Here is a 54,827-nt window from a genome sequence, read left to right as displayed (position 1 = left end):
TTCTGACCCAGCCTGGTGTTTCTTCATGACCAGGGTCGCAGTTCCAGCAAATTACGAGCATTATTGCAAACGAAATTGTTTCAAACCAATGTAATATAGGCCTTTTAAAGACTTTAAGATGACAAACATGACCGCACGCAGCCGGGGGCCGCCGATCGAGAGGGCAAAATTCACCAAAAGTGTGCACGAAATCCTTTAATTTTATTCTAGAAAATGCAAAAGCTCCCCCATCACAAATACCCTCGCTCTTACGTTTCTTCGAAAATTTAGGTCTTGCAGGCCCACCCACTCCCGGGTTGTTTTTTTATTTTTGCAAACGTCGGGGCAAACGTCCATGAATAACAAAAGCTGGGATGAACCAGAGAACATAGCTGCCATCTCGATCTGATTAGTAACAGGTAATGGGAAGAAGTTTTGGAATCTAAAATACATATATAAGTGCTATATATGAGCTGAAATAGTATCAGACAAAACGCCTTCCAATCATGCCAATGAAAAGGAATAGAGGAAAATACGGGGCTGTGAAAATATCTTTAAGATTTTTTTTTTATAGTAGAGCAGTACTGTAACGCTTATTTTTTTCTTTTATATTCTTTACATTTTTATTCATATCTCGGATAATAAGAGTCCGGTCAAGAAGACACTTTCACAGATGATTTTATTTTTTCATGTCTAAACATTATCTCTAAGTTGCTTTCGAGTGGGATTTACCATTTTTACAAATTATAAATTATAATCCTCTACACATGATTATTCTGAGTGTAATTTTCTGATAACATGTCTATATTGAGTTGGAATGACCTTGGTATTTTCTTTAGGGCACCGAATTGTTATTATTATTTATTTGGCGTCACCTGTGCCTGGGAGGCGAAAAGCGAACTGAATCACTATGATCCACAGCTAGTCTCTCCTCCCGATATAACTGATTGGGGGGGGGATGCAGGTGGACCTCGACACCGGGGTTTCCCCCTATACGAATAGTGCAGTGAGTTCTTAACGTGCAAAGGTGGTGACTCTCCTCTACACGGGGCCTCCATTTAACGTCCTATCCGAGGGACGGAGTGTTTTCCATTGTAACATAGAATGCATCTATGAAACATGGGAGAGACGTTTACACACAACGCACTGACTTCAGTCATCCGCCCAGCGGGGTGGACTCGAACCTACGATCTTTGTTTCGACTTCGACGGGCAGACGCGTGACCGACTGAGCCAACACCGCTCTCTTGTTATCACTGTATTAACTCAATTCATATTTAGTTGAAAATGAAATAATTGAAACAAGTTTCTCGAGATGTTATGGTTTCTGGGCTTGACAGCTATGACATAGATTCCATATCTTGCTCGAGTAACTAGTGTTCACGCGCGTTAGTGATATCGGGTCCGGTCTGAGCGTTTCTGGGCGACCGCGCGTTTGTTAGACGACACAGCCAGCATCATAGAATTATAAACCTAATCATTGGTGGACCACTATCAATTTGCCATTCGCTTTTAGTCTGAAATGTATTCATTGAAAGGTTAAACGTTATCACACTGTAATAAGATGGAAAAGGGGCTTATCAAGGCTATGTTTCACAGAGGAACTGTTCGTCAAAAGACGCGAGGCTTACTATGATAATGTATTTGCCCCGTCAGGGGCAAATTTTTTTTCATTTTTGACAATGGAAATGACAATTTTCAGGCAGAAAAGTGCCTTCATTTACTTTTGTCCTTAAATAATTTATCATTTTTCATCTTTCAGGGGGCACGTGGGGGGGGGGCAAAATCTCGTTTTGCCCCCCAAAATTTTATTTGGGGGGGCAAGTGCCCCCCCTGCCCCCCCGCTTCCGGCGCCTTGGATATCACATGTAAAACAGCTTTGATAACTTTTTGGAATATGTTGTGAAATAGATGTGATAAGAGAATAATTGTGAGCGTAGCTTGAGTCAATACAGGATCCCCCGATCTTCCTTCCCGTTGTGAAATTTTTGGTAAAGCATATCCACTAGACTGCGGCGCGATGTCCTTACAAACGTACCCGATGCCCGGATTCGATTCCCGGTTGAAAAATATTTCGTTAAGGCGCTGTCACACCTTGGCGTTTTAGACAGCGTATGCCCGACGTATGAGGAATATCGCGAATACGCTGGCGTACGTCGAATACGATACGGGTAAGTTTTGCATACGTTAAGAGTACGCTAAAACACGCTGGTATACTTCGTCATAAGGCGAGGTCGTCGAAAAATTTTGTGCAAGCACAAAATTTTTCGACGTATGCCAGCGTATGGCTCATACGTCCCGCATACGCGGGTCATAAGTTGTAGGCAAGTTACGCGATCGTTGATACACGTTGACACGCGTTACTCGTAAGTTACTCATAAGTCGATGTACGTCGAGATAATGTCCAGCGTACCCTAAAACTTACTTCTAACCTATGAGTAACGTGCTTTGAACGTATGTGTAACTTAACTCCAACGTATATAGCGAACACCTTGGCGTTTTAGACAGCGTATGCCCGACGTATCAAAATTTCTCTAAAACGTCGGCATACGCTGAACTTTGATTTTTTTTTCAACTCTGGGCGTATACTTAGCGTATTCATAACGAGTTGGACGTATACATAACGTATTAGTAACTTATATCGAACGCTTCGTTAACTTATAAGTAACGTATTCCAACGAATGCTTAGCGTATTGCTGGCGTACACAACTTATGCCCTACGATAGCCTAACTTAAGCATAGCGCGCGGCAGCGTATCGCTGACGAACACGTGTCATAGCCTATAAAAAGGCTGCCCTCGACTATTCAAATCATAACCGCACGATGCATCACCGTATCAACACCACCGCCATGCCGAAGAAAATTCCTGTGAACCCCACCTTTGTATACCAATTCCTATAAACGTTGTCAATACGCCATTATACGGTAGCTGTAAGTTATAAACACGTTCAGTAAGTTTTGTGGTCATACGGAGCACGTCTTCATACGTCACTATACGTTGGAGTTAAGTTACACGTACGTTCAAAGCACGTTACTCATAGGTTAGAAGTAAGTTTTAGGGTACGCTGGACATTATCTCGACGTTCATCGACTTATGAGTAACTTACGAGTAACGTGTGTCAACGTGTATCAACGATCGCGTAACTTGCCTACAACTTATGGCCCGCGTATGCGGGACGTATGAGCCATACGCTGGCATACGTCGAAAAATTTTGTGCTTGCACAAAATTTTTCGACGACCTCGCCGTATGACGACGTATACCAGCGTGTTTTAGCGTACTCTTAACGTATGCAAAACTTACCCGTAACGTATTCGACGTACGCCAGCGTATTCGCCAAATTCCTCATACGTCGGGCATACGCTGTCTAAAACGCCAAGGTGTGACAGCGCCTTAAGTTAGGCTATCGTAGGGCATAAGTTGTGTACGCCAGCAATACGCTAAGCATTCGTTGGAATACGTTACTTATAAGTTAACGAAGCGTTCGATATAAGTTACTAATACGTTATGTGTACGTCCAACTCGTTATGAATACGCTAAGTATACGCCCAGAGTTGAAAAAAAACAACAAAGTTCAGCGTATGCCGACGTTTTAGAGAAATTTTGATACGTCGGGCATACGCTGTCTAAAACGCCAAGGTGTGACAGCGCCTTTAGACAATGTTAATATAACATGGTTGGTCCAAGTATCACACGCCATATTATGAGGACGTCATTAGACGACAATTTGATTTGGGTCTCTCTAGCGTCATTATTAGACCATGGAAGATCTCTGGACAGACCCAGATCCCTAGACAATTATGACACAATTAACTGCACTTGAACCAAGATATCGAGTTTTAATTCATTTATTACACAAATAGACAATGATATACTTATAAATGTAATGTCACAATAAATTATCTGTGACTACAATCCCGACAATTTTTTTCATGTAATATGTACAATTTGCCATGCGATCTATGATCTTCCCGACAGTCTGCTTGTCTGTTGTCTAAGACTTCAATTTCAACTATGATTAACAGCGAGCTAAGGGGTTCCTTTATTCTATTGTAGGGGTCATGTATTCATCTTGTGCCAATAAAATCATTGCAAATTTATACAAGTTTCAATTTGACGTAAGTCGTGTACTCGGGATGAGCTGTACAAAACTCATTGCATTAGTTGGCAAACCCCATGCATCAAGCAAACATACACCAGTGATATTTGTTTCAATCAAAGTTGTTGGCTATTCATCGGGATCACGAACTCATTTCACAAAACCGTACATTAGATGTTTCTTTTCTACTCTATTCAATTAACAGCAGAGCAAAACCAATGTTTGTAACATGATTCATGTAAAATGTGAAAATTTTCAGAACATTGCGTTTATGGAAAATTTGGCTATGATCTGGCAGCTCCAGAAAATATACCAAATCGACTTGTATCTCATACGCGAACACGGGCGATATCACGCACTCAATCCCTTTCTCCCGCTGAAAGTTGACGTCATAGTTTTGGCCTCGGCTGGTGATAATAAGATTCATGCACAACGACGTCTTCGGGGATATCATTGACATCGGAACAACCTGCAAATGAGGACATCAGACATAGTGATGAAATCAACCCAACAGACCCATTACATTGTTTTGTCACTCCACATTTGCTCTCTACTGGACCCTGCACTGTATGCCAATATTTTCTTGTTTATCAACAGACGCTCATTTGCTCCGGCGACAATTACTCCGGACTTTGTTTCGTCTTTATTTCGTCAAAGGTTAGGCTAAGGGTTGCAAAAGGGTTTTTATGGTAGGTTGAAGCTTAGGATAGGGTAAAGTATTAAATCAAAGGTTGAAGTTAGTCTGTCCATTAGTGTGTTAGTGTGTGGAATTTACGGCGGAGCAATTGTTGCCGGAGCAAATGTCATGGAACCCACGAGGCAAACAGAGGATATAATAATACATTATGTTTTATTACATCTTCTAGCATTGCCAATGCGGAATTCAAAATGCACTGTATAAGGTATTTATACTGACATTCGGCAAGGACGGTTAAACTTCGTAATTCCGAAGGTTCGTGATCCCGAAACACGTCAATTGCCTATACCTCGATGTTCGTTATTCCGAAAGCATAAAAGGGTTCGTTAATCCGAACATTTGTGGCATTATTCCGAAGGTTCGTTATTCCGGAGGTTCGATAATCCGAAAACGAAATAAGGTTCGATGCTTCGAAGGTTTGTTAATTCGAAAACGAAATAAGATTCGTTGTTCCGAAGGTTCGTTAGTCCGAAACGAAATAAGGATCGTTAATTATTTCGTTTTCCGACTACCGAACCTTCGGAAATACGAATCCATTTCGTTTTCGGATTAACGAACCTTCGGAATTACGAACCTCACTTCTTTTTCGGACTAACAAACCTTCGGAATTGCGAACTTCATTTCGTTCTCGGACTAACGAAGCTTCGAAATTACGAACCTTCGCAAATACGTACCTTCGGAATAACGAAACTTCGGAATAACAAAGCTTCGGAATTACGAATGTATGCGGGCAAGGACAGGGGCAGTGGAGCGGTTTTTGAAGTGGTCATGGTGGTAGAATGAGGCGAAATAGGAGAGGGAGTTGGTCGTTTTTAAAGGTTTACACGTTTACTAAATCAAAAATGGGGACGGCTGGAGCCCATTCAGCCCCGTTTTAATTTTTTTTTTCAAATTTCATTCCTTCATGTAATGTCACTTGAGCATTTTATAACAAATGCACGCATAGATAACCCCCTAAAAAACCATATATCATTTATTTGAATTTGAATGTAGATTGAATGCTCAGGGGCACAGGTTTTGTGGCTGGGGATCGAACCCCGGGCTTTCAAATGTCTAGTCAGGTGCCTTAGGCCACTCGGCTATGGCACCTCTCGACCATCTTGAGTAGCTACATAAATATTCAAACACTGTCTCACACTGATCTACATATACTCTCCTTTCTGTTTTCTCTTTAGCTCTCTGCATCCGCATACCCATTGTAAACTCACCATTTTCTTTTTTTCTTTATCACCCCCCCCCCCCAGAATTTGTGTGGCATTGCATGTGATTATGAAATTGAGAAAAACAAGAATAAAATACAGAAAGTAAAGTTAAAGAACCAAGGGGGAAATGTTCAAACGATGGAAAGAAGTTTTCGACTTATGAATAAATCACCTCACGCTCAACATGACGTGGACTGAACGTGAATGATTTCATTATTTTAAACACATATCCTCCTAATTCATGATTCAGAATGCGCACGAATTATTAACTGGTCACAACTCTTGGAATTGGTAATACTCTTATTCCTAATACAAGATGATTAACGGGCGGAAGAAGACGACTTTTCATGATGGATGGCAAGGCGAAGAGAAAACATGAAAAGAGCCGACACAGCAATCGTATCATTCTGATTTTATAAGCTCCGACATGGTAATAGCAAATGCTGAAAGATGTTAATACTTAAAACACAATGTCATGAACAAGGTAGTATAATTGGTGTTTCCTGCAAAACGTAAGTTTATGTATACATCTTTATTATGCATAACGCTATTCAATTGATGTAAACGTATGAACATAACTTGAATATATTTATGTTCATCATGCGCACGAGTGGATATTGCGCTTTGTAAATACTCGCACATTCGATATACTTACACAAAATTACTATCAATTTTAAATAATTTATACGTTTATTTTATCTTCACATGAGCGAGCCACAGCTTTACAATTATTTGTCCTTCACCAGATTAAAAAACCTTGTAAGTTTTAAATATCAAACAGTGCTGTTTAACATTTAAAAAGTGTTTTTTCCTGTGTGTGGCCTAATGTCATGCTTACCACAAAGCCCCATCGCATATCGAAGTTCTTGTCGCAAGATTTTTAACACATTGCTCACACCACTGGCGCCCTGAAAATAATGATATACAATGAATCTCAATTTTTATCATTTAAAAGAGCATAATACCCGAATTCCCCAGTGAATAATTGCAAACCAAATGGAGATATCCATGATGATGTTTATAACTATGCTAAAAATTATCAATATTGTTTAAAAACTAGTCTTGTATCACGCATGTCCCATTGAGCAAAATATGTTTTCTGCTCTTGTCATACAAATCTTTAACAGATGATATTCAATTTATCCACACATTAGTTTGAGAGAAGAAAGTTAGATGCAATAAAAAGTATGAATATATAAAATCCATATCAATTAGCAGGACACTGGTAACAAGTTTCAAAAGCCGGTGCTGGTTTGAAAAACAAAATGTGACAAGCAAAAAAAGGGATTTTACAAAGTGAAGGTGATTTTGGTTATAAAAGATTTGACAAGCAAAAAACACGATACAAAAGACGTTTTCTGTTTTTAAATGTGATTTCTACTTTTTAGCACACTGTAAGAAAAAAAACAGACGATTCTAAAGAAGAAAAAAAACCAGGTTTTTTTTACAGAAAGAAATAACTAAATCATGCAATTGTTATAACGGGAAAGATTTTCTACAATTTAACAGAATAGGTCTGTTTTAAAAAAAGGGGAAAGCAGTTTTATTATAATATATTTGTAAGTCTGAGGTTACATACACCAAATACAAATTTTCTGTAATTTTACACAAATGCATGTGACATTACAAAGTGCGGTCAGATTTCAGGTGTTCTCGAGACTCTGCTGCAGGATTTTTTATGTAGAAAGTTTCTAACAGTGTATTCCTATACCCCCAGCACCCTCGTTTCCCAGGGTCATCTTCCTAAAATATAGGGATTTTTCACTTTTGATCTGAGAGTGAATAATTATTATAGACCTACACGTATGTTTTTAATGTCAATGCGCAATGCAATTCCTTAAAGATATCAAAATAAATGTAGAATGTTATGAGTTGAGAGTAACATAATCCCCTATAGCTGCATCTTTACGTATGACAATTTAACAATTCTGATCATTGTCTTTTCTTTAGATAGGACGGTATTAGGTTCGTTGCATAAACGTTACCATTATGGTAAGTTTGCCATCCAATATGGTAACGCTGATCACCAACCAATCAAAATCAAGGATTCCAGACAAGTCACCATTGGATGGCAAAGTTGCCATAATGGTAACTTTTATGCAACGGGGCCTAGGTGGATGTCATTACTTGTTTCATAAAAAATTGTTATACATTTTGTCTCTTTTCCTTAGCGAGCAAAAAAAAAATACGCGGTCCATAAATGCGTATAATCCCAATATACAAGAAAAAATTATGATGATTTTTTTTTAAATCGTCTCTACTCTTAAGCTCCCACAAAAAATACGCAGTTCATATATGCGAATAATCCCATTATGCAAGCAAAAGTTATGATATTTTGTTTATTTCTTTTAATGCCATAATATCCCCATACCATACCGAATACATGTCAGTTATATAGTCTTTCCACTTACTTCACACGCCAATCCCCATAGAACAGGTCGTCCAATAAATACTGCCTTTGCTCCCCTTGCGAGAGCCTTAAGAACATCCGTTCCTCTTCGAACCCCTCCGTCCATATACACTTCTATCTTACAATCTCGAACCGCATCTACTATCTCAGCCAACGCATCGATCTGATGTAAAAAAATATAAAGAGATGGTTGTCTTAATCACCCGGTTGTTACAGCAATACAAAAATTTTTTTACAAAAGGCGTAATAATTAATCTCGTGGATAAAAGGGAATAGTAATTGCACTCGTTTACTCCTGGAAAACGATGCACAAATTCATTTATGATTTTTAGTAAAATCATTTTGTTTAATCAAACTTTAAACTAACGCTGCAGTAAAATGTTGATTTAGTTTAACCTTTGACTTAAACCTATAATGAATTCCAATCTGTAAGTCACTTTCGGAGAGGATTTATTAAATTCAAGCGGGGCGAGGGTACGTGTTTCACTTCTAAGTATTGAAATCGTTGTAGGCCCATATTTCGTTGTTTTACTTTCAAATATTGAAATTGTAGGGTAGGCCCTTATTTCGTTGTTTTACTTGTAAGTAATGAAAACGTAGGATAGGCCAGTCTTGACATTGTTTCACTTCTACGTATTGAAATCGTAGGATAGGCCATATTTCGTAGTTTAAAGTTTGAATTATTTCACCTTCCCGCCAAAACGACCCCGTGTAGCTGTTCATAGCAGGCATCGCGGTCTATGTGGAACACCGCCGCGTATCGACTAGCGCTGTGGTTCAAGAACTCGATATTCCATGTAGCCTTCCCCTCCCACACTCACACATAATGTCGAATAACATGCGTAAGTGTTTTAAATGGAATTAATACCTCAAGAGCACAATCAAAATCAGATTCCACTAAAACTGACAAAATATAACTCACGGGAGCAGGTACCCCATCCAGTTGCCTTCCACCATGAGCAGATACGAGGATGGCATCTGCCCCAACATTAGCCGCCTTTCGAGCTGCCTCACCTGAATAAAGTTCATGTACATGGGGAAAATTTCAGAAAAGCTGAAGATTTCTATGGTCTGGTATGTATGGTGTATGTGTGTGAGGGTATGGATGTATATATATATATATATATATATATATATATATATATATATATATATATATATATATTTTTTTTTTTTTTTTCATATTGTTTTATTCTGATTCCATGAACAAAAATATATAACATTTCAAATTAACATTTCAAAACACATAATATTTTACATTTCATATTTGGACATTTTTCACTAACTTAATACCAGCATAAATCATATATAACTTAAAGGAGAAACAATGAAATCAGTTATAAAAAAAAAAAAAAAAAAAAAAAAATATATATATATGTATATATATACACACACCCACACCCTCCCCTCACACACACACGCACACCCACACACACACACACACACATATATATATATATATATATATATATATATATATATATATATATATAGGGAAGAGGAGAAGAAATATAAAGACTTCGCATTTTGTGTACTTATTCAAATAGAAAACATGGTAAATGTATTCAAAATTATATTCTGAGGATTAAAACAGCATGTTTTTTTTCCAGTTGCTTTAATAGCTCGCATAACGATTTTCTCTATGAGTGACACAATGTGCCTTCCCTTTCGCCTTTCTTATTTGAAATTTTGACGAATAGCCGCTTGGACACTTCGCTCATGGAAGAGCACGTGATTTCATAATTTACCCAGGGGCATAAAAAAGTCAAGCAAAAAATGACAGTACTTCCAATTCTAAATTGTTTGGGAATGGCAAAGTCCAAACCTGTAAGAATGCCTTTGCAGACGATAGGCAGAGACGTCACAGTTTTGAGCCACCTGACATCATCCCACGTGACGGTACTATCCATGTCTAATCCGAAATGAGCAAAGAGTGTTGGATCTCCAGCTTTCTTCGATGCGGCCTGGGACTTGGACGAGTCCATTTCCATATTAACATATCTGTTCAGGAACACAATACAATATCATGACATAAAAAGAGCATCAGGAGAGCATTATTTGCATCACCATTTTCGTCGACAAGTTGTTGGATCAGACAACTTCCCTCTGATTTTAAATAGCTGAAAAGCACTGCTACAACAGTAACTCTGTGATTAAACGTGACTTGTTGGAAACGTCCGAGTTCTTTCATAAAACGCTCCCCATACACCTGTTTTTATCAAAATTGTAATAAAATCGAAAGTAAATTTATACTGTTAAAGGTTCTTTATTCATTAAATCGGATTAGCTGATATCAAAAGGGAGACCGTTTGATAATGTTGACAAGTTTTATCCACAAGAAATCATACATTATTAATGATACATGTAAATTGCAGTCAATGAAATAACAGAATCAGAATACCTCATAACGATCATGACGAAACCTTGCAAGCCTCTGAAAATGGGCGAAGTATTGCACTACATTTCTAAAAATGAATATTTCTACGAAACAATTGATGCAGTGGCGGATCCAGGGGGTGGGACAAAATTATCTTCATTTTCTAGTGAAAACTTTTTATTGGCTTGTCAATTTTTTCTTGGGAAAGTGTACCCCCCCCCCTTGAAAAATCCTGTATCCGCCCCAGAATTGACGGAACACAATCTTAACCTCAGGCCACGAATTATACTGCATACATGGCATGCCATAAATGGATTATCATACACAAACTTAAATTCATACAAATGGTTGGAGTATAGGATTACCTTACCTATATTCATCATGTCTGAAGCACATGTAATCACGGCCAGCCTCGCTAGCTTTAAATCCAGTTAACGGAGAATCCATGGTAAGAACCACTGCCCTATAGCCCGCCCTCTCAGCCTCCCTGATAAGATGCAGTGTCACTGGGCGATCTTTAAAAATGTACACTTGACACCAGCGGAGCCCGCCCGGAGCAGCACGTGCAACTTGTGAGAATCTTTCGTGAGAAAAGCAGCTCTGGATCATGAGGGTTTCTGCCTCGAGCGCTCCTTTGAATAAGAATACATTAATTCGAAAGGAATAGAATAAGCTATCTGCATGGACAGCATTTACTTGGACAGCGAAAAAGAATTATTCAGTCATTTCTGAATTAACGTGATTAACTTCATTACGTTCATCATGATGATGATAGTGATGAAGATGAAGGCGCAAATAGTGATGCTCATGATATGGCCTGCTTTAAACTTATTCTCACGGAAGTTACGGGCTCTATGCTTGACCTTATACAAATAAACTTGAACCTGATCCTTCTTTCAATGTTAAGGTTAATTAACAATTATACAAACCCTGTGCTGTGGCCTTTTCCGCATCAATATTAGCTAGGCGATGAGCTCCTGTTGGCGATATACATATAGGCATACTGATAGCTTGACCTAAGACCTCAGTTGATAGTCGAATGCAAGACACATCCTCGAGTAGGCGTGGCCGAAATCTATACCTGTAAATGAGATAAAAATTGATCATTATCTTAGTCGAAGGGTCACGTGATGAGGGACCTTGCATTCTGGGCCCGTATTCCATAAACGAGATAAGATTTTTGCTTAAGTCTTAGCAATTTGTCTTAGCATTTTGCTTGTCTAAGAAATCTTCCCTAACGATATTCTATAAACTTTAAGACATTTGTCTCAAGTCAGGCGATATGGCTAAGCCAAAGTCTCAAATTCTATGACCTTCAGTGACCTTCTTAATGATAAATTGCTGCAGAGGTCACTGCAACAAACTTGCAAAAATGTGACTAAAGTTGTTTTTTCTTAAAAATTTGGATTTTATTGGAACTAATTACAACTATTGTAGTAAGAGAAGAGCATTCATCACACATATATGGTAAGAATTTTTAATTCTACTTATCTATATTTTTGTTAATTACCAAAACATTTCAATCCCAAACCGAGTGACTTGCACAGTTTTTTTCTGTATCAGTCCCATATATTACTTTTCATGTATTGTTTGTCAAAATATAAATTGAATATATTCTTCTCGACATCTTTACTCTAACTTCAGTCTAAGTATACCTAGGCCCCCTATGGGAAAACTTTTGAGACTAGTCTTGGGTCTAACATTAGGCCTCGATCTAGTCTAGGCCCAATTAGATCTATAATATCCGTCTGTTTGGAGGATAATTAAACAGTGTTTTTTACTTTTTTTTACTAGGCCTAGGCCTAGTTTCATGAAGGCTGCAAAACGTAACTTTGTTAGTCTAGACTCTAGTGGCAATGCATGCCATAGACATAGTGGAGCAACCGAGACTGAAGCTATATAGGCCCTAATAGTATATTAATACATCATATAGACCTATATTAGTATTGGCCTAGGCCTAGAACAACATTCAGGACTTAGCCTGGCTTAGCCTTACTTAGGACAGGGATAGATTTAGGGCCTACATGTACTAGAATAGATCTGACTTAGTCTAGAGTTAGGCGGTTAGGCCTAGCCCGAGACCAAAAGCTTCTGTCTCCGACTGTATTTTGGTTTTTCAGCTAAACTACGAGTACGACACTCAACAGTCTAACAACATTACGTTGGCCTAGACCCTAATCTCACCAATGATATGACAGTAAATGTCAGAAACTTTTAAATAAATTCCCAGAAACGACGGTTATTCCTGTCTACAGTGCTACTGCTAGGCCTATCGCTATGCATTGCTTGCCAACTACGCCTAAACTTAGATCTAGGCCTAGTCCTGACCTAGACATCTATGTAGATTCTAAGTAGATCTAGGCCTAGGTCTACTTCTGTTTTAGGTCCATATGTTTGTTTGGAGGAGTTCTTAATTTATACATTTGGGGAGTTTGTTTAGATCTAGGTTTCTAGAAAACAGGCCTAAAAAGTAAAGCCTAGACAGTAGACCAACAGCTCAGTCTAGACTGGGGCCTAGATTAATATAAAAATTTACTTCAGGTCTAGGGCCTAGGCGGCCTAGCCTATTATGGCTATACTTTCTTCTATTCATTCTGGATTCTATTTTTAGCCTAGCCGGTAGCCCTAACGTTAGGACTGGCTGATCTAGTCAGACTAGTCTACTGTTTGATCTAGAATCTCTAACGTAGGCCTAGATCTAGACGAAAAATAAGACTAAAAGCTAGACCCTATCTAGATCTAGTAGAAGTAGAACTATAACAATCTAGGTGTTAATAGTTTTAGGTCGAGATCTAAATTAGAGACTTGTAGACTTTATCAAAATATAGATTCTAGGCCTAGTTCTAAAAAATAGTAAATGTAGGCTAGTCTATATCTATTTATCTAACAGTAGGCCTGAAAAAGGAAGCAGGCTAGGGATCTAGCATTAAGTTGAATCCAGCCAAATGTGAATTTCTTCTTTTTGGCTCCAAAGTACCGGTACATCTTAGTAAAATCCACATCGACTCAATCTCATTTTCTGGCCTCACTGTAAATCTGTCAAGTTCTTGTCGTAATCTCGGTATAGTTTTTGATTCTCACATGTGTAATCACATTTCTTTTATTTGTATATCAGTTCGCTACCAATTGCGAAATATTGGTTTTATTAGGAAATACTTGTCTCGACCGGCCACAGAAAAATTTGTTCACGCAACAAATTTTCCAATATAGACTATAACTATGTCTTGCAGATCTATACCTCAAAATCAATGTGTGAGCCAACTTTTATAAGAATTGGTTGAGAACTAAAAATGTTTTCAAACCACAAGATTTTCACCTAATTTCATTATATAATATGTTGTTACCTTTGGCAACACGATTTCTGATACAGACAAAAAATATTCTTGCACACTTTCAACTCAAGACTGATGTGTGTGCCAAATTTCATGAGCATTGGTTGAAAAAGATGAAGGAGTTCGAACTACAAGATTTTCGTTAAATAATATTTCGTTACCATGGCAACATGATTTTTTATACAGGCAAAAATATGTCTTAGACATCTTCAACTCAAGACTAATGTGTATGTCAAGTTTTTAGGAGAATAGACCAGTTGAAAACTGATAAAGTAATTCAATCACAAGATTTTCATTTATTTTTGGAATTTTTTTGTTACCATGGCAACACAATTTTTTATATAGGCATAAAATATGTTTTGCACATCTTCACATCAAGACTGATGTTTGTGCCACATTTAATGAAAATTGGTTAAAAACTGAGGAAGTAGTTGGAACAGCAAGATTTATACATAATTTTTGCCAATATATACCGTTACCATGGCAACATAAATTCCGACACATGCATAAATGTGTCTTGAACATCTTTTCCTCAAATCCAATGTGTGAGCCAACTTTCATGAGAATTGGTAGAAAATTAATGAAGTATTTTAAACGGTAAAATTTTGGCCATAATATATTGTTACCATGGCAACACAATTTCTGAAAAAGAAAAACATTTTCCACCTCCTTACCTTAAGACCAATGTGTGTTCAAAATTTCATGAAAATCGGTTTAAAAAATGAGGCAGGAGCTCGAAATGCAATATAGGTATAAATTCTAAAAATTTTGTTGGCTGAATTACCTTGAAACTAATACAATTAAGACAACTCACAGCTGTCTTAAAGTTAGGGCTAAATTCTTAGCCATGTTGTATTTATGAAATACAGACTCTGCAGTTTTAAGAAAAGTTACTTAGCCATTCACCCTATATCTGTCTTAGTTGCGCAAAACCTCTTAGCCAAATTCTAAGACAAAATTCTTAGCCAATTCTTTATGGAATACGCGTTTTGGCTAAGAGTTTTGTCTTAGACAGAAAAATAAGACAAAATGCTTAGATTTTTTACTTAAGCATGCTTATCTCGTTTATGGAATACGGGCCCTGATCCTTAGCAAAACTCCTGCGAAACATTCATGAGCCGCTTGGTAACCAGAACTGTATTTGTTATTCATCTTTCATGAACCCCATTGACAGTTTACCAGAGCAGCACAGACAGGTTGCCATTTACTGACCAGTTTAGTCAGGTTAATAATAAATAAAATGGAGTTATGTTATAGTTTCTGATCTGAGAGGGCTATCACTGAACTTTTGTTTGTGAACACATAAAGGTAGATAGACCAATGTCGATTTGCTGTTTAAAAAAATGAGCGAGAAAACAATTTAATATTTTTATTACAGAAATCCTATTTTGTCACAGATTTTAAGATTATAATTTTCTCTTTCCTTCTTGGTTGTAAGAAAATTGGGGAGGGGGCCAAGCGCCCTCTTATCTGCACGCCACCGGTTTGCCCGGGGTTCGGGGGGGGGGCAACAGGACGTCCGATGGGGCCTGGGCACATTTGCAAAAACCTGTGTAAACTGAAGGCAGCTTGAGAATTCCGATGGGTTAGACCCGCAGATTGTGTACTATTATATTACTGATTTAAAGCCCTTGATTTTCTTTCATATCATGTACATGTATTCAAGTCTTCGTATCTGGTGAAAAGTCTATTGTTGACAACAAAGGCCGTCAGAGTTCCCTATCGTCCAGTTGTCCATAGGTCAGTTGATAATATTTCCGGACAAACGAGTTTACAGATAACGCACTCGGATGTAAAGTGTATACAGAGTCATAGACCTACCTTTTGAAAGCGTCTTCACTGTCCCGTTTTGTCAGACCTTCTCCTGAAGATAGCGAGTAATACCTGAAGAATGGTTCACTTAGTTTTCTCCTTGCCATTGCTTCATATTGGGGGAGGGTACGCAACTCCATCTTGGTGAAAATTGGAGCAAGAAGTTTTCGTTTCAACAAAAATTAGCGGGATACTTTGCAAATAAGGAGGTTGAATGTTCGGATGCCTGTTTGGGCATTTGATGTCGTCGAATGACGGCACGGAGAAGTTGTGTTTCTGTTTAATCTTGGGTCAGCGATATAGACTGACCACTCTGAACTCGTGTTCTGAACTTAGGCCATGGTCAAATTCTGCGCTGAAAGTATGCAAAGCCGAAAATAAACACAATTTTATTATAATTTTATTCCTATGTATTATGTACTTTTCCAAAGTTTTAATTGAGAATCAAACTATTCTACTTATCATTTCCAAACCATTATGATGAAATGAGCACCTATCTTCCATGCTTGAGATTTCTAACACGACTGGCTATCCACAGTTTAACCACAACCCTGAAATACGTTACAGGAAACCAAAACCCAAGAAGAGAAGCAATTTTATTGGAAAGAGTAAAATGAGAGGACCAGTTAAAAAAAAAGTTTCATCAAAATCGGTTATGAAATAAGCAAGTTATGGACGTTTAAAGTCTTGTTGTACTTTCTATGAGGATCCTAAAAATAGCAAACGTGCTTCAAAATGGCTGATTTTGTGGACAACAAATGTGGTGTGAATTATATTTTTCTATGACATATTTTGTGCTCAGAAGGAGGCAAGATGCAATTTGAAAATCTGTGTACATAACAAATGAAGAATTTTCCACAAAATCAGCCATTTTGAAGCACGTTTGCCAATTTGAGATCCCCATTAACGTGCAAGAAGACCTTTTAACGTCCATAACTTTTTTTCTATAATTCCTCTCATTTTACTCTTTCCAATAAGATTTCTTCTCTTCTTGGGTTTTGGTTTCCTTTAAGACACTGACTGTAGCCTATATATGGAAACTCAGCTCTGAGTAGCGAAATGAAGTGGCTACACAGATTAAATAAGAAATGCTAATCATATTATTAATATTGATATTATTATTCTTATTATCATTAATATTGTAATTGTTATTATCATCATTATCATCGTTATTATCATTATTATTATTAGTAGTAGTAGTAGTAGTCGTAGTAATATCATCGTTATTATTATCATTATCATTCTCTTTATTATTGTTATTATCGCTTTTATTATTATTATCATCATTATTATTATTATCCTTATTATCCTTATTGTTTTTGTTGTTATTGCAATTATTAGCATTACGACGCAGACATGCACTGTTCCTGATTGCTGATGTGGTTTACGGTACACCATGTGGAGTGTTATAGAAGCAGTGGATAGAAGAAGAGAAGGAAGTGGATAGGCGAGAAAGTGGAGATTTGAGAATAGAGTATTCTTTCTTGAGAATAGTCCTGAAAAGGACTGTAAACCAGAAGGAATGTTGAGTGAGAACAGCTTGAGTAGTAGAGCTGATGAGGAGATGCTGGCTTGCGTCGGCGAGTAGAGATGATGAGTAGTAGAGAGACTCGACGTTTCGGACAGGTTGACTGTCCGTCTTCAGGAGTGAGTGTTCGCTCGGCGTGCGGCGGTACTTATGGCGTTCGTGCGGACGTGGGGGAAAGCTCTGGGCCGGCGGTCACGGCGGGTTGACGTCGTAGGTGGCGCTCTGTGTGTGGGTCGGCGGTTTTGGCGGGAAACGAGTGGGCGTCGTATGCGGACGTGGTGAGTAGAGGGCGGCGTGAGTTACGGCGGCGTGTGTGTGTGAGTCGGCGGTGTGTACATCAATGGTGGCGTTCTGTGCGTGTTGGTCGGCGGACTCGTCGGGTGAGCTTCGGCGGGAGTGAGTGGGTGGCCTGGTGTACGGATGAGGTGTTGGGTCGTCGGCGGAGGTTGTAGCGAGGTGTCGGCGGCGGTGGTGTGTGTGTCGGCGGAGTTCCTGGTTGAGTTGGTGATGCAATCAGACTGCTGTGTTGGGTAGGAGCTGACTCTTCTATCCACTGCTTCTATAACACTCCACATGGTGTACCGTAAACCACATCAGCAATTGTACATGCCACCATGCAAACCTTCAAACAACATCTGTTCCTGATTGTTATCACTCAACTGACTTCTTTCAAACATCCCCCCTCCCCCCGAAAATAGGAATACAACTTGCTGCATAACTCACACACTGAACACGTGGATCACTGGATAGTATGGATAGTAGGAGCATGGATGAACTATGTTTGGTTGGATGTACTACTTGGATGGATTATTTATTCATCTTATATTCTATCCTCCGAGTATTAAGGAGCCATTCAACGACAAACTTTGGTTTTTTTTGGAAGGGGAACTCTGTGAAAAAAAAGCCAGTAGCAATGTCAAATTGTACTCTTCTCTTACATGAACTGTCAATATTTTATGATGTTATGATGGTAAATTGTATTGACGCAAATTTGGCTCATGAGGTTAGCAAAAATTTCCATTTTCCAGCGGTGTCAGCTTATTACGGATTGGGTAGCAAATCTTGTCCAAATGCTCGAGTCTTGTACTTTATTTGGCTTTTTTTTTTAAAGTGGTGATACCTTTCTTTGCGAGTGCCAAACATGTGATACAACCTGATTTGTTTTACACGATTAGCTTGTATGATGATGGAAAACAAATAAACAAAACTCCCACGATAAGGCACCCCACGTCCCCTTCAATTCAGTTTGAATTTAATTTGACGTTTTTGCCTTCTAGAGAATCATAAGAATGTAACTTTTTGAAGGACATGACTTCAAAGATTGGAGAAAAGAGGGGCGTGGTCTTGCGGTAGTAAATGAAAAAAAAATAATGCCCTACATTGGAGTGTGGAGGTGTATCAAAGGATGGGTATGGGCGGGGTGTGTGTGGGCGAGGGTGTGTGTGAGGGGAGGGTGTGTGTGAGGGGGAGGGTGAGTGTGTTTTGTGGGGGGAGGGGGCTGGGGGAGGGAGGATGTTTGGGCGGGTGGAGGGGGAAGTTTGGTGTTCAAAACTTTTTATGATAACCGATTTCATTGTTTTCTTTTAAGATATATATGATACATGATTATATTAGGTTAGTGAAAAAAGGTGAAAATATTAAATGTAAAGTATTTTATATGTGATTTGCAATGCTAAATTGAAATGTTATGTAACTATTTGTTCATGAAATCAGAATAAAAAACAGTATTTAGAACAAAAAAAATGTGTATTTAACCAGGAAATCTGAGTACAAGTTGGGGCTATGTGTTTAAATCTCTCCTCTTCAGATTGTATGTTCACTCAGTGGACTATGTGAACAAGTAAATTCACACAGGTTAAAAATGCTGATGATCAACCATGTGGAGGTAGTTTTAACCTTGTAACACGCAAGTGTGAGAAAATGTACAAGAGAGCCTTAATGTTATGGGGATTCATATTTCCAACTCATCAGCGAAGTTTCTACTTTCTTTACTTTCTCTGAGCATCAGAATTTCAATCAATGGGAAACTGAGAATCAGCTTCGAGAGATCTTGGCATATCTCTCTCAAACATCACGAAATTGGGTGAAACGCTGAAAAAAATTATGATATTATCAAGGATTAATGAATGAGGGCACACTGCTGAAAGGAAGATGGTTAGATAGACACGTTGCTATTGGATAAGAACAATTAAATAGCCGTAAGAAATTATCTTAGAATTACGTTGTTGCATAAAAGCATATAAATTAGTTGCATATGATGTGAATATGAGAAATATCTGATTGTGTATTAAAGTTTATTGTGTAACTCACCTCCTTCCCCTACAGATATCGACACAACATTCTCTAAAAGTAACCCTGATCTTGTAACCATAATATTACTACTACTACTGCTGCTGCTGCTGCTACTACTACTTCTACTACTGCTGCTGCTGCTGCTACTACTACTACTATTACTACTACTAATAATAATAGTAATAATGATAATGATGATAATCATGATAATATTTATTTCACTTTACTTTACATGTTTGCACAAAAGTTGTTAAAGGTGTGCACAAAATCCTTTAATTTTACTTTGAAAAATTCAAAAGCACCCTAATGACAAGCTCATCGCTTCGCTTAAACGCTTTCAAGTTTCTTCAAAACTTTTAAGCGTCTTATCCTCGAAAGATTCAACAGTGTGTTCAACAGTGTGTTCACGATGTGAAACACCTTCATATTGTTAAATTAAGCATTTCATTAGTGTGAAACCCATCAAAATTAATGGTCGACCATGTGGACACGCAGTGAATAGTCACATTGTCGAGGTGTCCACAGTGTGAAAATGTCTTCACATTGTACGGTTGAATTCGAGCATATTAACAGTTACGAATATTTTTGGTTCATAGTGTACTATGAGAACACACTGTAAACATAATGTGACACGGTGTTCTCTGTAGTAGCCCCACTCCCCCGGAAAAAAAAGCGCATTGCCATGCTTTATACCTATTTCTGAACCCTGAAACAGAATCACTTCCTAATTGTCCGTTTTCATGCATTAAAAGCCTCAGAATTGTATATAGGCATTCATCATTTTATAAAGAACCAACATTCACATTTTCCTCTTCCCTTCTTTCATTTCAAGAAAATACTGATATTGGCAAGATCATCAATTGAAAAAAGGTTGCATTTTTTGAAACTGGAAATGGTTGTATTTTTTGTGTGAGAAATAGTAATCTGCAATTTTGTATGTACTCTTTAACTTATGTATGTACTTTTTAATTTCATAGTACAGGCATAATTATGTGAATCATTTATTCGGGAACAGTCTTGGGCACCCTTGGAGAAAATCATTGGTTATCAGTCTCACTTTCTTCTTATTGGAACTTCGGTAGCATACTGAAATCACACACACACGTGTGAGTGCGTGCACAATTATTTATACGCCAATTCATCTGACAGATCAGAGATTAGAGCATTCTTGATCAGAGTACGGGTGAAATGATCGATGCCCTTTGGTTTTTATAAGCTAAATAAGGTAACAAGTAGTTAGAAACAATAAGGAATGATCGCATGTCCGTGCATGTTTATGTTATAACAACCAAACCCTGCACCGTATTTAATCTGAATCGTGACTTCATTTTAAATGAATCTTTTAGTGCAGTTGTCACTACTGCTTTAAATCGGAAGTTCATCCTAAAAATAATTGATTTTGATAAAAGCAGAAGTTTTTTTAGGAAAAAATAGAAATGATGAAGGTTTGATGAGAATAGGAAAAAGAATAACGGAGGAATGAATATGCGAGTTTCGCGTGTTTCTCTTTTACTCGACTGAAAAATAAAACAAGCACAAAACCACGTAGGTAAGAATGGAGAATGTATGTAAAGTGCTGTTTATTGGTACATTTGATATGACATTACAGTCAACATAAACATTGTCTTAACGAACATAACATTACATGAAATTAATCACCATCAAATCTGACTACATTAATTAAGTAAACACTTACAGTGTCGTCAAGAAGTTTCATCAAAGCCTTTTTCTCACCCATGAAACGCCAAGTAAGAGTGGACAATGATCTTATTCGCCTGATTGATGAGTGTAATTTTTTTAAACACAATGAATATCGCCTGCGTACGAAGAACTATCTTGCGTACCTCATATAAATGGACCAATATTTACTTTGCTATATTCTTGTTTGACTGAGCTTATACGGATGTTTGGTTAGGTTGATCATAAAGATATGAATGGTTTTTGAACGTGGTTGATATATTACATTAAAATCATGCCTTGTACTCGCAAGTTTAAGTAAAGCGGGAAGTAAGCAGATGCTCAATAAATTTTATTGTATCATAAAAAATAATTTTCTATTTCAATGCATCGTATTTACCACAATCCGAATGGCGTTCATCAAGAAAATATAGTTTTACATTATGCAGCACCCTACAGCATCAGAAAATACTTGACATGTTTACATGATAGCGCATTATATGATATCGTTCGTAAAATCCAGCGTAACAATACGAAGGGTTTCAGTGAAACAACTCCATAATATGAAAAGGATATTACATAGACTGTTACCGTTTGCATCATAAAACAATTTTTAGAACTTAGCTGTTTCAAGAGGCATCATCTCCGAGGGACGTGAAACGACTTACCTATGATTGTTTTGTCGATTGAAAGATAAAGAGAAAATGGTAAAGGAAGAATTAAAGGTAAAAATGATGTTAAACAGTTTGGTCTTAATTGGTCGTATAACTTTGTAATACTCCTACAATGTACTTCAATTGAGGAAGAAGGGGCGTTTTTTTTTTACTTCCGAAGAGTAATTGTTTTTAAGATCTTATATGGAGGCGTGTAGGAGACCAATATCAACGTTTGTTTTTGAGTAACAATTACTATTCAAAATGTGTTTTGGGTATTAATTAAATGATCGAATTAATGGAATGTCCGGTCATTTTCATCAAAAATAGCTATTACACAATCGTTTAGTCTGTAAGAACAAATACTACGTTTTTGTATATATAACACCATGATATTTGCATTTCGAAGTTGAGGCAAATGAAACAGAGTGTGTGGACTTTATGGCTAAAAACGTTTCCTGCTGTTGGGGAACTTTAGGACGCCATAGTTAAATCCTTTAAACTGACACTAATCCTCAGAAAATCATTGGTACATTCTAATCAGAAGAAACCAAATATCTACACTTAATCTACATTTTGGAATAGATTTCCGAACATGATCAGTGTCAAAGCTTGCAGATCCCTGGTAGATATATATATTACCCCCATATACATTATGCCATACTAATGATGCAAGTGCAATACTGTATACAAGATTTATTTTTTTCGAGGATCACTCAAGTACAGTAATGTTTTGTGCTTGTGGTAATTCATGGCCTGATGATAATTACAAGAAAGGTATTGTTATGTGACTTGTAAATAAGTCTTAATCGTTAGAAGACAATGCTAGGAAAAAATGATATTAAACGTAAGGGCATTCTATAACCTTCAACGTATTAAAACAACAGTCATGACAGTAGCAATATGAAAATATCATATATAATAGAACAGTTGTGGTAAAAATGTTATACGAGTAATTGTTATTATAATTATTAGCGATATAAAGACACTGAAGTACTGAATGTAGTAGTGGTTAATGGTGATAAAAGTGTTGAAGTTGATGATCGTAGGGGTAGGCATGTTAGTAGAAAAGTACTTGGAGAAGCAGTAATAGAAGAAGTAGAAGAAGTATTATTGTCATTATCATTATTATTATCATAAGTAGTAGTAGTAGTAGTAGTAGAGGTGGTAGTAGTAGTAGTAGTAGTAGTAGTAGTAGTAGTAGAGGTAGAAGTAATAGTAGTAGTAGAAGTAATAGTAGTATGAGTAGTAGTTGTAGTAGTAGTAGTAGTAGTAGTAGTAGTAGTAGTAGTAGTAGTAATTAGTGGTAGTAATTAGTGGTAGTAATAATAGTGGTAATGAAATTAGTAGTGGTAATGATATTAGTAGTGGTAGTAGCAATGGTAGAAGAGGTAGTAATAATTGTAGCGGTAATACTACTAAAAGAAGCAGCAGTAGTGGCGGTAGTAGCTCATATTTAGAAGCATTATTATAATAGGGCCACGTTGGATAATATACAAAATATACCAGCTTTATGGAAGTAATAACGGGAATTATTCATCCGAGGTTAATAGTAGTAGTAGTAGTAGTAGTAGTAGTAGTAGTAGTAGTAGTAGTAGTAGTAGTAGTGGTAGTAATAGTAATAGTAGTAGCAGTAGCAGTAGCAGCAGCAGCATCAGTCGTAGAGGAATAACAGCAACTGAAACAGAAGCTGAAATAATGGTACTAGCAAATAAGTACTGTTGGTGAAGTTATGGCAAATCATCACTTATTGAGTAAGTTGCGAGAAGAACCGTAGTAATATCATTATCATCGAGAGCATAATTAAGAAATACACGTATATGGGAGCAATTCTCACACGCCCGAGGCATAAATGTTACATAACAAAGGTTTATGAAGTGTATGTAATTAGTCTAATGCCCGAGTAAAATGATGTGTAACATCGTGATCATACGAGAGGACTGTGGATCCTATTGCTATTTGATCCTAATCACTCTAAAAAAGGGGGAGGGGTACCAAATATTGGGTAAAATGGGAACATGCACGTATGTTGGGTAAGAAAATATGCCATATATTTTGTAATATTTACGCAATGTTGCATTGAAATTTACCCATCAAACATGCATTTTGCCCAATATTGAGGGGGGGAAATTTCCCAGGGGACATGCATGTCCCTTTCTACCGAATATTGGGTAAACTCTTACTCTCTGTTTTGAGAGTGTAATACTATTCGATAAACCATCCTCATCGCCAAACCATGACATGTCAATAGAACCAGTCATAAGGAAATTTTTCTGATAGCTCAAATAAATGACTAGACATGGCTTGATATAAAATTCAACACATCATTTTATTAAGACACAATCATCACTATATCTGATAATATTTATAATATCATTAGCCGGGAAGAAGTAGCAGTCGGACGCTGTTATGAAAAGATCAAAGGTATTAGATTTACTCTCCCAATGTATTTGCCTATGTGGGCCTTTAGTAAATAGTGTTAATAGGGTTCTAAAATAGTGCACTCTAATGAAAGGGCTTACCCAATATGGGGTAAAATGGGTACATGCATGTTGGTTCGGTAACTGTATTTTGTAAATTTTAAGAAATGTTGGGTTTAAACAGCCCAATATGAGGTAAAAAAAATTCCAGCAACGTGCATGTTAACTTTCTACCCAATATTGGGTAACCGTTTTATTAGAGTGTACTATACCTTGACTAGAGCCACCACTATTATCTCTATTTACTAAAGGCCTACATAGGCAAATATATTGAGAGGAAATCTCTTACATTTGATCTTTTCTAGTGTCCGACTGCCACTTCTTCCACGGCAAATGAGTGTTTCATAATAGCAATAATCAGTGCTTTTAGATATTAGTAGTGGTAGTGGATGTGGTAGTAGTAGTAGTAACAGCAGTAGTAGTAGTAGTAGTAGTGATAGCAGTAGTAGAAATAGTAGTAGCAGTAGTAGTCATGGTAGTAGTAGTAGTAGTAGTAGTAGTAGTAGTAGTAGTAGTAGTACTAGTAGTAGAATTAGTAGTAGTAGTAGTACTACTAGTAGTAATAGTCGTGGTGGTAGGAGGAGTAGTAGTAGTAATAGTTGAGTGAAAGTATATAGTGGAAGTGTATTAAAAGAATAAAGTAGGAGTAGTGGTTGTGTTGGTGGTAGTAGTAGTAGAAGTAGTTTTTGTTGCTATTTTTATACTAGTAGTGGCGTATCTAGCTTAAGCATTATGAAGCCCATGGCAAATATTGAAGTTGCCGCCCTTTACCTTCTTGACAGCACTTTGAACGTATAACCATTATGGTATAGGCAAGCATGGGAATCCGATTAATATGAAATGATGTAAGACGCAATTTCCTCCAAATTTTGCCCATGAATTTAAAGGTAACACAATTGATTTGATAAATAGTTTTAAGTTCTGAATACTTGGAGTAATATTGACGAAATCATTGACAAATACCCAAGCCATAATTTTATAAGCAACTATAATGAATCCCGAAAAGGAAAATGTACAGGGAAATGGGAGTATTTTAGTTTCTGGTGCATTACCATGATTACCCTATACGCAATAGAATCATTTTCCTTCAATTACCCACTCATCTGGGTTTTTTTCTGTCGCGTTTCACTCTGCCCCCACATTGCTCTCCTCAGAGGTAACATATTCTTTCATAGCGCGATCCGATCATAAAAAAGGGTTGTTTCAGAACTGTAACAGGGACATAAAATGCGATTCTGAGAGGAGACATGTGAGAAAGCGGCTTAGCAATAAAAACCCTTTATGATACTTGTATTGATGCATCCAATTCGCCTTCTATTTGGAGATCGCAAATCTCAAAAACTAATATTGATTTTCTTTTGTTTGTTCCTTTATTTCTCTCTCTCTTTGACCCCCTCCCCTCCTTCAATTTGTCGACCTGGGCACATGCCCCTTGCCACCTGTCATTTTTATACCTCATTTGGTATTAGTAGTAGTAATAGTAGAAGTGGTAGTAGTAGTAGTAGTAGTAGTAGTAGTAGCAGTAGTAGTAGTAGTAGTAGTAGTAGTAGTAGTAGTAGCAGTAGTAGTAGTAGTAGAAGTAGTAGTAGTAGTAGTAGTAGTAGTAGTAGTAGTAGTAGTAGTAGTAGTAGTAGTAGTAGTAGAAGTAGTAGTTGTTGTTGTTGTAGTAATAATGATAGTAGTAGTACTAGTAGTAGTAGTTGTAGAAGTAGAAATAATAGTAGTGTTAGTGAGGGTAGTGGTAGTAGTAGTAGTAGTAGTAGTAGAAGTATAAGTAGAAGTAGTAGAAGTAGTACTAGTAGTAGTAGTAGTAGTACTAGTAGTAGTAGTAGTAGTAGTAGTAGCAGTAGTAGCAGTAGTAATAGTAGTAGTAGTAGTTTTAGTAGTAGTAGTAGTAGTTTTAGTAGTAGTAGTAGTAGTAGTAGTAAGGGGCGGATCCAGCTTTCGTCGATAGGGGGGGGGGGCGAAAATTAACCCCTATATTCCCCGTTCGGCCGTTCAAAAATGATTTTTCTTCTTTTTTTAAATGGTTGTCCTAACAGTCACTTCTTAGCTTTATTCTTATAAAACATCATAAATATATTATCATCCCATATAAGCTTTAATGGAAAAGTGTGAGCGCGATGCGCGAGCTGAAATTTTTGGAATTTTTTTCTGAAAATTTAATATTCTGAGCAATGTTTGTGATCCTGAAAAAAAAAATGTGTATGTCACCAAATAATTACTCCATGACAGTCATACCTGAAAGGGGATATTTGACAACTTCATGTAAAACAAGAAGAGAATAGGTACTAAACATATTAAATAATGCCAGCGCGTAGCGCGATCTGAAAATGTTATGATTCAGACCATAAGACGGAAATTACAGAATACTTTTTAGAAATCAATCGTTAAATGAAACAAAATAATAAAAGCTCGATGTCTGAGCTGAAATATGTTTTGTATATTGAATTCAAAACTTGATATTTTAAGCTCCATATCAGGTAACTGATTAAGAAATGTATTTCATCGACCAGGCTAATGCGAAGCGAAAATTTTGTGTTGTAGCATGAAACATTATCATTTTTTTTATTTTTTAAAGTTTTCCCTCACCTTATTCACTCGTTTTGCTACTTATTTGTCCTCTCCTTTTTCCCCCTCTCTTTTCCCTCCTTTATTTTCTTTCTTTACACTTATTTCTTTGGCTCCGCAAATAGGGGGCCCGGGCCCCTCGCCCCCATGGATCCGCCTGTGGTAGAAGTAGTAGTAGTAGTAGAAAGAAGAACAATTAGTTGTAACAGTTGTGCTGTCTTCGTATAATTCTAGTAAAAGTACATGTAGTACCGGTCTCTCGATCTACATGATCACTGGTGGAAAGCAGTGCGCCCGGTGTAGCGGCGGATCTGGTGCCTGGCAGATACGGTACTTATACCTTGGTCACATTTGCTCTACGGTGGCCGTACGGCGAGTCGAAAACAGCCGTTTTCACAGTTTATGTACGAGCCTACATATAGAGGGGGTTTGTATAAAAATGAATAAAACGGCTGTTTTCGACTCGCCGTACGGCCGCCGTAGAGTAAATGTGACCGTGGTATTAGTGTCGGAGTGGGAGTCTGCATCTTCAGTCTCCCACCCAGGTTTCACGGCCGCTATAAACTAGTATAAAGCTCAAGAAATTATCGATACCCAAGATATTGTGGTATCGCCGATTGCCTGCCGTAGCTATCCGATTGTTGAATTAGTCCGAAGGCCAGTCAGTGAAACGTCCCGATTATTGGAATTCATGCAACATTTTACAGAAACGAACCTTTGTTAACCTCTTCTGATTTTATTTGATTAGAATATAGTAAAATACTTTCATTTTTAAGTTTATATAACGTCTGCCAAAATTAATGATAAATTAGTTTATGGGGCATCTGTTTTTAGATTGGTTTACTCATTCCTGCATATATAAGTTATGGTCTCAATAATATATCCAGCTTTACAATGATAGGTCATTTGAATATTACATTTATTTATGATTGATCATAATAAACCATCGATTATTCCCCGGGTTTTTTTTCTGGGACGCATTATAATGTGTCGACACAACTTCAAAGTGAAGCATCAGAGGTAAAATCATCGTCGTCGTAGTAAGTAGCAACATGAGTACTTTTTATTAGTAGGTAAGAGTAGAAGTGGAAGTAGTTGTATCATTATTATTATTATTATAATTAGTAGCATAGTAGTAGTAATAGTAGAAGTAGAAAGTAGTAGTCAAGACTATTTTGCAAGGTCGTCATAGATAGCAGTACTTTTTTTTCTTTTTGGGGCTGCGCAAATAGAGGGCTCGGGCCCCTCGCCCCCATGGATCCGCCCGTGGTAGTAGAAGTAGTAGTAGAAGTAGTAGTAGTAGTAGTAGAAGTAGTAGTAGTAGTAGTAGTGGAAGTAGAATCAGTAGTAGTGTTAGTAGTAGTAGTAGAAGTAGTAGTAGTAGTAGTAGTAGTAGTAGTAGTAGTAGTAGTAGTAGTAGTAGTAGTAGTAGTAGTAGTCAAGACTATTTTGCAAGGTTGACATAGATATACCTTTTAGCACCGGTCATGGAAATAAAAGAAGAGATGATGGTTTTAGTCAGATGAACGCGTTTGAAGTGTTTAAACATGTTTGCTTGTTTAATGAAAATTCATGTATTTGACGTCATGGATATGTCACACGTATCCTCGGTCACATTAAATGACTGCATACGTGATCAGACACACAATGAAAGTAAGAAGGTGTTATGATGATGATGATGAGGGCCGAATATCGAGGGGTTCGCGGGGTATTAATAAACAGCAACAACAACAATGATAATGATAATGATAACAACAATAATAATAATAATTAGCAAAAAACGATTACAATGTAATGATAATGATGAGATAACGATAACATTTCATTTCGCCATTTAATTTTTAAGGCAATGTCTTTATTCTGGGTAAACCATAAATTTTCAAGAAATTTAATATCTATTACTTTTGATGCATCTCGATAAATATGTAAATTCTTTTCCCACTTTGGCAAACATGATGGAATTCACGAACAATAATATTGTAAATCTACCTCTTTCATTTATATTTGACTATAGTTAATGCTCCTTGGCATTAATCGATATTTTGTTTCATTTATCTACAAGCACAGTTATGGTAAACGGTACTATCATAAAATATATACTAATCTTCGAAATAGAATTCGTATGGTGATTATTTAATAACGTTACGTAACACTGTAAAAAGATTGAGTTAAAAATTACCCAATATTGGGTAGAAAAGGAACAAGCATGTTTTATAGTGTATTTTCCTCCACATTGGACAATATGCAAGTTTAAAGGATAAAATTTCAACGCAACATTGCGTAAAATTTACAAATTATTTTGTATCATTTTACCCAGCAAAGTAACGTACATGTTCCCAATTTGCCCAATATTAGGTCAACTTTTTTTTAAAGTGCATGAAAAAAATTTAAATTTAGGTCATACCCATCTGATGGAAAGAAATTCAAAGTCAGACCTATGCTTCAATGGTGATAGAGATGCTAATGACGTTTTTTTTTTTTTGCTATATTATACGTAAGCCTATTCTATTTTCCAGTGGAAGATTGTGTCAAAACATTTTACATAAAAGTAATTTCCTAGCCTATCCGAAGAAAACAACTACAAAATACATTGACGTCTAAACCTTTGGCATCAAAAGGCCGACAAAATGTGAAATATTTGGAATAATTACCTAACATTCTCATGCTACAGAACATTACAGGATCTTATAATCTTTTTCATATGTTTTAATTTTACATTTAAAATATCCAACACCCTCTTTAAGCACTTCTTTTACTTAAAAAAATACCATTTGCCCATCTATCTTACAAATGTATCAATTGCATATCAGAAAGCCTTGAACAGAGATTACATGCTTGATTTTCCAACTAATTCCATGCTTTAAACATGTTAAAGGAAAAGGAAAAAGACAGTTATTTTCATTTCGGTCGGAATTACTCCCGAACTAGATGTTCATGTAGAATCGCAAAATACGTCCTCTAACACACGTTTTTTATGTCAAGTTTACACCGAATAACAGTATAAGGGTTTTATGGTTTGATATATAAAGTAGTAGTCAACTTTAATAGTGAAAAAAACTTTGAGGATTAACCTGAAGAGAGATCTTATAGAAACCTAGGATAATGCTTCAAGAATTCCTGATTTCGTAAGCACAGGGGCCGCGGAACGGATTTCAAAGTGGGGGGCCTGAGACAAAAGTGGGGGGGCGGCTGACCATGCTAAAAATCACAATCATATGTTCATTTTTACTTTTTTGTACATGGTTTTGGAAAAAAGTGGGGGGAGGGCTGAAGCCCCCCAGCCCGCCGGTTCCGCGGCCCCTGAAGTAGGTGACCGATTCAACACAAACTAAACCTAATCGTATGATAATCTAAACACTGCTAATCAACGAAGATAAACACCGTTCGATGTGAAATTCACCCGAAAGTAAAAGTGAATTCAAAGTCTAAACTGGGACACGCCAAGGACTTCTGATAGTTCTGAATAAAACTCAGATTTATATCTTAGTTTATACAAATTGAGATGAACCTTAATTCGAGTTTGACTTTAATTTATTACAACTCGTTGTTAGATGAACCCCAATGGCATTACCCTGGAACAGTCTTTCCTCTCCAATTCGGAATAAGAAAATGAAGGGTGTAAACATTTCAAATACGTTACAAAGACACATTAAACACATATTATAAAAGAACACAAAAGTAAGAGCACCCCAAAAATATGGTACATGATTATTGTAACATAGTACTACGACACTCTCACAGTTCTGGCGTTTTTCCTTGAGCCATACCTCAATATTTTGTCTATAGTCTCTTTTATAGCTTGCCTGGTAAAGGTATCTAAATCCCTAACTGGTATCCTTACATTTCGTTGTATACGCTTGAGTACATCTTTCCTCGGGTGATGTTCTCTTAATCCCAGGTAGACATTCGCGCCTTGTCTGGTGGATCGATTCCGAAGAAGATGCTGATTCGTTGTGGATGATATTGATGAAGACGAAGATGACGACGAGGACGATGTTGATAACGATGACGAAAAATAGGCAGGCACATATCGGGTTGAATCACTTATCTGAGAATCGGCTGAAAGTATGTGTGTATATTTATCATGAAGATCACTTTCCAATAGAGGTGACCATGATGATGAACTGCCTTTAATATCCCAGGTTCTCTTTCCAAATCTTTGAGGTTGGGAAATAGGCCTCCTTCCTAATAATTGTGTATAAGCAAAAAAGGACACAATTTGAAAATATTGTGAGATTAAACATGCAGTTTCATGAAATAAAACTTGTTCTGATTGACAGTTACATACACACCTACATGTACACACACGTACAAATAAACCCACACGCACACACACAGCGTCATCCACATACGCACAAACTGCAAATACTGCCAAAAGGTGAATGCTATGCGAATACCAGCGGGGACACACACAATTCCGTACACAACATGTATTTTGGAAAGTTTCTGTATGTGTAAGGCAACAACAAATATTTTTCACCTTTATTGCTAATTCTTTCAAAACAGAATCATCAACAACACATTTTAACACAGATGTTGAAATACCTTCTGGTCTGTATAGTGTATAGGCGAGTGTGAGTTCACGCTATAATGGTAATGATATGCATTATATTCATTTTTTCGGGATGTTTCTTGCTCGATCATATTAATTTGTTTCAGCTTACCCTTCTTACTGTGGACTTGACTGTTCGAATACCTATTATAGAAACTGTTAAACTAGTCATTTAGCTATTAGTTTTAACATAATTTATCATCGAGCAAATTGTATCTTCAAAATTCATCCAGGAATTGATGAAATACTTGGCAGACTAAATAACCAACAAAGGGAAATCTTTACATAAATCAGGTTAATACTTATAGTAATGTAAACGAAATTTCACGGGAGTTAATGGGGCCGAATGGGAGAGGAAAAGAGATAGAGGCAAATCGCAAATAAGTTTCAACGAAACCAATAATTATATTCATTCATTTTCAATCCGGGGGATAATGGGACAAGAAATTTATCTGTGCCTAGAAAATTGTTGCATGGGTAAATTTCTGTTTGTTGCACGTGCATTGTACATTGAATATGCACTTTTTGTCTGGCATTTTTTTAAATTAGCTTCATTGAATTCAAAAGTTATTATATTTGCTTATCAAACTGTTTCCTAAAGCTCAATTCGTCGTGCGATGGTTGTTTTATATATTATCACAATTGATGTTACAACACATTCCCATGTGCAATTTTATTTAAATAAATCACTCGTGTCGTTTTAATGTATTTTAATGTTTCGTTAGTGTCTTAAAGTAAAAAAAAATATTTAATGGAAGAGTGCTTTTCTAGGATCTAAGTATTCAAATTTCAAAAAATAAAATCTTTCCATGTTGCCATTTTAAATATAAGTTCTTCAGCTTGGGTTTATCTTACAGACACCTATGTAAGAATTGCTAGTCTAGTTTGATATCTTATTCGATTTCTCAACGTTCATCAATAATTACATAATATTGACTGGCCTTGAGGGGAACATCAAATATATTGCCAGCAAAAGAATCATATTGGCCCGAGTCTTTAGACGAGGGCAATATGGGTCTTTTAAGGGCAATATATTTGATGTTCCCCGAAAGAAGAGCCAGTCAATATTTTTATTATCATCTAAATCAGATATCTAGAGCAAAAATCATGATAATGGGGATAATTCTTTTAAAAATAGAGTTCTATTGTGTCATGTTAATGTCGGTCTAGGCTCTGCACTTTACCATTATCTTGATTATGACGTACTTGCAAGCGCTCGGATCCAGCGTTGTCTTTATTATGATGTATATTGTTGGCGCGCGGATCCTTATGAAGCGCACCTCTTTATACGCATCCACAAATGCTCGGATATGAGATCAGGGAAAATACAAAGTTATATTTTGCGTCGTCTCTGCATGCAAAGTAAATACGCACATTGAGACAGAGGAAAATACAAACAATATACCTACCCTTCCCGATATTGAGAAAATGTAGGGCAATACGGTTTTGTAAATGACCAGCTCAGATGTCTGATACGGGTGATAATGTCAATTATCATATCCCTTTACGTTTAACATCGTATAATATATAAATGAAAAATTTTTCTAATGCTTCTTTAACGATAATACGAACATGTGTACATGAAACACTTACTTACATTATACTTGTGATAAAAACAAATGTTGTCCAGCAAAGCAAAGAATAAATGAAAGTATATCATTGTGTTTTAATTTCGATTCACCTGTCCAGATGTCCCAACATACGAGCAATGTTATTCAAATTGCACACACAAGGTGACACACACAACATACAAGTGGCAATGATTCACACACACACACACACACACAATGAAATCACATGTGGCACATCGACGCACTCAAATTTGTTGCATTTCACGTGACTGTGTAATGTCAATTTTGGATGTGCGTGTGTGTTGTGTGTGTATGTGACAAACACAATAAGGGTGATTAAATGCGTCATGGTACTCACTTTATGTGTCATTTTGGTTATATGGATCCTATCTGGAGCTGAGTTGCAATACTCAACACATTTGAACCACAAAAGTTTTCAGTGTACATATTGTCTTGGTTTTTTTTTCATCATATCGTCTAAATGGTAATTAGAACTATTTCCTCATATCAACCCACAAAAATTGCTTTTCTACTTTGGAATATTATTATCTCTATTTCTTTAAGTTAAAATAGCACAAATTAATGAAATAAGAGAGAGCTAATGGATCCAGGCAATGAAAAAATCTGCTGAACGAAATTAATTTCCTGTCCTCCCGAATCCTGCTTAATCACAGAATTTATATCGTACAAACATGTCACAAGCACCTTTTCATACAAGTATTTATCCTCTTTTGTCAATTTAGCCAATGCAGTTGACCATGTTAACTGGTTTGCATGCGTGTAGTTAGCTTTCAATTTTGGAATTGTAATTAAGATATGTCTTAGTTTTCATTGTATTTTCTTTAAATACGTACAAATAATATTATATTATAATCCCCATATTCTCAAGCTCATAAATACATTTTCCCCAATTTTGATTATCTCTTCTAATATGAAACAACGTGTATATTTTCCAGGCCACGTTTTTCAACAGATTGCCAATCATCAATGCTCTACTACATTTTATGTATGTTTTTTACGACTATTTAGCCAAAATGGAAATTTGCTCTATTTGATAATTCACAATTATATGCCTAACTTAACCCACAAGATTATATGTATAATTGCAAAATAACTCCCATTACAAAAATAGAAAATTATAATATTACTGGTGAAATTAAGGAAGCCCTTATATCAAAATGGTCAACTTGTGTATTATGAATGGAGATTTGAGACAATAAATGATTCAGTATCCAGATGACCATATTCCCTGGACAGTTTAATGAAATATTTACAAACCTGCAAACCACGTGAAATCTCAACGGTCCTGCGTAAAAAACACCCATATTTTAAATCAAGTTCCTTTTGATTCTCAAAGCGGAGACGTCCATCATTCAAGCACGGATTTATACACGCACCATCCCACACACATTTACTTTTACGCACCGTGATTTATTAACCGAAGTATTAAACGCCATTGTGAATTTAAGAAAATACTGTCTCTTTGAAAATGCTACGAAACGTCAAATGTCATCCAACGAATTACTGTTAAATATGATCAGACCACATTGTAAATGTATATTGCTTCATCGGACTTATCTTAAAAGTTTAAAAGAGGCCGTGCTATCGAACAATTAATGTTATGAAATGAATGCCTTTGAAATTGGTTTATTTACAGTGATGTTAATTTTGTTATTTAGAATATTGAGAAGATTTTTACGCTAATGATTCGTATGTGGGCTCCGGTTTATCTGAAATTACCAACCCACATTTACTATGGCGTAATCTAGAATAATCCATTGAGTCACTAAGACGTTTTCCGAATAGAAAACACTGAATTTAATTTCACCTTGTTTATTTGTGTTGTTTATCGAACAAATTAAACTGGATGAAATAAGAGTATTCAGTTTAGCCAACATGTATATATAATGGGTAGTGACAAACCTAAAATCAGCCACTGCAGTAAAATTTGTGGGGAGAGCTTCTTTTGAAATCAAATAAGAGCTAATGAAATGAAGTAATGCATTTCCTTGTCAAATACATTCAGACTTTCACAACTGCGATCTTTTAAGGGTGATATCAAACAAGGAGCGATTTATTTTCAAACAGAACAAAGGAAATAAATATAATAACTGTTTCAAACCTAAACTTATTCCATTTCATGAACCGTGCGCTATGTAGAATTATTTTGTATAAAAACATTGCATGGTAAAAAGGTAAAAAAAAGGGGTAAAAAGGTAAAAAGGCATCTATAATAGGTTTCATCTCATCAAGACATAAGAAAATTACACTTGTATACACAACTATATATATAAGCGCATAGAAAATGTATGTGATCTAATAATTGTGACTTAAAGACTACCAGCCTCATATGGATTATCATGAATGAATGCAACATTAAGCATTGTGACTCAGTGATATTATCATGATTAAACGATGTAATCGTTTGTCTATGACAAATTTAAAATTTAACCCTAGAACTTCTTCGATACGACCCTGTTATATTTCCGATACAGACCAAGCTTTTAAGCATGAGTGATATCGGTATTTCGACTCCTTTCCAATGTAATTAGTTCATAGAACTTTAACTGGAGAGGGTATTAGGAAAAACTCTAATTTTTAAAGGCGATTTGTTTGTAGGGATACCTTTCAGATGAAAAATTTGAAGAAAAAAAAGATAGCGTTTACGCTCATCTCACCTTGGACATGCAGGAGTATAAGAAGGGATAGTTGACCACATCCACCGAAACCAGGTTATCATTTTTTTTTTTGGACATACTCTAGATAATGATAATGTTTGTGACAACAAAATAATTAGATTGGGCAATTCAGGGAAAGGCGTGTCACAGCCTGTTGCATCGAACTTTTACCGGTGAAAACTATGACTGTGGTTCCCCGCCCCCTTGCACTGGTATTTTCTTGTGTCAAATTCCATTGCTATGCAGAATTGCGCCAACCGGACTTTTGTTTGATCAGAAGATATCTACGCTTCTGGTAACTTGCACACCACTACATGCAAGACTTATTACACCAAATTCTAAGCTAAATCAAATTCCAAATAATTTTTATTCGCACATTATGCACTCCCATCATGCAAAGAAGAGAAAATTCTATATAATTTAACACAATTTAGCACAAAAATGGCTCCGAGATAACAAGAGGTGTTGTCAGGTTTGTTTTTAAAGCTTTTAAAAAGCTTTGACGTTTTTGCAATTCAGATAATTTGGGTTTACATTTAATGAATTCTTTCAAAGCCTTGATCACAATTCCATCTTATTTTCTTCGTTTCTCCCGGTTTTTCTTTAAAATGGAAGATGCAACGTAATACTATACTAACGTACGTCCACCATGATCACCAAGTTGTCCATTAAACAATAAATCAAAGTATACAGTACCGGTTTTAAGCACCACAAATAGTTCCTTGTCAAGGAAAGCTAACAATTCCTAATCAATGATATCAAGTTTTGTATAAAAAAAAATGGTATATATATATACAGTGGAACTTTTAATTACTCAAAAGGAACCTCACACTTATGGCCCCGAGGTGTATTTCTTTTATGTATTTTATATGAGATTTTCTAAGATTTTTTTGTCATTACTATTACCGGTATATCTAATACAGATATATTTTCATAATTATCATAAGCATAAATGCATTTTAGTTTGTTTGTTTGTCCTCGTTGTTTTACGAACTTTGTACGGACATACGTAGGTTTCGACTCTCTACGCATCCATTACAAGAAGAGATTTAAATATATAAACGGATTCAAACGGCACATACAAAACCGTCTCAAGGAGAGCAAACAATTCTTAACCAATGATTTTTCAAAGTCCTTCGCAGTGATCAACAAATTATCTGTAACCAAATAAAACGCATACGGATACCATACTTTGAATCACTCGCAACACCACACTTAACAAATACGAATTTATAATAAATTTCATGTAGGATTACCATGATTGCCGGGGGAGCGTTACATGAAAGGATTTGTCGGACGTTTGTTACGGTCTTAAACTGTAAACTCCTGCTATAGAGTAACTCGCTCCCTAGCTTATTGAAAATGTGTCCAGCTCGGATTTTTTTCCGGGGGGGGGGCACTGGGGGTCCTTGCTTTTTCAGGGGGGCACTGGCCTTTTTCCGGTGTGTGTCCACACACGGATCCGACTTTCGCCAATAGGGGACGGGGCCCGAAATTATCTTCGCCTATATCATTCACTTCTTAGTTTTATTCGTATAAAACAACATAAAAATAAAATAATCTCATAAGCCTTATAAAAAGTGCGAGCGCGAAGCGCGAGCGATTTTTTTTTCCACTTTAATGTATTTTTTCCTGAAAATTTAATTTTCTGGGCAATGTTATGTGTGATCCTGAACAAGATTCGTATGTAACTAGATGGTACTGCGACAGCAAAGCGCAAACAGAATTTTTTATCAACTGTTCTAGCATTATCGAAAGGGGACCTGTTAAGGACTGCTTACAGTTACCCACGAAAACAATTGATGCGAGAGCGAGAGGAAGAAAATTGAGATTTTAGACCTAAAAGCGGGACACTCTATTCATATCTTGTAAGTCATAAATAGGATATAGTCAATTGGGTATCATTAATAATGCGATCGTGAAGCGTGAGCAGACAGTAATATTCTGATGTGAAACTGGATAATTCAAGTACATTTTAAATAAAGAACGTGCAGGCTATCGCGCATGTTTTATATTTAGACCTAAAATCTGGGCATTCTGAATACATTTGTTTAATGGAACATTATGGAATACACGTAGACAATATGAACTTGGCAAATCAAATAATGTGACCACTCAGAGTGAGCTTAAAATGCTGATATGTAGACCATAAAACGGACAGAGCACTTAAATTTGTAAATGAAAAAAATAATGAAAGCTCGATGTCCGAGCTAAAATATGTTTTGCATATTGACTTCAAAACATGCTCCATATCAGCCTATATTGAGCAAGATATGAATCCCATCGAACAGCCAATTATGGCGCGAAGCGCCAGCAAAAAAATTATATAGTAACATGAAAACAGTTTTTTTAATTGCAAGTCTTCCCCTCACATTATTTAATTCACTCGTCTTCCTCCTCTTATTTTCCTCTTCTTTTTTTCTGTCTTTCTTCTTTTCCTTTTTTCTTTCTTCTTTCTCCCTTTTTTTCTTTTCTTTTTTTTTGCTCTGCCAATTTTTTCTGGGGGGCACCTGGGGGCACACCAAATCTCAGGGGTGGCACGTGCCCCCAGCCCCCCTCCCCCTCCCCGTAGCTACGCCACTTACTCTAGACCGACCAAATGCAATGTGTTTATTTTTTCCAATGACATATCGTAGGTTTGGAGTTGATTTAAGGCCACCGCACACCATTTTGATTGGTCTGCGACCCGATTTTGGAATAAAACGTAGTAGAATTTGATGCTATAAATATTGAGACATGGAATAAATTATTGTGCTTTTTTTAAATCATCGTACGAATACCTATATTCAAATATGTTCATATGCTATCATCCTTATCGGAATAAAAGCGAATTTGCTATTTAGTCATAATGACGTCATAACAATCATACGTTTTGCTACGATTTGAAACAACTGTGGCCTTTGCTCCAAAATAAAGCCTTGCAATCATCCAAAATTGTTAAATTAGTATTTTTTCAGTAAATTTGAACCACAGAATGATAAAAGGATACATTTCATTCCTATTTTCGTGAAATGAGCAAAATACAATTTATTCTAAAATCGGATCGTGGAGGTGGCCTTGTGCAGCAGCTTTAGCATGGGACTCAGATTACTCACTGTGTGTGCTACGTGTACTGGCGTCTCTGTTTCGCCTTCCTTCACACGCTTCTTCAAGCCAACGAGGTATCAACCGCATGGAACATACTGGCATAGCATCCTGGTGACTACGAGATACAGCCAGAAAGACAAGTAGCAGAAGAAAGTACAGAATCGTTGCCCGATGGGCTGATAAAGCTATCTGTGAGAGGACAAAAAAGGAATGAAAATTATGTTCAAAATCAGGGCAGATTGAAGTCAATTTCGCTCCCTCAACCAAATTTCGAGACCGCGCGGCCGCTTGAAATTTGTGACTGCTTCGCTTCTGGACATTATTTTAATTTTCAAGTCTTGAGACCATTTTTTTTGCAAAAGTTTGGACACTCTGTCACATGTTGAATGACTATATATTCGATATCAACCCCTCAGGAACGTGATTAAAGTTATATTTTTCTGATAATTTGTACTTTTGCTGGTTGAACTGTATTTACTTTATGCGGATTAGTATCGCAAAATGTCTTTCCAGAAAACGTTCATAAAAGAATTCAATAAAACGCAAACAAATACAAAACAAATTCTTTAATCAATGAATTACATCATACTGTATGTAAGTGAATCCTGTTTCGGCAAATTAATCTACATGTTTTGTTAAAAATGTTAACTGATTATTTTCACCAAGAATTTACATTATACAAGCTCTTTAGAGTGAGTTAAATGCAAAAACATATTTGCATACACTAATTGACATATATATATATATATATATATGTGTGTATGTGTGTGTGCGTGTGTGTGTGTGTGTGTGTGTATATATACAATTCAGGCCAGAAGTTAACATAGACCCAGGAAATTTAAAGAAAAGTTTGAACTTGCCAAACATCATAGAATTTACTGTGTCTTATAAAACATTTGGGCTATCATGACAAATTTGATATCAAACAAATGAGTATGTCATGCCCCTTTATCACATTGCTTTTTCATCATGAGCTGAAAAATAATTAGGTGTCATGTTTTCAAAAAGAATCTTCATATTCATAGACAAATTAAAACTAAAAACTTCTGTGCGTTAGTTACTTCTCAACACAAACATTTCAGATTACGCTTTTATGTTCAGTGGTGACATATCATGATAGAAAATGTAATATAAATCATAGATTTGACATTTATATATTTCTATGAAAAGATGTTTGAAAATATTATAACGAACAATAGAATATATTTGGCACGAATATTATTATTAAAAGAAAATTCTACCTGAAATATACTTTAATGCCAAAGGCATTACAATCATGTAAAAGAGCTTAAAACGCTCTTTAATTTGATACGATGTTTTTACGATGTTTGGCAAGCGAAAAAATCACTGAATTTCATGGGTGCATGTAAACATTTGGCCCAAACTATATATATATATATATATATATATATATATATATATATATATATATATATATGAATGTTTGCTTGCGTGTGTGTGGGTTGTGTGTGAGGGAGGGTGGGTGGATGTGTGTGTATGTATATACATATATTACTATACAATCTTGTAGTTTACATCTGTCTCTATGCGCGTTTAATTGTTGATGACGATCTCATGAACAGCGGCCAAGATCTGAATGAGGTCAAATTGACCTCTCTGACCATAAAACCTGATCAGAAATAGCCAATTATGAACTGAATCAAGACTTACATTATTGAATCATGAAATTATTTTAAAAAAATCATCATTCATATGATAAAGATTAAAATAGTAGTGTGTGATGTCATCGATTTCTTCTTTTGTGTGATGCCCATGATAACTATTTAGCACTGCAAACGCAAGTAATACAAGTAATAATATAATAACTTTCTAATTTGCTACATCTGATTTCGATGAAATTTTCTATTTCGAGCTTCTCTCTTTTCTTAAAAAAGCCAACGATTTATTGATGTGCACTTTCCAAATCAACAACTCCGAGCACATTCTGTAAAAACATGAGTATAAGCAAGCAGATGTGTCAATTCAGGAAGTTTCATCTTTGATTTATTTCTTTGGCAAACGTATTGTTGATCTAGTAAATGGCGGGCAATCATGAAATAGACACTTAAATGTTTGGAAATTTAAATCATACAAGTAATAAAAATGTTTCTAGACATTCACGTCAACCTTACGAGATTACTGACGTCATAATGGAATACTTCAAGTATTTTCTTCCTGCAGATCGAAATCTCATTTGTTGATTTTGAATCCTCGCCCACATAGTATATTTCTGTCTGGGATTACATTTTGTTAATGGACAAGTATTTTTTTTGTTTAATCAGACCTATATAGTTTATACGTGCATGACGTGAGGAGGGGTTTTGATTCGTCATTCTCCGTTTCCCCCAATTGCATGCGTAAACAACTTCGAACTATTGTCACTCTGTGAAAGTAAGAAACTGGTATTACAAAGCAAGACGGACATGTCTCGCGGGCTCAAGTTCAGACTATTCAACGTGTGGATTTACTACTTATAGTTCAATAATGAAATATGAGGAGTGAGTAGATATGACGATGAAAGTGATACACGTGAAACACGCATCTACTCTTCTGCAACTCCCACGTACCACAAGGCGCCAAAATTGTTCCCTGTCGCATGTGGTCATGCGATGAGTGACACGCTAAGGGCTTTGGATGCTCCAAGGTTTCACCCTCTTCCGACGAGTATGACGTCATCGTTGTCTACGAAATGAAAGTGACGTTACGTGTGGCATGGAGTCTCAGGTGATAAATCTAGTTCTCCGTGACACTGATTTGAAGGATTATGAGAAGAGTCGAGTTGCGATGTATTTCAGTCCATTTTAGAGACATACGGAAGTTCCTAATGGTTTTATAGCATCATTCATTCACGAGGGGCGTGGATCGTTTGTTGCGTCCCGGGCGTTGTGTACGTATTCAAATCTTAAATGCATCTTGAAATACACTTTATGGGACAAGTAATCACGTCATTGCAGTCATTCCATTTATATTTCATCTCAGTTTCCAAAGAATATGTAGCTTATAGTTCTGGAGAGTCCTTTTGTACCAAAATAAGTATCGATTCCTGGAGACGATATTTTTATAATTCCCTTTCTCTGATGAGAAAAACAAATCTGCAATTCTAATCATTCTACAGTTGGATATAGATTTCGACATTTCTTAATCATTTTTAGTCCTTTTTAGTGTGGCGGGGTTTTCAATAAAGGAACTTTTAAACGGGAGTAGTTATGTCCAAAAGTATTCTTGACGACAAGGAGAGCTTTCCCAAAATTTGACTTTTTAGGAAACACAGTAAAACACTTCAATAAAACAGAGCGTTCCACAAAAAGGAAATCGAGATTTATTGACGATTTATCATAACTTAATCACAAATACAATATACAAAATGACCTATCATTGTAAAGCTCATAGGCTTCTCTTTCATTTGAAATAACTTAAATTATTCCTTATTCACGCATGAGTGAGCAAAAATAATTTGAAGAAAGGATACCAAAAAGTCATTTGGCGGGTGGTATTTGAGTTTCAGAAGGATATCACATTAAAAAAAATTAAAGTTCAATATCTGCTCTTTATTTTGATACCTCACAGAAAAAGGTCAAGAAATCAAAAAGTTCTATTAATTTGAAATAAGGCTTGAATTCCAATAATTTCAAAAAAATGAAAAGGTTTTACAGGCAAGCTTTTAGACTAACTCGACACTCCGCTTTGTTGACGATCAGCCATGCATTAAGGGTGCGATAGCTTCGGAGGGAAACCGGTGAAAATACTTTTTTTTTTCAAATGAAATAATGAAAGTACAAGCATTGTTTCAAAGAAACAGACCATTGTTATTTCTTGACCACTGGAACCCTCGGAGATGGACAAATTAAGAATAATTGTTATAAATCTGTTATCATAAATTTCAATCTCATTGTCAGACTGAAAAAAATAACTTAACGAATATAATTCCATTTTATCTTTATCTGATAATTTGGGTATCAATCCAGCGCATTATACAAATATAATTATTTCATAGTATGTGAATGTCTCCATTTCACTTCAAAATAATGCCAGTCCTTTCAACAAGAGTAAAAAAAGATTTGAAAAGTCTTGTCATGAAAACTAAATATGTATTTTACTGACTGAATGAAAAAATACCTCGGTAGACCCAACGTCACATTCCTTGGAGAACGAACCATATTGCAGAGAAAGCGAACACTTATTCTTTAATTTAGAAGAACACTCAAACTGGAATCAAACATTCAATCTGAGGACCCCTATAAACTCATTCATGTCACTAGTTAATGTGCATTACCAATATCTTTTGTTGATCAAAGTCCCTCAGTGTATATAGCTTCAAACGTACATGATCTTAATCGTTCACTTAGTTTACTCACATCTTGAATGTAGAGCAACCCTGTAGTTAAAGACAGATTAATTTTGCTCGAGCATATACCTTGGGGTAAAGCAAATATTTATTTGGTTGCTGGCAAGCTACCCATTGGGTAATGTCTGAATGTAGTAAAGCTTTAAAACTACGTTTATAATGTTTGATTAGACAACAGATCAGCAAGCGGAGAAAGAGAGAGAAAAAAAAGAAATGATCATAAACATGTTGCATTGGTGGCAGCGGTAGGATGCCCGGTTGATCATTATCCCTCCGCGTCAATCTTTCATATCTGTGATACGTGAAGGTGTATCACGGAGCTATGTTAGTTACCCTTGACCTTGGTCAGAAATTGTGTCTCAGTTTGAACATGGTAGTAGAATACTTAGATCAGAAAAAGAGGGAGAGAATAGAGAGAAATAAAAAAGAAAGAATGATTCGGTGATTGTGGTAGTAACAGTGTTTTGGTCATATTCACCGATGATTTGGAGAGCGTTTCATCAAGATTTACGTCCGATAAATTGTCACATCTGACAACTTTCCTTTATCCTGATTGGCTGAGTAGGACAGTTCCTATGGAACTGCCAGATAAAACATGACTTGTCGGACAAAACGTCCGACAGGTCCTTTTGTGAAACGCTCACTTGTTGTCTAGAGTTCGTATCTTCGTTACCTTATCTTTACGCACTAAGAGTCATCATGAATTCAAAATTGCATGAAATAATAGCCCCAAAATATAATTCATTGAAGTTTATCCTTATGTTTCAACAAATTGTGACTTCTTCTACCAATTCCATCGTTGCAAACATTGATGAACGTTTATTCAGAAAAAAACACTCTCTAACTTCCGTTTACGCACATTTTGCTTGGTATTTTCACAGTATTCGTAATGCCATGCATTACCTTTATGATCAGTTTTATGAAACCACCCTATGAATTCTGGTACAGAATATGCATAAATCAGGTACAATGAGAAACTTCCCTCAAACCACGGTAATTGATTTGCTGGTATGATTTTTTTTAAATCTAAATTCAAATCGAAATGAATTCGAAAAAAGGACATTCATTATGCCAGGGTTCAATACAAATATGGGATAAAATTACAAAAGTAATGACATGCTTATATCATCTAATTTTGCCTTGTTATATTCGTTGTAGCACACTATCGTTGTTTGAGAGCTATCTGTCTGATAGAAAACAACATGAAATTCATAATAATCTTCTTCTAATTTTAGTAAATGAAATGAAGAGTTCCATAAGGCTCGACCACAGGCCCCTTGCTTTTCCTAATAATGTTAACGATTTGACAAGTGATGTAATCCTTCATGTGTGTTATTTACAAACGACAGAAACATTTTACTGTTCACATAAAAACTGTGAAACTTAAGTATACACATAGGCATCGTCAACATTTTTGTGTGTATTAAGCTGTCATTTACTTCAAGCACATCAATTCACATATCGCGGAATTTCTTAACAATTAAACCACAGAAACTATACCTCACAAAAGGAAATGGGAACAAAACTTATAGGAGTCGCAATATATGAATACTAAACTTAAATGAACGTAAACGTAGTATAACTAATGAATTATCTCTGGAAAGTCGTAGAGGTATTTTACACAATGAATAACATTGTTCCACATATTGATTTGAATTTTAATTTCACCAAATTTCAGTAATGTACAATCATTTTCTTATCATTGTGACATAGCCCTGCACAATAAATATATTTTCAGCGATTGGAGCTATAACAAATAGGACAAATCGATGTAAGTCTCAAGCTACCCATGTCAAACTATATAATTTCATTAATATTTTTTATCAATCATAATAATAGTACAATGCTGTATGTGCAACCGGTGCATAAACTTAACTTAATACCGTATACAAGTCATGTACTGTCAACCGGGGACATTACATACCCAATATCCTAACAAAAAAATAAACCATTTGCCTGTTAAAGACCATTTACAAATCACGCATTGATTCCATGAAACTGGTATAATATGAGGTTAATTACTATTCAACACCAATGGTTTTCTCTAAACTTATTTTTTTTTCATATAATTTTACCTATTCAAGTATTCATTTAGCCCGTTTGTCAGCATGGTCGGTGCATGGGTAGCTAAATATAAATCTAAAGACGTAAGTTGATATATGATGCTTGTCACTCTTGACAGCTTTCCAGCAATTTGTCACGTGCTGAAACATGCGGTGTAAAACAGGCATCAAGCAAAAAAAATCACACTTATACAGTAGATGGTCATTTCCCTTTTTACACGTTAACTGAGAGAAGTGTCCACAGCAATAATAGCAGGGCCCGATGGTAGAACAGTTTTCGAAACTAAAGTGGCTACCCTTGGTAAACATACCTATATTATTATCATTATAGCCCCCTCCCCCTCCCTCCCCTCTACCCGTTACGCGCCCCCTGCTTTCAAGAAACGAAAGAGGGATGAAATGGATGAAATTATACTTGACCACGATTGGTGCAGTTAACATGAGTGGCATTGATTGCATTGCTTATGGGGATATAGAAATCCTGATACGGTTCTTTCATTCAGATCACTGCTGAATGAAAACGTTGTCTTTTATGGCGTTTTCCCCAATGTAACAGATTCATTCAGCTTTGCACGATGTACCTCGATATTGGGATTTCAAGATAGCGAATAGCGCGTAATGTGATCATCTTATCCTGCATGGTCATACTACGATTTCTGCGTAATGGTACTATAGGTAAAGAAGATAAAATGATCCTGTAAAACAAAGTATTTTGTGTTTGCCGAGTAGAAATGATATTGAAATGTATGAAACAAGAAATACCCATCTCACGCCAGTAGATATTCAGTGAATTACCCCAAGGAGTAATCCTTTGACTTAAGTTGTTAGACGTCCAAGCAAATAAGTCATCCGATTGACTGGACTACAGTATTACCATGTCTCTGTCCTAAACGCAAGGTTGAGGGTTGACCATTGCTGGGGTCGGTTTTTCAAAAAAGGCATATTGAAAAACATCACGTTGACAATTTCCCCGTTATTCATTTATTTATTCATTTTTTTTTGGGGGGGTGACAAGTCTACAATTTTATTAGAGCTCTAAGGGACCAAAGGCCACTAGCCTCGCTGTGAATCTTCGCTTGGTGCTTAGTCATGGCAAGGACAGCATGCAGACTTTTTCATGAACCTTTGGACAAGTAGCGAAATGAATGATCGGATCAATCGCAATTCTTTGTAAGACGGGGGGGGGGTCCTGGTTTTACAGGAATGCCCCCGTTCGGTTTTTGTTTGTTCCTTTGAAAGAGAGGGTCGTGGGTTCGGATCCCAGCCATGTCGTAATTCCCTTCGGCAGGAAATTTATCCACATTGTGCTTCACTCGACCCAGGTGAGGTGAATGGGTACCCGATAAGAAAAATTCCTTGAAAGCTCGAGCGCGCGATCAAGGTAGCCGTGCTAAAGCCGGGGTTATAATAATAGCAGGGCCCTTCGATTATCCAATGGGTAAAAACTGTTTATAATGATATCAATAGCCCTGTTCTCGTAAATGGATTTACTACAGGCTATTTCAAAGTAAGTAGACGAGTAAGACAAGGGGACCCTCTTGCGCCCTTATTATTTATTTTGGGACTAGAGGTTTATTTGAATAGAGTAAGAAATAATGACAGTATAAAGGGTTTTGAAGTGGAAGGAACGGTAATAAAATATACTGCTTATGCAGATGACATTACATGTCTCTGTAAAGACCGTCACTCCCTACAACATGTATTTTTAAAGTTTGAGGAATTTTCTAAAATATCTGGTTTATGTATCAATAAATCAAAAACTGAAGACATGATGATTGGTGAGAATCGTCATCTAGGTGAAAAGGAAAGTGTTATCTTATGGCCAGAGAAAGGAATTAAAGTTTTAGGCATATTCTTTTTATATGATACAGAAGAAGCACGGAAAAGGAATTTTGAAACAAAGAATTAAAGAGATTAGAATTGTACTTAATAAATGGAAAAACAAAGGACTTACCTTGATTGGCAAAACACAGATATTGAAAACTTTTATAATGTCCAAAGTAATTTATTTATCATCCAACATCTCATTACCCATTGCTTTTGTTAAAGAAGTTGAGAAGCTCATATTTTTATTTTTGGGGAATGGCCCAGATAAAATTGCACGTACTACTATGTTTGCTGATTATGCAGAAGGGGGACTAAAATTCCCAAACATTCAATGTATGATAAACACTCAGCTAATGAAATGGGTCCAGCGATATTGCTTTAGATCAAATCATAGTTGGATAACCTTGTGTGAATATTTTTTAAAGTCATATGGTGGAAAATTTATATTTGTCAGTAATTATGCAATTGAGAAACTACCGAAAATTAAGGATATCCCTCCAACATTGCAAAACAGAGATATATTGAAGGATTGCACTATAAAAAATGGACCCCTGTTGAAAAAATCTTTTGATTATACCATTGATATACAGATAATGTTTTTTAACCCACTTTTCATGTACAACTGTGATGTATGTTTTCGTATCGTTTTTTTTTTGTGAGTGTATCCTATACCATTGTAAATTTTATTGATATTATGATTATTGTTGTACATACCGATTGTTTGATCAAAAAAAAGTTTCAAAGAAAAAGATATAATAGCAGGGACCGCTGGGAGAACAGTTTTCGGAAGTGAAGTGGCTACCCTGGGTAAATATGCCGTTATTATTATTATTAAGTACGTAGAGGAGATGCATTAGAAATAGGGTCTTGCTTGTAAACTATATCCTACATTATTCATAAAGTTCAGCTTTATAGTCATATAGTAATCTTCGGCTAATTATTGTCATCATCATCATCAACATTTCTTCCCCTATATCAATATCTTTTTCTTCGTCGTTGACGTCATCATCATCAGCAGCATCATCATCACTATCGTCGTTATCGTCATCAATCATCGTAATTTGATTTACGGTTGCCTGATACAATCTCAGATTGTCAGACTTTTTTTAACCCATTCATGTACCTATAATTACTCTATTCGAACGAATTTCAATATTTTCCCATTCTGAAAGAGACAATTCCTATTTTTTTCCTTTCTCAAGTTTTAATTAATACTACCAGACCTTATTTCTATACGGGTTATGATAAGTTGATCCTTATTTGATTAGATTAGGTTGAATTGATAAGAATAGCAAAGTGAAGGGACTGAAAAATAATGATACTATTTCTAACATTCAAGAAGGAATTCAATACGGGATACAAATTTCTTTGAAGGTGTTTAAGTAAGTCATTCATCGTTTCCTTCCTCAATATACATGTGTGGGCGCAAGGTACGTGTTTTTTTTTAATTAAACCCCAGTAATTCTTTTTTATATATAATATGAAGTCATGACTATTTACTGCTGTGTGCCTGTGTATCATAAGGTATTATATTGATCTGACTCGAGACGAGGTAAACAAGTCAATATCGATTCTAACTAAATCCATTCTTAATGGACAATGTTTGTGTTATGAATAGGAAATGGGTGCTTGCGATATCCAATAATTCATTTCGCATTAAAGTTGATATCTTAAATGCATGTTTTTCATCCCAGCTAATGCATCTTAAAACTGAACAAGATATTTTTAAACAAATACCTGTTCCTTTTCTAACATTCATATGAGGAGAGACAACCTGAAACACAAAAGAAAGATTAACTCTCTGTGAATAGAGACATTTATAAAGATGATGAATCAAGTGAGTGTGTCTCTGTATGCTAAAAAAACATTATCGTAAAGCAAATCTTATTCCAAATTTCTCAATATTTTTCAGAAAATATATGACAAGCATTAGAAGCTCCTTTACTCTCATACACTACCAAAATGTTGGGCAACATACTGTCTACACAACAACTGGTTAAAAAATCTACCCAACTCTGGGTAGTTTTCAACAAATAATATGTAGTTTTCACCCAAACCACACATTATTGGTTTAAAACTACCCAGAAATGCATACAGATTTAACCAATTGTTGTGTGGACAGTATGTTGCCCAACATTTTTAAAAGTGTATAATATCATACTTTTAACCTTTCTTTGCATACATTTTTTGGTTTCAGTCGTTTACTTTGAAAACCGGTAGAGATGCTTGACCCTCAATGGCTGTTCAGACATTCAATTACGATTTGAATTGAAGTGAATTTATTACCAAATATCACTGTCAAGTGCATTGACATGAAAGTGTGCATCACACAATAGCAAAATGCTAATCGAGGTTTGCCCCCAAATAATGTCATTTGTAGTTCAAATAATGATAGAAACTAAATCATAATATTCATGTATCAAATTCAGATATACTTATAACTGAAGCAGATGATGGCAGTCATCTAAAGCGAACGTATTTACAGGATTTATTGAAAAAATATCTTTTCATTCGACTGAAGCCTCTTTTTATTTTCTACGCTCTCGTACAAGCCTAGATAGACCTAAACCTTTTTTCTGCTGTCAGAATACCACCACGTATTTCAAACTACATCCAATTAGTACTTCTTGTACGTGATCACCATTCGAAGTTTGTATCAAATGCGAGATTAGGCGAAAGGCATTCTGTGTCTGTGGAGAAAGAAAGGAGCTTAGGTTTCCATTATGGTTTCTACTTTAGGTACCTCCTAAGCCTACGGTCAAAATTGGAGCTACATGTATTTTTTTTTCGAAAGCTGGAAAGCAAAATAAAAAGGGTATTCATTTTCACGTGTATCCCTGCAATCTTCAGTAGATTAGATTTAGCAGGGTGATGCATGGATAGACAGTGTTTCTGAAGACAGGTTGACTGCTGCTGACTCTTGGACTTTGCCGTCAACGTGACAAATGTGAACGCCCACGAGCCAACTTCGACACAAATTCTGGCGAATTAGGTTTTATCTGGACTCGGATCAGTGTACGGGATCTCACCCGTTGGATGGATTCGAAAGGGAGTTCAACATCTGAGGCGAATGTAAAAGAAAATACGATGAGCGTAAAAAACACTGAGGGTTTGTAATATATATCTTTTTAACAAAAAACAATCGACATGATCTATCAAAGCAAATTAAGGATACTTTTTCACTGGCGACTGACCAGGCTGGCCAACAAATATTCCCAACTTCTTCGCAATGACAATGTGTGAATGTAGGTATATATATATATATGTATGGGGGTGTACATGTACGTATGTATGTATGTAGGGGAAGGCGAGGTAAGTTGAGCCACCCCCCCCCCCCGCCGATAATGAGTGAGTCACACATTGTGGCGGTGCCATAACTCCTAACCCCACCACGTTGTTTTCAATGTCATGAATGTGGGGCAAGGCCAAAATTCAGAAGTTGCAAAAATGACACAAGATTGAAAGTCAATGTTCTTTTTTCCTCGTGGTGATGACTGAGTTCCTCAGCGGTTTCTTTTGTTTTCATGCACGTTCACATCGGGGTCCGACCACTTGACCGAAGGTCCGCGAGGCCGAGGGTCCGCGAGACCGAAGGCCCGCGAGACCGACTTTTTTCCCCTTCATCGGTTGCCGCGGTCGAGTGGTTTAAGACGCCTCGTTGCAGTGGCGTAACAGGTGCCTGTTAACGGGGGGAGGGTGCCAAATAATTCCCGGTAACTATATAGAATCAGTGGCGTTGCTAGGATTTCATGACTCATGAGAAAGAGACACATATCTCACCAACAAATTATAATGCGAGCACGCCTGCTCACCACCGCCCTAGCGGTGGTGCGAAACACGTACTGCGCGCACGAAACGTCTCTCTAGGGGGGTGTGGTGCAGGGAGGGGGATGTTTCTGCTACTTACAGTATAAACTTACGATCAGAGGCGTCAATCCTGGGGGATAGGGGGGGGCAAACATATTGTTTACCCCCCCCCCATAATTCCGGATGTGTAAAAATAAAATAAGATTGTTATGTTAGACAGAAATCGGCAAGCGAAATTGAGATGCACAACTCGTTCTTTATTCAAAATCGTGCTCAAAATATCCGTTTTTCAGAGTGGAATATAAAAATTTTCAGCTCGCGTTTCGCGCTCGCATCACTTCTTTAGCAATAAACCCATACTTTTCATGATTAAATAGGTGAATAGAATGTCCCGTTTTCAGGTAAACCTAAAAAAAACTCCCGCTTCGATTTGCAATAATATTTGGTTGGATATACATCTTGTTCTTTATTAAAAACGTCCATTAAACTGTCAATTTTTTCAGATCGAAATATCAAAATTTTCAGCTTGCGCGCTTGCGTCAATTGTTCTTTTAGTTACCCATCTTAATCATTGTAGGCCCGGTCACATATAGCCCGACGCACGACCCGCGCATTGAAAATTGGAAAATAGAGCCAGTGCGTTGTTGTGCGCTCAACTCTTGTCAGAATTTGTGAAAGTCTAGCGAACTTGCATCGAATACATAACATATTGCTAACGCGCTGCGCGTATACTGGACGCATTTTGACCGTACACAGAGCGCATATACAAAACCTCCTAACGAATGCATCACGTATTGCGAGCGTGTTGAACGAATGGCTAGCGCTCGGCTAGCGCATGCACTGCGCATTCAACGCGCAGCTCGCGAAAACTTCCAGTCACGTGACTGTGGCTGCAAAACTAAAAAGAACCTCAAGTCAGATGGCATCTTCGACCTCGGGCCAGATGACACCCAGGGATATGAATACTCCTACTATGTCTGGTGCCGGTGAGAATCAGTCTTGATCAAGATTGGGAGGGACGCTATGGAATGATGCACAAGGACAGTTTTGCTTTTTAATGCATATTTCATTGTTAATGTTTAATTAAAATAATACACTTTGTATTTGCCCATTTCTCACGTATACAGTGCAGATCGAAAACAAGTGGTAATAAAAGTCTTGGTAAAAGATTTTTATCGACCTCTCATTTCAACTGTTAAACAATGTGCTTTGTATTCGATTTTAATATTCCAAAAATATCAAAAGAGAAAGCGTTAGTTATTAAACATAGTAAAATGTTTATTACACCTTCGATTTTGTCATTCTCATTACAACACGTTTTGTTTAATGTGCAGTAGATTATGGAAACTATCCTCCTTGAACAAGTCCCTCAGTTCAAGTTTCAGTGCTTGTACCTCTTTTTTTTCTTTTAGTTTTTCTTCGTTTATATTGTTTGAACTATTGATTTGCTATTACCTGAATATTAATAATGAAAACTAATGTAAGGGGACTTGCTAAGTAAATGTTTTAAAAAAAATTGAATGCAAAAGATTAAGACAAAGATTTTAATGTTAAAGAAATGCTAAAAAAGAAAACACTTATGATTTTAGTTTATTCCATTTCGGTTTTGTACCCCCCCCCCCTTCCTTCCCCTCAATAAAAAAATGATGGGGGTATTAACTTTTGCAAGGCCTTTAATAAAAACAATTAGTGCATTGAATAAATACAGCACAGTCCTGTTTCTTGTCAAACTACAATAAGTGTGTTTATTAAACTTACTCTTCTGCAGCATGCAAGTTGGATTTACACAATATAAAAGTCGACATAATAATCAATGAAATGGAAATATAAAAACGCGAATACATTCAGTTCTTGAAATAGACAAAATATAATTACATAATTAAAGAGAGGACATGAATAATGAGAAAAAAGATAAAGAATAGGAATTGAAAGGGATATCAGGAAAATGGGAGCAGAAGTACATTAGAACACATTTGGTAAAAAAGACTGACGTGATATCCAGTAAAAAAAAAAAATACGAAAAACCCTATAAACAACTGTATACATTAATTTTGTAGAAAAAATACTAAGTTATTAAGAAAATATATTTTGTTACGTACACTACCAAAGAAAAATAGTTTGAAAATATTTTATATCTAAAGCAGTTTCAATTTATCAGGCAGGGAAAACACAAGTTATTTTTTGAAAAAAAAGTTGCCGGCATATCTGAATATTATCACTGTACATAATATTTTTAATACTTTACAAAGAAGAGAGGGGAATATGAAAAAAGCTAATAGACACATGTAGGAGAAAAGGGTGTGTGGATTTAATAATAAAATAATAATAAATAATAACGTTTTATTTACCCAGGGTAGCCACTTCAGTTAGGAAACTGCTCTACCAGCGGGCCCTGCATAACATAAGATGTTATTATTTCCCTTCGCGGAAATAGTCCAGTCATTTTAACTTTTCACTTGGAACAAATTGCAACAGAATTTATTCCAATGCAGAACATTTCTTTGATGTCCATAGAAGACCATACTAAAAGTCCCAAAAAATCCGAATAGGGGAAAGTGTTCTAATTTGCATAAACATAATGGTTAATTTTGGCCATATTCGCTCATTAAGTTTACGTAGCAGACGACGCTAGTGTATACTATGTACTCAGACCCGATTACAAATAATATCAATTCCGGCCTCGATATACTATAAACATCGACTTCTTCAAACTATCGCTATATCATAAATATCAGAAAGCAAAAATTTATACTACAAGAACATTGTTACCATTAACATTAAATACATTAATTCGATTCTGTTTGGACTCTATCAATTGTTTAACATGAAAGGGTCTAGGCACGGAAACTATCATATGCTAGTCACGTGACATTGTACACCAAAATAATGACATTTACTGCTTGCTTGTTCAAGAGAAAAATAAGATGTAGCTATTAGACCTGCCACATCCTATCATACTACTATTAAACTATATACCGAAGTCACACTTTTTCCGTATTTTGCCAATTTATAGGAAAATCTGTCAATTTTGAGCCCCTGAAGAGGGAAGGGGTCGATGCGCCGTATTTTGCCAATTTATGGGGAAATCTGTCACTTTGGAGTCCCTGAAGATGGAAGGGTCGATGCGCTGATAAACCAAACCTACTCATCTCTAAGTTTCAAATAATAAAAGTGACTTAACCATATAGCAGAAATGCCTTTTGCCTGAATAGGGGGGGTCAAACACTGCAATTTTGTTTTAAGAAAGAGTAAAAATAAGCACAAAAGGGTGGAGAGACTTCGGAACCTCTAAGGGGGTAGGCTTTGCTGAGCCAACACGTCTTTATTGTTGTTGATAGAGGAAAATCTACTATTTATCTCCAAGTGGTTACGAAACAATGAAAGAAATTTGCTATAGAGCAGAAACAACGTTTTGCCCCAATAGGGGCTCCAAATTGGCAGATTTTCCCCATAAATTATAAATAAAATAAGGAGGGGAAAATAGGCAAAAAGGGTGGGGAGACTTAGGGAACCTCTGAGGGGGTAGGCTTTGCTGAGCCAGCACTTCTTTATATAAAGCTGATAAAGGATTTTTTTATCTCCAAGTGGTTACGAAACAATGAAAGTGGTTTGCTATATATACATATATATACAATTTTTTTTGCATCAATGAGGGCTCCGAATTGATAGATTTTTCCATAAATAGGCAAAATATGGAAAAGGGATGGGTGAGTTTGGCAAACCCCTGAGAGGTTGGGTTTGCTGTGCCAGCACTTCTTTGTATGTACCTGATGAAGGAAAATCTAATTTT

At 36.4% G+C, this 54,827-nt stretch overlaps 2 protein-coding genes across 2 annotated transcripts; both read right to left on the bottom strand.

The window, feature by feature from the left end:
- Positions 1-3,809: 3,809 nt before the first annotated feature.
- Positions 3,810-16,239, bottom strand: LOC121407708 (hydroxyacid oxidase 1-like). Its single transcript, XM_041598896.1, has 8 exons — positions 15,916-16,239; positions 11,692-11,843; positions 11,133-11,394; positions 10,211-10,386; positions 9,308-9,399; positions 8,387-8,548; positions 6,814-6,883; positions 3,810-4,545 (listed from the first exon to the last, which is right to left on the bottom strand). Exons 1-8 carry the CDS (start codon positions 16,044-16,046, stop codon positions 4,466-4,468), a joined length of 1,125 nt encoding a protein of 374 aa, XP_041454830.1. The 5' UTR covers positions 16,047-16,239; the 3' UTR covers positions 3,810-4,465.
- A 14,126-nt stretch (positions 16,240-30,365) lies between these two features.
- On the bottom strand, positions 30,366-43,197 carry LOC121409419. The gene is made up of 3 exons (XM_041601356.1): positions 43,112-43,197; positions 39,004-39,184; positions 30,366-31,292 (listed from the first exon to the last, which is right to left on the bottom strand). Exons 2-3 carry the CDS (start codon positions 39,095-39,097, stop codon positions 30,832-30,834), a joined length of 555 nt encoding a protein of 184 aa, XP_041457290.1. The 5' UTR covers positions 39,098-39,184; positions 43,112-43,197; the 3' UTR covers positions 30,366-30,831.
- Between the last annotated feature and the right edge of the window lie 11,630 nt (positions 43,198-54,827).

The sequence above is a fragment of the Lytechinus variegatus genome, chromosome 2 (genome assembly GCF_018143015.1).
Source record: "Lytechinus variegatus isolate NC3 chromosome 2, Lvar_3.0, whole genome shotgun sequence".
NCBI classification, from domain to species: Eukaryota; Metazoa; Echinodermata; class Echinoidea; order Temnopleuroida; family Toxopneustidae; genus Lytechinus; species Lytechinus variegatus.
This window is presented reverse-complemented; position numbering and strand designations above follow the sequence as displayed.

Coding starts and splice junctions, on each gene's coding strand:
- LOC121407708 (XM_041598896.1), bottom strand. CDS start 16,046: ATGGAGTTGCGTACCCTCCCCCAATATGAAGCAATGGCAAGGAGAAAA. Junction 10,387..11,132: donor TTCAGACATGATGAATATAG/GTAAGGTAATCC, acceptor GTTCCTGAACAG/ATATGTTAATATGGAAATGG. Junction 4,546..6,813: donor ATATGCGATGGGGCTTTGTG/GTAAGCATGACA, acceptor CCTCATTTGCAG/GTTGTTCCGATGTCAATGAT.
- LOC121409419 (XM_041601356.1), bottom strand. CDS start 39,097: ATGCCAGTATGTTCCATGCGGTTGATACCTCGTTGGCTTGAAGAAGCG. Junction 31,293..39,003: donor CAGTACACGTAGCACACACA/GTGAGTAATCTG, acceptor CACAATTATTAG/GAAGGAGGCCTATTTCCCAA.